General features: G+C 42.0%; 4 protein-coding genes across 4 annotated transcripts; 2 read left to right on the forward strand and 2 right to left on the reverse strand.

Annotated features, from left to right (window-relative positions):
* Positions 1 to 14,574: 14,574 nt before the first annotated feature.
* Positions 14,575 to 33,408, reverse strand: LOC138959612 (DNA-directed RNA polymerase III subunit RPC8-like). Its single transcript, XM_070331169.1, has 8 exons — positions 33,250 to 33,408; positions 30,459 to 30,555; positions 29,982 to 30,068; positions 23,699 to 23,762; positions 21,455 to 21,529; positions 20,888 to 21,002; positions 17,825 to 17,888; positions 14,575 to 14,709 (listed from the first exon to the last, which is right to left on the reverse strand). The coding sequence occupies exons 1-8, from the start codon at positions 33,373 to 33,375 to the stop codon at positions 14,696 to 14,698; spliced, it is 642 nt and encodes a 213-aa protein (XP_070187270.1). The 5' UTR covers positions 33,376 to 33,408; the 3' UTR covers positions 14,575 to 14,695.
* Positions 33,409 to 33,613: 205 nt separating this feature from the next.
* On the forward strand, positions 33,614 to 42,898 carry LOC138959614 (jmjC domain-containing protein 8-like). Its single transcript, XM_070331171.1, has 9 exons — positions 33,614 to 33,748; positions 34,137 to 34,232; positions 34,692 to 34,740; positions 35,689 to 35,785; positions 36,425 to 36,493; positions 36,897 to 37,016; positions 37,241 to 37,308; positions 38,419 to 38,553; positions 39,790 to 42,898. The coding sequence occupies exons 1-9, from the start codon at positions 33,651 to 33,653 to the stop codon at positions 39,868 to 39,870; spliced, it is 813 nt and encodes a 270-aa protein (XP_070187272.1). The 5' UTR covers positions 33,614 to 33,650; the 3' UTR covers positions 39,871 to 42,898.
* Positions 42,899 to 48,077: 5,179 nt separating this feature from the next.
* On the reverse strand, positions 48,078 to 55,025 carry LOC138959613 (uncharacterized). Its single transcript, XM_070331170.1, has 2 exons — positions 53,093 to 55,025; positions 48,078 to 52,616 (listed from the first exon to the last, which is right to left on the reverse strand). Exons 1-2 carry the CDS (start codon positions 54,218 to 54,220, stop codon positions 50,886 to 50,888), a joined length of 2,859 nt encoding a protein of 952 aa, XP_070187271.1. The 5' UTR covers positions 54,221 to 55,025; the 3' UTR covers positions 48,078 to 50,885.
* An 11,613-nt stretch (positions 55,026 to 66,638) lies between these two features.
* LOC138953892 (uncharacterized) lies at positions 66,639 to 67,896 on the forward strand. The gene is made up of 2 exons (XM_070325871.1): positions 66,639 to 66,664; positions 67,128 to 67,896. Exons 1-2 carry the CDS (start codon positions 66,639 to 66,641, stop codon positions 67,894 to 67,896), a joined length of 795 nt encoding a protein of 264 aa, XP_070181972.1.
* Positions 67,897 to 72,089: the final 4,193 nt, after the last annotated feature.

The raw sequence follows: 72,089 nt of genomic DNA on the forward strand, positions 1-72,089 counted from the left end.
GGTAGATTCCGCAGAATTTACCCGGTAAAAAGTCAGTTTTGGCGTTCCATAGATTTACTTCCCCGAGTCAACTTTGTGCAGACTCTCCTCGGTGTCCGAACACCCAAGATAAGGATCCCAAGATCGCAGCAAAAGTCTCAGGCCTTGAAAAATATAAATATACACGTGCAGGAATAATCAATGAGTAGTGCGATTCTATCCATGAGCTGATGTACTTCTGTTGTCCTTTTATCACACTCTTCACTTTCCTCTGTTTTTTTCTGTGCTGACAACAGGCGGAGCGCCAGATGACGGTGATGATCCTGGGGTCGACGTTCTTGATGATCCTCCTCAACACACCCGTCAATATCAACGAGGCGGTGTCCATGTACTCCAACGACTATGGCATCCTCAAGAAAGAGCACTTTCTCTACATGGTCATGAGGAGCTATTTCAGCATCATGTCGGTAAGCTCAAATATGCAGTAGTATCATAATGATACGAGACAGTCCTGAGTTTAAGTGACTACGACATCACGAAGAAAAAACATTTTCTCTACATGGTCACGAGGAGCTATTTCAGCATCATGTCGGTAAGCTCAAGTATCCAGTAGTATCATAATGCTACTGCCTTGATGAGAGTCGACAGTCTTGAGTTTGAGTGACTACGACATCACGAAGAAATAAAACTTCCTCTACATGTTCAAAAAGAACGCTAACATCATGTCGGTAAGCTTTAGTGGTGCAGCGGTATAGTAGCATCACAGTATCATAATGATACTATCATGATAAGAGACAGTTTTGAGTTTAAACGACTACGTCATCCTGATGAAAATGCACGTCCTCTACATGGTCCCGAAGAGGTACTTCCGCATAATGTCGGAAAGCTCTAGCATACATAAGTAGCATAATGATACTGCCTTGATAAGAAACAGTCTTATACTCCAGAATCCCGAAGAAAGAGCACTTCCTGTACATGGTCATGCGGAGCGGCTTTAGCATCATTTCGGTAGGCTCTAGTGTACTGTAGTATCATACTATGGTATAGTGGGTCATATCATGCTTTGGCATGGCATCATCATACTGTCTTTAGCACTCCCCCTACATGGTCATGAGGAGATGCTTCAGCAACATGTTGGAAATCTGTAGTATAAAGCAGTATCATACGAGCTGTGAGAATGATGGCATCATACAGTCTTGAGAAAACACATAGAGAATACTGCATGGCTTGCTGTGTCATACAAGATTTACACGAGGTTTTATTTTTAAATAATGATTTGCGAGCGAAAGCGAGCTTTTCTTTATTTGAACTTAAAGCAAGGAGTGTTAATTTGATAATTAAACTAGGCTTACGTAGGAAGGTGAAGTTTAATTAGAATTAGTTTGAGCCTAATGGCAGGAGGGAGTAGTTACGTGAGTATCAGCGCATGCGTCCAGGGAAGTTCAGTATTTAGAGCTCGGAGCAGTCACTAGGCTTACATATTAGGGAGGGATACATTCAATCAGAGTCATTCTGAGCCAGACAGGGAGGGCACGTAACTACTCCTTCCTGCCATTAGGCTCAAAATAATTCTAATTAAACTTCACCTTCCTACGTAAGCCTAGTTTAATTATCATATTATTTATCACCTAATTTTAGTCATACGTAGTCACGTGAGACTTTAGAGCCCCTAGTGACTGCGAAACAAACACCAGAATCCAAACTCAATTGCCAAAATTTATTTCGGCATTACAGAACTGTTTGAACAATAACTTGAACAAAATTCAATTTGGCACAAATCCATATTACATCATGATTTTAAACTCCAACTGAATGTTCAGTTTTCTTAACGAAAGTATCAAGCACAGACTGTGCAAAGTTAGATTTTTCTTTCACATATTTCTCTTGTGGAACCGAATGAACGTTGGTTCAGACGACCAGCCAGCCGCTTTCAGGATTGTTGACAAATTAGCACCTTCCTTTGCCGCCGCGAGCAACTCGCGGAGCGGGTTGAGTGCGAACTGCATCTGACAAACTGTCAGTGTCCACACCTGCCTGTCGTAACATTTCCTTCACCCATCTGGCAAAAGAATTCCTGGATATTGGTGCATGAGGCTTTTGATATGAAATAAAGAGTTCTCTTCCCTTCCTCAACTTCTCAGTCTTTTCCAGGTACACTCTCAAATGATCCATCAAACTAAGTTTACGATTCTGTACAAACTCAAAAATTTCAGCTGGCTCAGTATGAACCCCAGGCTTGGTGTGCTTATGCTTGTCAGAAAAACACAGTACACACTTATTTGAAAACAACCGCACATCATCAAGTTTTAACAAATGCAGGGCATTTCCTCTTTGCCCTGTGAGTAATGAAAGCAACAAAGCTGTTCTCAAAGATAACTGTTTCAAAGTTAGCTCCTTTGTATCAGGCAATGTACACAGATAGTCTAATACACTTCCTACATGTATCCCAAGTGTCAGAATGTTTGAGCAAAGCTGGTCTCTGCTCAAAAACACCTTTTAGTAGCCGACACACTCCTGGATGACTACCAATAGTCAAACTGTCTATACGCGGAAGATAAGCGGACAAAGCAGACCTAGCAGAGTTCACATCACTGAAACTCGCTCCAGCGTCAAAGAGATCAGCCAGAAAATTACAAACATGCACCACTAAAGGTGACAACACGTCTATATCCTTGTCTTTAACATACTGCTTCCACTTCTGAATGTAGGTGTTGTAGGCTTTCTGAGTCAACGGTCTCCAGGAGTTTAACATGAGGGAAGATGCTTGGCCCGAAAACCCCTGATAAGTCAATCTGCTCCTGATATCTTGCATGCCAGAAGTTGAAGGCGTGGTAGAAGGCGATGCCTCGTCCTGGGGTGACTTGGCAAAGACAGCAGGTTGATGGAGGACGGCAGCCTCACCGGGTCTGTAGTCAGCAGCTTCAGCAGCACTGGCCACCACACCTGTGTCTTCCACTCTGGAACGATGATCACACCAGAAGCCTTTTCTCTGCGCACCTTCTGGAGCACTCTCAGGATTATGCTAAAAGGAGGAAACACATAGAAATTTAGGCTTTGCAAAAAGAGTAAAAATGCATCAACAGCATGTGCCTCTGGATCAGCTTTGAATGACACATAACAGGAACGCTGAATATTTATCCTGGAAGCAAACGAATCAATGTGAGGTGAAACTACCAGCTGAACCAACGCTTCCTCCAGCACACCACTGTTGAGTTTCCACTCAGCATCAACATTAATTCTCTGGATTCTTCATCTGCTGACCGGCACGGTTGGCCTAGTGGTAATTAGGCGTCCGCCCCGTGATCGGGAGGTCGTGGGTTCGAACCCCGGCCGGGTCATTCCTAAGACTTTAAAATTGGCAATCTAGTGGCTGCTCCGCCTGGTGTCTGGCATTATGGGGTTGGTGCTAGGACTGGTTGGTCCGGTGTCAGAATAATGTGACTGGGTGAGACATGAAGCCTGTGCTGCGACTTCTGTCTTGTGTGTGGCGCACGTTATATGTCAAAGCAGCACCGCTCTGATATGGCCCTTCGTGGTCGGCTGGGCGTTAAGCAAACAAACAAACTTCATCTGCTGCAGTGTTTTCTTTACTAGGAATGTGTGCACAACTCAACCACACTCCCCTTGCAATGCACCACTGCCGGATACACAATGTTTAGTCATTGCAAGAGTCAAAATGAGATATGTCCCCATATTATCAACACAGGCAACAGCAGTGGAATTGTCCAACAATAAACGCACATGCTTCTGGCTCAGTTTAGACTCAAAACACTTGAGAGCAAAATATGCTGCCTTGAGCTCCAAGTAGTTTATATGGAATGCAGCCTCAGTGGGTAGCCACAGTCCACCTGATCTTTCTTCCTCACAAACACAGCCCCATCCTGATAGCGATGCATCAGACGCTACCGTGATATCAGGCTGAGAAACTGCAATGACATTATATGCAGTGCTCACATTCTCTATCCACCAGCTCAGCTCATCTTTGGCTGTAACAGGAAGTACCGTACAACTATCATAATTGCCTTTTTCTTTTTTCAGAGCAGCCTTTTTGACACTCTCAATACCGGGGACAAATGTTCCCCAGGCACTGACAAGCACTTGGACAAAACTTTTTTCTTACAAATTAAAGCTTAAGAATTTCGCAGTCAATCACTTCTTTTTCTGTTTGGTTCAGTGTTGCCTGACAGCCCGACGAGGGAAGCTCAGCAGTTTCAAATTCTAGCCTTACTCCCTTAACTGTATCCAAAATTTCTTGATCAGAAGTAAGCTTTTGCCAGACTGGGTAAAACCGTTGTAAACGACCACCTTCAAAGTTCTCTGCTTCTAATTTCAGTTGTTTACATAATAAGGGCAACGAGCTGTAATAGTCACTCACCTTATCGACCAATTTTGTGCCTTGGTTCTTCTGTATTGAGGGCGTGCCTTCCCCCCGAAGTGTCTCTGGGTTTGGCTGCCTCGACCCCTCTGGTGGCTCCAGTGACTGTTCTTTTTCCCTAAAAAATGTGCCTTGTAGCGGTAGTTAGTCATAGCATTAGCACCACCATACTTTGCTTTCTGAGTCCCACTTGGACCTGCCACAGGTGTCAAACTTGACCCCAATTTGTCCATTTCTTTGATGTCCTTCGTGGAAGTTGCTAGGTTATCCCCAAACAACCACTTGTCACTGACCGGCACAGAATCAGAACAAAGACCAGCAAGATTTGCATTTAGAAAAATCGCATCGCCATTCTTCTCTATGTCTTCACCAATTTTCTTCCTTGATTCTGCATCTGCATTTTTCTTTGCATGGATCAGAGTCTGAGTGCTCTCTGCCAGTGCTGTGCCGGCAGTAGCAATGGCTTTCTGCATGTGTGAACATTTTATGTCACTATTCCTTGCTTCCCCAGTCATAGACTTCCATATTTCTGGGTGCACCAAAGGTGTCTGTAGTGCCCCGCAATTTTTGGGCCTGACATACATGTATTTCTCCATTCTATCTTTCGTTTTTTCTTCGGAGAGCTTACTCCGAAATTTCTTATTGATCAATTCAGCAAGAGAAGTAGCTACAGCTGCACTAGTTTTCTCTTTCCCTTCTAGATCTTTGTCTAGTTCTGCGATCCGGCAAATCTTCGTCTTGATCATTGGGATGAACGGAAACTGTGTCATTCTGAATCTCACCGTCTGATGCGTTTCTTGCATCGTCATCTTCTTCATCTTTCGAAGATGACGGTTTCGTTTTATCTTTTTGGAACGTCTGACGTCACGTCGGAATCGCTTTCCGAACTTATACGCTTTCGCTTCCGGTCAGTTTTTACGAAGCGCTGTTCGATAGCGGCAGCAAACATTTCGAACCTTCGTGTCCACTGCGCGTCAATTTTCTCAAATGCAGCTTGCACGCTGTTTGAATCACTGGATGCCTTTTCTTTTGAAACACCAGAACGCTCCTTCTCCTTTGCTGCACCGCATTGCGAATTTTCCGCCATTGCTATGACCTACTTTGGGTCCGAAATGCCAGACTCTGCTGACTGAGTAAGTCAGGGGCGGATCAGTTCATTTTATGGGGGGGGTTTCCAAAAGTATATTGTGAAGATATGGGTGTGAAGGCGCGAAGCGCCGAGCCGACGGCGCGAAGCGCCTAGCTTGCTAGGGGGGTCCGGGGGCATGCCCCCCCGGAAAATTTTGAAAAAAAGGATGCAAAATGGTGCAAGCTGGTGCATTCTGAGGATGATCATTACCAGTTCCAGGCAGCAGATTTTGTCACTGATTAATACCCACAAAATTGAAACTCAACCCAAAAAAACACACAAAAATATTTTTATTTTTTGGCTGGGGGGGGGTTTCCGGAAACCCCAGAAACCCCCCCCTCGTCCGCCCCTGTTAAAGTTATCGCTTTATTCACGTACACTTACGCCAAACTTTGTGGCTGTGCTCCCCAATAAGTCCTCTTTGGGACAGGGAAATAGTAGTGCAAAAGCTGAAAGCACTGTCTCGCAAGACAAACGAAATGACTACCAAAAAACAAAAGGGTTAGGCTACCACGTGAGAGAGTACCGCCAACCGGCCGAAGATTTTACCCGTCGGATCTCGAAATTATGAAAGGGTACTCACCCACAGCTTGTTAAATCAATCGGAACGATCCTCAGTAGTAAACTACGTGAGTATGAACTCAAGAAAATAACGCAAAGATTAACTGTTTAATCAAACATCGAGCAACGCTAAACACCAGTCCGACCCCAGAGGAAACATGGCGCCAACTGGACTTCCCTGGACGCATGCACTGATACTCACGTGACTACGTATGACTAAAATTAGGTGATAAATAATCTTGTATGGCACTGCAAGCCATGTAGTAATTTGTTTATCTTACATACTGTACTTATGTGCCTTCTGCTCCAAACTTCCCTGAGTTGAGCGTCGAAATTGAAGACTGACGCGTCTTATGGAACCTCAATCTCGTCCAAAGCCTCGTGAACTGATCGTTGATGTCAAAGGAGAAACACGTAACTCTAGAAAGTATTGCGTAACGTGTAAGTCCTCAACATTCTTCCATGGGAAACAGCAAGCGCAAACTGAAAGTGTTTCCAGAATGACGTTTGTCTCGGTGACTTAATTTGTCATCATGAAAAGTGGAAAATTAGGTTCATGCCAGACTTGTTTGACACGACCTAATTTACATGATAATGATATACCAACGTTTGAGTGTATGGTTTAGTTATGACATGGGTGATCTCTCTCACGTATGTAGGATAAAGTCTTGTGCTCCAGCATCCTGAAGAAATGAGCACCTTTTGTACATTGTCATGCGAAGCTGCTCGGCATCATGCCTGTAAGCTGCATTACACTCGCATCCAGTGTTTGCATTAACGGAAACATTCTGTTATTTCATCGGTTTTGTATGAGAACAACGAAAAATAAATCGTCAACCGATCAAGCTTACCTGTTTGATTGCATTTAATCGATTTTTTTTGTATCAAAATAAAGCTGTTTTGTCATGTCATCATAATTATTGTGACTGGCTGCCATGTCCGAATGGCTCGCTTTTGTTCTATCAATTTCTCAATATTGTTTGTTTGTTTGATGTGGGTTTTATTTTATTTTATTTAATTTTTAGGGGGGGGGGGGGAATAATATTGGTTTACATAACTCGTTCAAGGTGCTATCCTATCATATCCTCTCTTTTACTTTTTTTTTGAAGAGAAACTAAACCGATTGATGTTTTTGTTACAGCAAGCGTGCGACATCCTGGTGGTGCTCTCCTACCTGGTGCTGAGCGCCAACTTCCGGCGTCGCTTCCTGTCCTTGTTCGTCTGCCGTGCCTGCAAGCCCTTGGGCGGCCCTGCCAGGCAAACCACGCGCCGCTCGGCATCCACTGGGGAAACAAACATACCTTGAGATTTACAGCGGAACACCCCTTTTTAAATGCACAGTCCACGGGGGAGACGCACATACACTGAGTTATACAGCTACCACCCCTTTTTAAATGCACAGTCCACTGGGGAGACGCACATACACCGAGTCATACAGCGGCACCCCTGTTTATATGCACAGTCCACGGGGGAGACGCAGCACATACACCGAGTTACATGTATACAGCGGAACGCCCCTTTTTAAATGCACAGTCCTATGGGGAGACGCACATACACTGAGTTATACAGAGGTACACCCCTTTTTCAATGCACAGTCCACTGGGGAGACGCACATAGACTGAGTTATACAGCAGAACACCCCTTTTAAAATGCACAGTCCACTGGGGAGACGCACATACACCGAGTCATACAGCGGCACACCCCTGTTTAAATCAGTGCACAGTCCACGGGGGAGACGCCGCACATACACTGAGTTATACAGCGGAACGCCCCATTTCAAATGCACAGTCCACGGGGGAGACGCACATACACTGAGTTATACAGTGGTACACCACTTTTTAAATGCACAGTCCTATGGGGAGACGCACATACACTGAGTTATACAGCGGAACGCCCCTTTTTAAATGCACAGTCCATGGAGGAGACGCACATACACTGACTTATACAGCGGAACGCCCCTTTTTAAAGGCAGTCTACAGGGGAGACGCACATACACTGAGTTATACAGCGGCACACCCCTTTTTAAATGCACAGTCCACGGGGGAGACGCCGCACATGTATACACCGAGTTATACAGCGGTACACCCCTGTTTAAATGCACAGTCCACGGGGAGACGCACATACACTGAGTTATAAAGCGGAACACCCCTTTTTAAATGCACAGTCCACTGTGGAGACGCACATACACTGAGTTATACAGCTGAACACCCCTTTTTAAATGCACAGTCCACTGGGGAGAGGCACATTCACCGAGTTATACAACGGCACACCCTTTTTTTAAAATGCACAGCTCTCTGGGGAGACGCACATACACTGAGTTATACAGCGGCACACCCCTGTTTAAATGCACAGTCCACCGGCGGGGGAGACGCCGCACATACACCGAGTTATACAGCCGAACGCCCCTTTTTAAATGCACAGTCCTATGGGGAGACGCACATACACTGAGTTATACAGCGGCACACCCCTGTTTAAATGCACAGTCCACGGGGGAGACGCCGCACATACACCGAGTTATACAGCGGTACACCCCTTTTTTAATGCAAAGTCCACGGGGGAGACGCACACACACTGAGTTATACAGCGGCACACCACTGTTTAAATGCACAGTCCACGGGGGAGACGCCGCACATACACCGAGTTATACAGCGGTACACCCCTGTTTAAACGCACAGTCCACGGGGAGACGCACATACACTGAGTTATACAGCGAAACACCCCTGTTTAAATGCACAGTCCACGGGGGAGACGCACATACACTGAGTTATACAGCGAGACACCCCTGTTTAAATGCACAGTCCACGGGGAGACGCACATACACCGAGTTATACAGCGAGACACCCCTGTTTAAATGCACAGTCCACGGGGAGACGCACATACACTGAGTTATACAGCGAAACACCCCGTTTTAAAGGCACGTACAGTCCTTCCCGTGTAATATAATTAGACTTACCATCTCACATCCGCCTAGGTTGTTATATATATGCGATGCAACTATGCCTCCACTTGGGCACTTCGGATGGCAAAAAACAAGAGCCTGAACTTAATTGATGGTCTCTGTGCAGTCAGGGTATGATTTTAGTAATTTCTTAACGGACACCATTGGCTTTTTATATTCATTCATCAAGCCTACAATAAGCGCTAGTTTCAAGGGCCGAGGAAAGAAATATCAGCTTGCGAAATCAGATGTCCATGCAGTCTTGGAAGAGAAAGAGAGAGAGACAATGACAATGACAATGACAATTCTTTATTTTACGAGGGTAACAGAATAAGCATTGGTATACTTTTTTGCATCTGGCCCTCGCCCTGAAGAGAGACTAAATCTACTATAATAACTACTTCTACATACTTACATAATTAGTAAAACAGTATAAGTTTATGTACATAAGTGCATTATATGAAACATTGTAATTTATAAATGTTCATGACAAGGTGCAAAGCAAAAATTTGCAAGTCAGTTAGAGTCAGAATACTATGCAATAGTACATCAACTCTGCAAGACAATGGATATTATGCAGAACATCATAATTTCGTGAACAAAACAATAAATCAAAAGTGAGTGACTGTGTCCCAAAGGACATAACAATCAAGAATATACTATTTTCATTAAATGGGATATATATTTGTTTTTGAAAGAATCTGTGCTGGTAGCTTCCCGTAAGGCATTCGGAAGAGCGTTCCAGAGACGGCCACCTGAATAAACTAGACTAGACTTAAATAAGTCTATTCTAGGAAGAGGAGTGTTAAATTTCATAAGGTGGTGTGAATTCTTCAAAGAGAACTTTGAACAAATGGTTTGGGGTAGAGTTTCGGATATAATTCTATGCATAAAGATTCCTTTGTTAAAAAGCAGTCTTGACTTTAGAGGTAAGATCCCTAAATGTATGTAGTCTAACTCTGTGAGGGTAGTGTGCTTTAGTAATACTACTTTTAGCGCTCTTTTATGTAATCTGCTAAGTGGTTTTAAGGAATTTTCACTTGCTGAGTCCCATAGAGTGGATGCGTAATCAATAACAGATTGAATATGAGCAATGAAGAATAACTTTCTGGTGTGGCAGTTCAGGAAGTGTTTAATTCTAGATAAGAGATACACTTTCTTTGACACCACTTTACTAAGTTGCTCTATGTGGGTTGACCAAGACAAGTTGTTATCGATATTAACACCCAGCAGTTTGTGATGGTCGACTTTTCCCACTATTTCACCATCTATCATTAAAGCAGGATCGACCAGCTGAACAAATATTCTGGCGTTTTTGTCTTGTTGTTATGACCATATATTTGGTTTTCTTTGGGTTAAGAGACATATGGTTTAGTTCAGTCCACTCTGTCAACTGGTTTAAACTCCTTTGAAGTGATTCTGATAAGCGAGTTAAATTTGTGTTGCTGGAGTGAATTAGTGTCATCTGCAAAAAGTTCACATACATTTTGAATATGTAGGGGGAGGTCATTAATGTATATAGAGAAGGTGAGGGGTCCTAAAACCGATCCTTGTGGTACACCGTATTTTACTTCTTGCATGCTCGACGCCGAGGCGTTTGTTAGAGAGAGAGAGAGAGAGAGAGAGAGAGAGAGAGTGTGGCTTGCCAAGAAGTGTCAGTCAAGAAGGTCGACGCTCTCTCTCAACTCAAAGGCAAAGCGTATCTAGGCGCAGGCATAGTAGCAATATCAAAAGTGGCATTGCTGATCCGTGGTGTAATGTGTCATTACTTTACCACATCTGTAAATCAACTCAAAATACAATTATATTGCATGTAAATAGTCAAATTTAAGACATTTTGAATGCATCCGCCATACAAAGATGTACATTGTTCACGTGCTTGAAAAGAACACTTGTTGTCCCTCGATCCGAAACCCCAACTGAGATCTCCCTTACGTTGTGGTATGTACAACCAATGTACAATTACAGTCCTCCCCTGCCCCACGTACGCACCCCCTCCCTCCGACACTCCCGTTTGCCGTTTCAAACACTGAAACAGCTACACTTTCGTTCCAAGCAAATGTCTAAAAATGTAAGTGCCTGCTGAAAATATCTACTGGTTGTGAACAACGCAGTGGTACCTGCCAGTAAGAGGATTGACATATCCCATGAGAGGACACCTTTTGCAGTCATTTCGGTTGTCTATCAATTATACCTACGTTTACCAATCTTCAAGAGGACATCTGCAATGTACGTGCGGACACTTTTTGTTTGGTCCCAACGGTGTCCTTTAATCACAGGTACAACTGTGTAATGAAACCGACTGTCTAACTGATGTAAAGAATATTAAGTCAACGGAGCCCCGACCCTTATGTTTTGTTCGTGCTCATGACTGCTAACTTTTACTAAGGCCAAACACTGTGTAAATACTCCTGTTTCAGAACTTGACTGATGTATATTGTTGTTGTAATACAAATTCGTATCATATTCCAGTCCTCGTTTACCTCCTCTGTTTACAAAAAAATTGTAATACATTATTTACTTTGTTTGACATATATGACAAGGGTATTAGCATATATTTTGATCTCGACAGAACCTGAAAAACAATTCCTATCTAGATGTAAATATGTATCCACACCGAGTATAAACTTAGCTTGTTGTGTGCTCAAGAGTGTTTCTATTGTACGATATGCCACCCTATATGTTCTTAATAATTGCTTTTAAACCACCGGCTGTATGTAACACTATGTACTTTACTACAAGGCATTAGTGTGAACGGTGCCTAAAAAGCTGAACTTGCCAGGAAACACGTTCACTCCTAATTTCAAGTTTGTTGTCACAGATGATGGATGTATTGCTGGATTAATTTTGTGTTTTAACAGTTTAGTTCCTTGAGAGTCTATACAGGCGTTATGAAATTTGATTTTTAAATGGTTGTTTATTATCAGGTCCCAAAGTGTTTGTGCTTGTTATTATTTGTCAAATGGGCGAAATCCAAATCATCCTTGAGCCAAACTTAACGTCTTTTTTTCATGACACATAAACTATTCTCTCAACTATCTTTTAGTTAGTTTGTGAAATGACCATTTACTGTACATTTTGTAGCGTGAAAACATTTTCTTCTTCTTCGTTCGTGGGCTGAAACTCCCACGTACACTTGTGTTTGTTTGCACGAGTGGAATTTTACGCGTACGACCGTTTTTTACCCCGCCATCTAGGCAGCCAAACGCCGTTTTCGGAGGAAGCATGCTGGGTATTTTCGTGTTTCTATAACCCACTGAACTCTGACATGGATTACAGGATCTTTTTCCTGCGGATTTGGTCTTGTGCTTGCGTGTACACACAGGGGCGTTTGGACACCGAGGAGAGTCTGCACACAAAGTTGACTCTGAGAAATAAATCTCTCGCCGAACATGGGGACGAACTCACGCTGACAGCGGCCAACTGGATACAAATCCAGCCCGCAACCGACTGAGCTACATCCCCGCCCGGAAACATTTTGAATTGCTTATAAACCAAGGTCCGATACCTTTCATGTTTCATTACTCCCCTGAACACTATGAATGCATGTACTATTGTATTTTCATTATTATGTACCATTTTACCTTGTGTTTTGAATTTTGTACCTCTCACTGTGATTGCTTTTTTCCAGATTTAACATTAAGGAAAATCTAGGTTGTACAAATAGTTTGATTATTATTCTTACTGGTATTATTTTTCAGTTATTCACTTGAAGACAAAAACATTATCATGTGTATACTACTGGACACTACACTTACTGGTGAAAATGTTTAAGCCACGAAGTAATGTATTTTTGTTCAATTCCAGAAAATGAGAAACTGTAACATTAATGCAGCGAGTGTGCTATGTTGGAATACAGGAAAATAACTGCACACTTACAGTTGGAAACTTGACCAAAAGTATGTGAAAGGGGAAAATTCTTGAAAATAAATGTTAAGATTGTGAAATGTCATTAATATTTAGCACAATTGTAGAAAACAGTTATTTAATGAGACTTTATGATTGGAATGGCAAATGGGGTGCACATACACGTATTGGCTCTCTAAAATTACCATTTCTGCCGGGTTTTTGACTCTCCTGAGTAATCAGGGGAGTCTTAAAAATGAGCAGTGTTAAGCCGTCCGGACACAAAACTTAACGTTGTGGATTTGTCAGATGTTTTTGAAGCTAGAGCTTTGAAATTGTGCACACTGACGGGTTCCGATGGATTGTCCCAGACATTTAGTTTATTTATTATTTTATTTTATTCATCATGTCTGACTGGCTTTTTAAAAAAAACAATGAGGCGGCATTGTGGCGACCGTATTTTTCTACAATGTGTCAGATTGATCGAAATTTTGGTCAAAGATTTCCTGGTCCAGAATATGGTATTGCACAGAGGCTAAACATTAATGGATTACTTTGTCATCAAAATAAAGCTTGTGGAGGGAGGTAAAAAGTAAACAAAAACAGTGGGTAGGATGATGACAAGTGGGAAAGTGAATATTTACTGTGGACACCTTTCAACAACTTTTTTTTATATTTTCCACAACCTTTTAGTCCTCAGTCTTCTTTCCTCCCTTTTTGCTTTCATGTTGAAGACCGAGTATACAAAAAGGTGTTTTCTATGTATGTCTTGAGTCGCTTATTTTCCTGCAAACCTTTTTATTAGAACAAGCATAGATGACGTGATTGAGAAAAGGAATTAAACTTGTCTAAACTCACATGTTTCTTTTAACACTAGACAAACAAGTATAATAATTACAATGTATAGTTACAGAGATCAGTCAACAGCCCAACACATGCTGTGGTGAATGTCAAATATTGTACAGTACGGATACAGGATGTTAGTTGGAAACATGTGAGGCTCAATTAAAATGCCTGTGTTACAATTATATCTTTGTATTGGATGTATTTTTATGTGTAGAGAAACAATCCTGTTTACATAAAGATCACATGCTCAAACTGAAATGATTTTAAGAGATGAATTGTGACAACGATGCCCCTCCTGTTGAAGTAGATACTGTATCAAATGGACTTTTCAACATATCTTCAAAATCATACTGTCTGATTTTGAAAAAAACAAATCCAGTTTGTGTCAACTGAAGTGCTTTTTTCTTTTTTATAAATTCAGCTGTGTCATTTCTGATTCTTCTGAGGTTATTCAATAATGAATACATGGATGTGAGTTGTTGAAAAATAAATATTGTCAAACTTAAAGTCAAACAGAATAAAGGAGGGATGTGTGTGTGTGTGTGTGGATGTGATTGTGTGTGTGTGTTTTGACTACTGTGTGTGTGTGTGTGTGTGTGTGTGTGTGTGTGTGTCTGTGTGAGAGAGACAGAGAGAGAGACAGAGACAGAGAGAAAGAGAGAGAGAAAGAGAGAGAGAGAGAGAAAGAGAGAGAGAGAAAGGTGTCCTAAGCAGAATGTATGTTGGGGTGATAGTGAACAGGCAGCAGGGAATTTTCTTCACATAAAAGTGGAAGCACAAGCCATTAGTACACACACAGGCACACATCAATGACACAGACACAACTACTTACTTCCATAATCACACACTTGCACATAACAGACACATCACACACCATACAAAAAACAAAGACCAAAAACATATATTCGTTCATTCTATTCATCAATCTCACATATAATTTCCACACAAATTCCCAGACATATCCCAGACTTCCACTCATACTGTAGTTGTGATACAATGCCACATGTCTCCCTGGAATGTCTCACCCAGCGCTCTCTGAAATGACAGGATATAAAATGCAGATGAAGGTATTCCTTTTGCATTAAATAAGAAATAGATATAATTTATAAAGTCACTGAATAATTTTTGAATGTACTTTTTCTTTGCATGCTACTTCAAGACAAAGCATGAACATTTTTTTTCTTGGGTAAATTTGACCAACGAACAGGAATGACAAAGAATGCCTCAATAAATAATGGATATTAAAAAAAGATGAAATAGAAAGGCAGATAGTGCTTTTGTGCAAAGAATTACATATTTTCCCAAACAACCAAAGAGACCAGAGGGACAAACTGCCCATATTTGTTTCTAAAACTCTTGTTTTAGCAAAAACAACTTAGTGACACCAGTTGCACTCTAAGTGAAGATCGGAAGTTAAGCCGTCACCTTTGTGTGAACCATGCATGTATGTCATAATTAAGGAGCAGTGATTATTCAACATTTCTTCTCACTCTCACAAAATTAATAGCCCTAAGAAGACAGACAAATAGAAATCCATGCTACATATAAAAGAAAAAAACTCAATACACTGTAAATAACATTGAAAATGAAACAAAGTAAGACAAAAACAAAAATCCTAGCCTAATTTATTCCTCCCAAAGGTAAGATTAATATCAGCAACTAGCAATTTAATTACAAGAAAGAACAAGTCGCATAGGGCGAAATTACAACATTTAGTCAATCTGTCGAACCCACAGCATAAAACTGAACGCACTGCATTTTTTTCACCAAGACAAAACAGCTTCGTCAATCCACGCGGCAAGAAAGTCGCTCAATTTTGGTCAATTTTGCAAGAATAGCGAAATAGCGTACTGCGGTAAGCAGGGAAGCGCGCTTTTCTGTATTTTTTTTAACTTTCTGAGCTTGTTTCGAATACAACATATTATATTTATATGTTTTTGGAATCAGGAAATAATAAGGAATAAGATGAAATTATTTTTGGATCAATTTCTTAACTCATTCGCTGCGCGTCTAAATTTCCCCTGTGTTCCCTGCCAACGTGCGATTTAGAGCCATTTTGAAAAAATTATTAAAAATCAACAACACAAGATAACCTTACATACCTTATGTTTTTGCAAAGTTTGGAACTTACTCTTTTAGAAAATATATGAAACATTTGAAAGTACATACTTTTTGTTGTCTTCATATCCAGGCAAAATATCCAATTTGAAGCAAAACAAAAAAACTTTCTACGTCATGGGTTCATCATACACAATGTCATGATCGACACTTGCATTGCCCGAATCATCACCCAAATGATCGTCCATTGGCACAAAATCGTCACCAGAATCTAAAATATCATCTCCACTATCATCATCACTGAGGTCAAGATCAGAACCGTACTGAATAACACGTTCTAGCACTCTTTTCAAGTTACTACGTCTCAGCAGAACGATCCGCCATCTTGGAAAAGTCAAAACACGTGGGTCGCACACCGTCAACAAAATTTTTATTAATCCCAACAATTTAAGGAAAGGAACTGTTTACAGTGAATGGTACCACTGTAGACAGATAGAAGTTCATTGCAGGGGTTGTTTCCCTTGGTCAGCAGGACCGTTTACACCGTTAAAAATTTGTGATATCCGTCGGAACTCAAGTACCGGCACGCAGCCAACGCTAAACACAGGTGTCGGAATTCCAGTTCCGACACGCAGCGAATGAGTTAAATAATAATCGAAGTACTAATTAACCTATTTTCGTTAATTGTGATCACATTTTAAGACTAAACATGACAAATGTATTATATTTTTAGATTCAAAATTTGATAAAGAATATGATGCAATTAATTTTAAATCTTTTTGCGAAAAATCGATGTTAATGACAACTCATTAATTAATTTTTAAGCCTCCAAGCTGAAATGCAATACCAGAGTCCTGGCTAAGTCGAAGATTACTTGACCAAAATTTAAACCAAATTGGTTGAAAAATGAGAGCGTGACAGTGCCGCCTCAACTTTCACAAAAAGCCGGATATGACTTCATCAACGATATTTATCCAAAAACTGAAGAAAAAAACGTCTGGAGATATAATACTCAAGAACTCTCATGTTAAGTTTCATGAAGATCGGTCCAGTAGTTTCTCAGAATCGCGTTATATATACACACACACACACACATCACATCCTCGTCTCGATTCCCGGTCTATGTCAAAACATTTAGTCAAAACTTGACTAAATGTAAAAAAACAGCCAAGCACTACTGAAAAAGAAGAGAAAGCAAAACAAGTCCCGTAAGGCGAAAATACAATATTTAGTCAAGTAGCTGTCGAACTCACAGAATGAAACTGAACGCAATGCCATTTTTCAGCAAGACCGTATACTCGTAGCATCGTCAGTCCACCGCTCATGGCAAAGGCAGTGAAATTGACAAGAAGAGCGGGGTAGTAGTTGCGCTAAGAAGGATAGCACGCTTTTCTGTACCTCTCTTTGTTTTATTTTTCTGAGCGTGTTTTTAATCCAAACATATCATATCTATATGTTTTTGGAATCAGGAACCGACAAGGAATAGGATGAAAATGTTATTAAATTGATTTCGACAATTTAATTTTGATAATAATTTTTATATATTTAATTTTCAGAGCTTGTTTTTAATCCGAATATAACATATTTATATGTTTTTGGAATCAGCAAATGATGGAGAATAAGATAAACGTAAATTTGGATCGTTTTATAAATGTTTATTTTTTTTTACAATTTTCAGATTTTTAATGACCAAAGTCATTAATTAATTTTTAAGCCACCAAGCTGAAATGCAATACCGAAGTCCGGGCTTCGTCGAAGATTACTTGACCAAAATTTCAACCAATTTGGTTGAAAAATGAGGGCGTGACAGTGCCGCCTCAACTTTCACGAAAAGCCGGATATGACGTCATCAAAGACATTTATCAAAAAAATGAAAAAAACGTTCGGGTATTTCATACCCAGGAACTCTCATGTCAAATTTCATAAAGATCGGTCCAGTAGTTTAGTCTGAATCGCTCTACACACACACACACACAGACAGACACACACACACACACGCACATACACCACGACCCTCGTTTCGATTCCCCCTCGATGCTAAAATATTTAGTCAAAACTTGACTAAATATAAAAACAAACAAAATCTGCATACCTTCACCTCCTGCTGCAGAAGCCCACCATGACAACAGTCCCAGTCCCTGTTCAGCCAGTGTTCCCTTAAAAAAATATAAACAATAATATAGCTCTTCTGATGAATACGTGGGGGAATTCGGGGGCTGTGATTGGATGGTCTCTTCCGATCATCAAAGCATAATGCTCCGGAAGTCGGCCATTTTTCTCAATATCCAAAAGCATATTGTCAATAACAAAGACGCATGGTTCCGGTTTACCCATCTGTACCACGCGGCGATGTTTCTATCAATCAATCAATCAATCAATATGAGGCTTATATCGCGCGTATTCCGTGGGTACAGTTCTAAGCGCAGGGATTTTTATCGACAACAGCATACACTGACAACTTGAAATTCTTCTCCGGAAAGTTTTTCAGCTATACAAATGTCGATAGCATACCCTTTTCTGCTAACTTCCCGATGAAACAGGACTAAACCAATTATTTTCTGTCCCTAAATACCACAAAATGCTCAAAGTCAAAAGATGTAGTACAAACAGAGGAGTAAAACGGAACAGCCGTTTTCGTGTGCCTGTGTGACTGTGTGACTGTGAGCTCAGTTGCCTGACACAAACTTTTGCATTCGGCTTTTCGTATCTCGTAACTCCACACTAAATACCCCACCTCCCCTCTCAAAGTATTGATGATCAACCCCAGGTACTAACATTCATGAAGTCGTTTAAAAAACGTATTTTAAATGAGGTTGAAAAAATCACTTCATGACGAGACAAGTTTAATGCATACGAGTCGAAGACGAGTCGCATTATGCTTGTTTGAGTCTAAATATCGGACTTTATTGCTACGCTAAAAACAAACTAGCGTTTATATTGCATTTCTGACCTTGCTTTCTTGTTCTAAACTGGCACAATGACAATGCTTGCGTTGATCTCAGGTTCAGTCAGTAGCAGACGAATTCCCTTCTCATTCAAGGGACGTAACCACTCGATGAAACGGTTTCGAAGGAATCGAATTTTGGGATGCAAACTATTAAATTTCACCACCAGTTGCATTAATTTTCAATAAAATGTGTTCGGATTTATCCCTTAAATAAGTTTACCACTTTAATTTGACCGGGTAACAACATTCCAGTGAGGTTGAATGCGAAAGCTGTTCTCAAGCGAAACCGGTGTGTGCATACATGTTTATAACCTCCCTTGATAAGAAAGTGTCTGTTGGTCAAAAAGACTAACAAGAAGGGCAAAGCCCATACGACTCACATGCTTGACCTAAACCTAGCAATGACATCATACACTAAGAACTGCTTTGCACATTTTTCCTACCAAAATACATGTGACCTTGACCCAAGGTCAAGGTCATCCTAGGTCATGCAACACAAAGCTGTTAATTCAAGACATAGGAAGTACAATGGTGCTTATTGGCTCTTTCTACCATGAGATATGGTCACTTTTAGTGGTTCACTACCTTATTTTGGTCACATTTCATAAGGGTCAAAGTGACCTTGACCTTGATCATATGTGACCAAATGTGTCTCATGATGAAAGCATAACATGTGCCCCACATAATTTTTAAGTTTGAAACAGTTATCTTCCATAGTTCAGGGTCAAGGTCACTTCAAAATATGTATACAATCCAACTTTGAAGAGCTCCTGTGACCTTGACCTTGAAGCAAGGTAAACCAAACTGGTATCAAAAGATGGGGCTTACTTTGCCCTATATATCATATATAGGTGAGGTATTCAATCTCAAAAACTTCAGAGAAAATGGGAAAAATGTGAAAAATAGCTGTTTTTTAGACAACATTTATGGCCCCTGCGACCTTGACCTTGAAGCAAGGTCAAGATGCTATGTATGTTTTTTGGGGCCTTGTTATCATACACCATCTTGCCAAATTTGGTACTGATAGACTGAATAGTGTCCAAGAAATATCCAACGTTAAAGTTTTCCGGACGTCCGGACGTCCGGACGTCCGGACGGACGGACGTCCGGACGGACGGACGGACGACTCGGGTGAGTACATAGACTCACTTTTGCTTCGCATGTGAGTCAAAAATGGAGCAACAAACACCCAAAAAACGTTTTGCAACCTTCACGCGGGAAGAAATTGCTGGAAAAAAGAGCAACTAACTCCTGCATCAACGAAGAACGCCAACGCCTCTGCTGCACGTTTGTTTTCAACATTTCTGAAGGCAAAAGGTGAAAACATAAACTTTGAGGAGTATTCAATCGAAGAACTGGACACTGCCCTGTCAGATGCGTACTTGGGTTTGCGGACAGAGAAAGGAGAACTGTACCATGGGAAAAGTCTTGAAGGTTTTAGAGCTGGCCTGTCCCGCTACCTGAAATCTGCCCCCCAGAACAAAACGTTTGACATTATCAAGGACGTGGAGTTTCGCCAGTCAACGGAATCGTACAAAGTGGCTATGGGAGAAATAAAAGAGGCAGGTAAAGGACACATTCGGCACACAAAAACCATTTGCGAAGTGGACCGCATCAAAATGAAAAATTCCCTTCACCTGAGTCCCCACACCCCAGTTGGGCTTGCCAACAAAATCCAGTTCGACATCCGGCTGTATTTCTTCAGGCGTGGAGGTGAAAATATGGACCAGATGACTAATTTTTAGACAAACACACACAGAAGATTCGTAATAAAGGTAAAAGATGAGTTGACCAAAAACCATCGCGGTGGTGACGAGGAGTCCTTCTCCGGCATTATGCCTGACAGCGGGGATGAGTTTTGCCCGGTGCAGAGTTTCGAACGATACATAAATTTTCTGCATCCTAACTGCAACCAGAGTGAATATCATGATGAAGAAATACTTTCATGTCACCAGTTGCTGCTAAAGAATATCAATTCTTTTTTATTCTTAAAAAAATTCTCACTTTCAAAATAAGCCTTAGCAGCATCATTCTTCTTCTTCTTCTTTGTTCATGGGCCGAAACTCCCATGTTCCCGCATGTTTTTGCTTGAGTGGGATTTTACGTGTATGACCGTTTTTACCCTGCCATTCAGGCAGCCATACGCGGCTTTCAGGGGACACAGCATATCATTCAGGTTTGATGTCCCAGCACATTAGAGTCACTTACGACAATGGTGTAGGGAGATCTCTTGGGACCAGGTTCTGGGTCTGTAGTCTCCATTGTTATTCCTTCAGGGCCTGTTGGAGAGGTGTCCACAAACTTCTCCTCCATTACTCGAAACCTGTACACACAACAATGTTAACAATTAAATACATGTACTGATCCAATTGAAACTGCATGATCAACCATACTGATAAATTGATTATTCTTTACCGACTATTTTTCCCCATTATCATTCTGCTTCCGAAGAAAGGCCCTTGCTTATTTCTGTTCATAACCTTTCTAAATTTACCTCCCTTTAAACTTCAATCTCTTCTTTCAAGACAGCATTTTTCTGAGATTTTTGTTTTGGGGCTGTAAAAAGGGGGGTGGGGTGCGGGTGTTAACTGTAATATATGTACCACAACAACCAATACTAGGAATAAATCACACACAAACACCCTTTGCTGTTCCCAACCCCGGTCTCATCAATTTAGGACCAAAAACCTACATACCTCATTACCTGGACATAACACTATCACAAAACAAGCAACCAACATTACCGACCCGATTCCTGAACAAAACAACACTGACCTGATTTCATGACCAATCTCAATGAACAAGTCATGTTCCTCATACTTCCATGCCCACATCTGCTCTGTTTCACTGCTGTAGAAAGAGTTAAGAAAAATGCTGCCTGAACTTTCTTCAGTACATACAATGTTTCTTTCAACTGGGCACCATCAGGTTTCACACAGTCATTATGAATTAACTAGCAACAGTGCTGTGAGCTAGAGTAGACTGAGCAAGAGAGCAAATGCAAGGAAGGGTTCAGTTTATTAATAAAGAGGAAACAAGAAGGGCAAAGCCCATACGACTCACATGCTTGACCTTGACATGACCTTGACCTTCAGGGTCAAGGTCAAATAACTAAACCTAGCAATGACATCATACACTAAGAACTGCTTTACACATTTTTCCTACCAAAATACATGTGACCTTGACCCAAGGTCAAGGTCATCCAAGGTCATGCAACACAAAGCTGTTAATTCAAGACATAGGAAGTACAATGGTGCTTATTGGCTCTTTCTACCATGAGATATGGTCACTTTTAGTGGTTCACTACCTTATTTTGGTCACATTTCATAAGGGTCAAAGTGACCTTGACCTTGATCATATGTGACCAAATGTGTCTCATGATGAAAGCATAACATGTGCCCCACATAATTTTTAAGTTTGAAACAGTTATCTTCCATAGTTCAGGGTCAAGGTCACTTCAAAATATGTATACAATCCAACTTTAAAGGACCCTTGCGACCTTGACCTTGAAGCAAGGTCAACCAAACTGGTGTCCAAAGATAGGGCTTACATTGCCCTGTATAGCATACATAGCTAAGGTTGCCATTCTCGATAACTTCAGAAAAAAATGCGAAAATGTGAAAAATGGTCATTTTTAAGACAACAATTACGGCCCCTGTGACCTTGAACTTGAAGTGAGGTCAAGTTGCCGCACATGTTTTTTTGAGATCTTGTAACCATACACCATCAGGCCACATCAGGTGTTGATAGACTTAAGTGTCCAAGAAATATCCAACGTTAAAGTTTTCCGGACGGACGGACGCCGGGACGGACGGACGGACGGACGACTCGGGTGAGTACATAGACTCACTTTTGCTTCGCATGTGAGTCAAAAATCATACTGGGTGGTATTTTTTTTCTTTTCTTTTTTCCCACAAATAACATATTATTACAAAGGAAAGGAACGTGTGCTTGTTCTTCTATTAATGTACATCAATATATATTATTATACTTGCTTAGCAGCTTGTGTTGAGCGTGTCCGGGGTTTGGAATGTATCTAGTGTCTTTGCTTATGTGTGTGTGTGGTGATTGCTCACTTCATACAGAAACATCAAATTTGTGAATTCCACTGGATGGTATTTTTGTTGTTGTACACAAGGGGCGGGGATGTAGCTCAGTCGGTAGCGCGCTGGATTTGTATCCAGTTGGCCGCTGTCAGCGTGAGTTCGTCCCCACGTTCGGCGAGAGATTTATTTCTCAGAGTCAACTTTGTGTGCAGACTCTCCTCGGTGTCCGAACACCCCCGTGTGTACACGCAAGCACAAGACCAAGTGCGCACGAAAAAGATCCTGTTATCCATGTCAGAGTTCGGTGGGTTACAGAAACACGAAAATACACAGCACGCTTCCTCCAAAAACGGCGTATGGCTGCCTAAATGGCGGGGTTAAAAACGGTCATACACGTAAAATTCCACTCGTGCAAAAAACACGAGTGTACGTGGGAGTTTCAGCCCCCGAACTCAGAAGAAGAAGAAGTTGTTGTACTGTATCCAGGTATTAATTAGTATTGTTTAATGTGGATACAGTAGCGCAGTCCCGAGGAAAATGTTTTATACTTGATTCCTGTTCTTAATATGCAGTGTAGCTGTGCTGCCCATAAGAAAAGTGGCTGTCTACTTCTTACTATGCTTTCACTGCGCTGCGTGCAGCGTTCAGTCGTATCACTGAAAGGAACGGCAACTGAAACTCATCTCACTTAATTAGTCCAAGAAAGAATTTCTCCTTGGTGTGCTACATATATCATGTAATCAGCTGACATGAAGTTGCACAAAAAGCACATAATGGGCCAGAAATCCAGACTGGAAGTCAGTTTTGAAGAAAATTAATATGGTCACACTCTTGATGCCACACAAACTCAAACAAAAACAGACAGTCACAGAAACATACAAAGAAACAGTTACACACATGCCTCTTTAAGTTCATAAACACAATCATAAATAATAAACATAACATTATACATCAATTTGTTTCAAATGGATACAATTTGGAGGGATGAGGCAAGTTATCTTCAGGGATGAATATGTCATCAAAAAAACCCATGGAGACTGAAACATAAAAAAGCTAAATTAAAAATGTAAAACATGCAAAATTTACTCCAATTAACAATATTCATTCTAGTTTTACAAATGGTTTTAAGTTAACAAGGATTATTTCATTCATTAGTGCCCAGTGTCATATTTTGGTCTTTACCAATGAGATTTTCAAAATCGAAAATTTTAAAAGTAAATTTTGATTTGATTAATATACTTACCCGACTCACAACTAGCATTTACCTCTGGTTTAAGTGCCAAGACGCTGAACTACGCTTCACCCCTTAAGGGGAAGTAACCCTAAAAAAGAACAGCCTAGAACCCACAAGCTGGGTCACAGGTCAAGGCCATTCCGCCACGTGACTGATCACGCGAGACCGCCGCCGCCATGTTGGAATACCTCACTCGACCGAAGCGAAACGTTCATTTTTAGGGTATCATAAAGCGGGGTAGGCGGGAGGGTATAAACGATGTGAGTCGGGTAAGTATATTAATCAAATCAAAATTTACTTTTAAAATTTTCGATTAAATTACATATCTTATCCCGACTCACAACTAGCAGATTGCTAATGAAGGAGGTGGGTAAAAAACTTACTCTACAAGTTGGAGAGCACCTGCCCTGCGGCTACCATAGCCGGAAGAGTACTGGTCCCATCCTGACGAGTACTTGCGATGTCCCGCAAGTAGAAATTTATAAACACGTCTTCGGATCTCCAGTAAGCGGAATCCAAGACTTCTGCCAGTCTACCAGACTTGAGAACGGCAACCGAAGACGCCCAGGCTCTGGTTTCATGCGTCCTAGAAGACGACTGGGGAAGGACTGACTGCCCCCCCCCCCCCTTTTCCTTCTTGATGCCAGATGTACGCTTGTTTAATCAAGGCAGACACCCATCTGGCCAAAGTGGCCCTAGACAGGTCTCTGCTCCGGGCCGTGTTGATCGAAATGAAGAGGAGTTTCTGATCTTTTGAACGAATAGACGCCGTACGCGACAGATAGTTGCTGATTGCTCTGATAGGACAATTTACGATATCTGGGTCCCCTGGTGCTAAAATTGTGGAAAGAGGAGGAATTTTGACCACGGGGGAGAGCTGATCTGGCCTCTGATTTTTGGCTAGAAAATCCGGACGAAAGCGAAGCACAACTGAACCGTTCCTTTCGAACGAAATGTCTTTAGCAAGACCGGATAAAGCATGTATCTCACTGCTTCTCCTAGCGGTGAAAAGCAACGTAAGGAAAAGCGTTTTACGGGTAAGATTGTGGAGACTCGCTGCATGCAACGGTTCGAAATCCCGTGACCTGAGAAACTCGAGAACCAGAAACAAATCCCAAGCTGGGACTGGTGACCTTGTCTTAGCAAAGTCCAAAGAAGCACCCCTGAGGACACTTGCTATAACCCCATCAAGAGAAATTATACGCCCCAACTGCCTAAGTGTTGAGGAAATTGCTGATCTCCTGACCCTCAGAGAAGCAGGAGACCGGCCCTGAGACGCCAACCAGGCCAAATGATTTGCCACCTGCATGGAACGGGGAGACGTAGCGTTCACGCCATTATCCGTGCACCATTTGGACCAAGCTGCCCAATGTGAGGCATAAACAGAGCTTGTGGACTGTCTGTGAGACTTTTGCACTAAGTCTAGAGTCCTATCCGATGCACCAGAGCGGCGCAGAGACGTCCTCACAGTCTCCAGCCGTGAAGGCGCAGGGACTGCGGATTGTCGTGCAGGACGCCCGTGCGCGGCTGAAGAAGTTCCCCTTTTCGAAGGTTTAGCGGAATGGGTGGCCCCACTGCGAGACGGAGAAGGTCCGGGAACCAGTGCTGAGAGGGCCACAATGGAGCCACCAGAATGAGAGACGGACGTTCCATCTCCGCCTTCCTGAGTACCTTGCCGAGAAGCTTGACAGGCGGGAACGCATAAGCCACGAGTCCCGACCAGCGTATCTCCAGTGCGTTCGTTTTCCAGGCTTCCGGATCCGGAAATGGAGACACGATCACGGGCAGTCTTCTTGAGAATCTTGTGGCAAACAAGTCGACCAGTGGCTTGTCCACCTGAGCCCACAGACGGAGCAGGGCTTGGTGAGCGATCGTCCACTCCGTGTGGATGACGGTAGCCGACCGGCTGAGAGAATCTGCCAGAACATTGAGAGACCCTGGCAGAAACTTGGCTGAAAGAATGATATGATGCTGCTGGCACCACACCAGAATTTGACAAGTCCTGAGAGACAACGAGTGGGAACGTGAGCCGCCCTGTCTGTTCACGTAAGCAGCTACCGTAGTGTTGTCCGTGTGTAACTTCACATGGTGCCCCGACACAGTGGGAAGGAAACTCTGAAGTGCAAGGAATACAGCCTCCAGCTCTAGCATGTTGATGTGCAACAGAGACTGTGTCTCTGACCACACACCCGAGGCCGTCAGATGGGCTAAGTGAGCGCCCCATCCCACCATAGAGGCGTCTGTGAACATGTCCTGGTCCGGAGAAGGAAGGACAATGGGAACGCCGAGAAAGAGCTGATCCTGAAACCACTGCTCTGTGGTCTGCTTGATCCAGCCCTGAATGGGAACAGAGACGTCCCAACCCTGAGAGGCTGCTTCCCATACCGAGCCGAAGGCCGCCTGAAACGGCCTCTTGGATACTCTTCCCAGGGGAACGAGTGTAGCCATCGACTCCATCTGGCCTAAAGCCGAAGCCAGAACCCTGGCCGGGGCCCGTTCCCGACACCGCAGCGACGTTAGGAGAGACTGAAGCCTGTCGACTCTCCTGAGAGAAGGTCGGACCGTCCAGGCCACGGTGTCGAACGTCATACCTAGGTACGTAAACGTTTGTGCCGGAGTCAACTCCGACTTGCCCTGATTGACACAGAAACCTAGGTCTGCCGACTGACTCAAGACAAAGTGAGTGTGAAGACTGCAAGACAGACGATCCTGGTGCAGAATCAGCCAATCGTCTAGATATGCACGGAAGCGAATGCCCCTCTGCCTGACAAGGGCGCACAGCTGACGAGTCACCATCGTGAAGATCCAGGGAGCCAGAGACAACCCGAAGGGAAGGGCTCTGAACTGGAAAATCTTCTCTGCCCACCTGAATCTGAGCCACTTCCGATCCGAGGGGTGGATCAAGATATGGAAGTAGGCGTCCGTTAGGTCTATGGACGTTGCCCAGTCCGATGGCCTGAGAGACTCCCTGACAGAGGTTGGGGTTTCCATAGTGAACCTTACCTTTCTGAGGTACCTGTTGAGAGGAGATAGATCGAGAACAGGCCTCCAACCCCCCGAGTTTTTGGGGACGACGAAAAGTCTCCCGTAAAAACCCGGAGAGTTGAGGTCCAAAACCTCCTCTATAGCTTCTTTCAGAAGAAGAGAGGCAATTTCCGACTGAATTGTCGCCTTTGCCTCTGGTCTTGCTGGGAACCGGAATGCTGGGGCTACTCTGGTAAGAGGAGCTTTTCCTTCTTTCCAGAGTAGGCGGAACCCCGAACGCACTATCCCTACGATCCACTGACTGTCTACAAGCTGTAACCAGCAGGGAAGAGCCCGGGAGGGGCCTCCCGCCACCAAAGGGGTGGGGGTTGTAGGGATGAGTGGTTCGGGGAGGCATCATTGGGGGTTGGGCTTTCGCCCACCCCCCCTGGAGTTCCCGAACGATGGCTTCCTCTTAGGATAAGGGGCACCTCTGCCCCTTCCCCTAAAAGAAGACTGAGAGCGCTGCGTGTTGTGGTCGCGATTAGCTGCCGAGAACGAAGCCTTAGGCTGACCCTGCTGCTTTGCCTGTGGCTTAGTGAAGCCATGCTGTGCAAACCGAGCGATTGCCAAATCCTTGGCGTTCTGGGTCTGCTTGTCTAGAGCGTCAAGCGCGGGCTGCCCAAGCAGAGCTCCCTCTGTAAAAGGAGAAGACTTGAGAGCATCCAAAGTCGCTTTCTCCTGAATCTTTGAGCCCGCCAAAAAAGAGTCCCTGCGTGTAAACACGGCGTGGGAGTAAAGGCGAGCCGCCACAGACATCTGTTCCGCATTGACCTTAGCTAAAGTGGCCAGCAATGTCGAAACGTCCTTAACACTTGCGTCATTCCGAAATTCAAACGGATCTAGAGAAGACGCAATCGAACGAGAAAGAGTCCGAAGGAGTGTCTCAGAAAGAGAGGCAAGTTCAAGAGAGTATCTGCCTGCCTCCTCCAAACCGATCAGAGAACCTTCCGTGTAGACACAAGGTCTGTCTTGACGGTAACCATCCTCCCTAAGAGTGGACAGCTGCGGCGTGACCGGAAGTGCTGCACTCGGCAGGGCAAAAGTGTTGATAAGGTTCTGAGGCCGACGGGTGAGTGAAAACCTGCGCGCAAGGGCAGGGACACTAGCATGCGGAAGTTGGTCCGTAGCAAGCCAATCCTTGGCAGCCTCTGGAGCCTGACCATGAGCAGATAGGAGAGGGACCGTGCCAACCGGCAAGGAGCTCGACGTGCCTGGAACTCTTGCCAGAATTTTCGAGAGTTCATAAGCAACTAAAGGAGACTCAGAAAACTGAAACCCTTCAGCTGCTGTTGGTGCTGTGCGGAAGTCACCCACCGCTGAGGGTGGGGGCAAGACAAGGCCCGCCGATGAAACAACACCCTCAGGAAAGTATTTGTAAGCGACCTGTGCTGCAACAGCTAAGGATGGCTTCAATCTTGGAGGTAACTGGAAGTCACCTTCATCCTCATTGAATGAGGTAGGATCGCCTCGCTCCGACTCCACTTCCGTATGTATAGACAAGTCCGCGTGACTCACCGAGTCTTGAACATCATCAACCGGAAGCGAGGCTGACTGCAAACCGGAAGTAGAACTTCGGTGCAGAGCCTGCATGGAGCTAACTTCCTGCCCAGGAGGAAGTGGTGACGCGAATACACCAACGGGGGAAGTCATAGACGACCCGTGTGCACCTTGGTCACCAGATCGATGTAAAATCGATTGCATTCCCGCGTCAACACCCCATGAGCTCCGCTTCGTATGAGTCGTTTGCCCCAGGTATGTCGAACTTTCACTCCCTGACCTATGAGGCGGGGGAGCTACTAGTTGCGGTCTATGCGGAACGCTTTCGCCAAAGAGCCTGGCTACCGGCGAACCCAACGTACCTGAGGAGAGAGCCTGCTGCGCAGGAGCAACAGTGTCCCGAGGGACCATCTCTCCGAAGATGGCGTGCGCCAGTTCTTCCGCCCGCAAATCCGCTGACGTGACCGTGGCCGAAGGAGGAAACCGGATGCGGGAAAGTGAAGAAACATCACCCACACCCTTAGGCAGCGAACGCAACTCATCTCGCGTAGCCTGTAAGTCGGTGGCAAGTTGCTGCTGTTGAGAAAACATGGTATGCATTTGCGAGGAGAAAGAAGAGAGAAGAGAAGAGAAATCTTGCTTATCACTTTTCTTAGACTTGGCTGAACGAGCCCTACTCCTGCTCTTAGATTCTTTTGGAACAGGCATGACAGGGCTAGCTGGGTTATCAATATCGACCGAGAGCGAAGCATTAGAAACCGGGTCTACAAGAGTAACCGTTGTACCTTTGGGTTTATCTTTTGCCTTACTGCTAGCAGGGGAAGAATCAGCAACTAACTGTCGAGTATTAGGCTTTTTCTTCTCTTTGTCCGACATGTTGGAAACAACTCACAAAGAGTAGAACAACAACAACAAAGTTGACGGACACAAGGCAAAACTTCAATTAAAACAAACAAAGAACGATCTCACCAATACAGCCGTAGAAGCAGAGACCATGAAGAAGAACCGGGGTGAAGATAAACTGCCAAACAGGCAGCAGGCTGAACGCCAAAAAGCGTAGCTCGAGAGAACAACGTCCTATCGCTAGAACCGCTGAGGAAAGAGTGAGGTATTCCAACATGGCGGCGGCGGTCTCGCGTGATCAGTCACGTGGCGGAATGGCCTTGACCTGTGACCCAGCTTGTGGGTTCTAGGCTGTTCTTTTTTAGGGTTACTTCCCCTTAAGGGGTGAAGCGTAGTTCAGCGTCTTGGCACTTAAACCAGAGGTAAATGCTAGTTGTGAGTCGGGATAAGATATGTAATTTAATCACAGCTTTTAGTTTTACCCATTTTCATTGTTGTGTGCATTTCTATTTCAATAAAATTAATCAAAAATCTGAAACAAGCTCAAAATAATTTTACCGTAGCTATAACCAAGGGAGCCGTACATCATACGACAGTATTGAAATATGACTGTCACATACATGTTACAGTATATGCATTTTCTATACTATCTCACCACTGATTCCTTCCTTGCTGCAGTTTTTGACCTTTCCCACAAGGATTTCATCAACAGTTGGACGAAACACCACGTACCTAAAATGTACTGCAAAAGAAAATGCATCACATTCACAGTATGTATCATTCATTAAATGTGGATTTTTGTGTGTTTTTGTGTGTGTGTGTTGCTACAATGAGCGATACCCCTTTTCACTTCTGCCTGTATGATGTAAAATTTAGTAAACAAACACAGTCACTCACTCATATAAACCCATGCACACACAGAGTGACACCCAACATGCACGCATACACACACACAAGCACACACACAGAATTATAATAATATAAAGACATCTAAGTTTGACTCAAACACAGAATATGGAGACTACGACTATAATTTGTATAAAACACACTTTTTGTTCATTTGACGCAAAACTTCCCTGATAATTATTAAATTTATGGTTACAAAGATCATAATACATTAAATTCCACTCACCTATAGTGTGTGTTGCTCCATCCCCTGGGTAGATAAAGCTTCTTTCATATTTTTCAATGTCCCATAAGGCAATGCAAAGCCCAACGTTGTGAACAACCTGAAAACATGTCAATGACAAAGTTATAGAAAATTGATCAATTCAAATTGCCCAAGTGTAATTTTTATAAAGAAAAGAAAGAAGAAAGGAAAGAAGGAAACACAGCAATTGTGCACGTCCATGATACTGGGTAACAGTTTGAGTGACTAACTTTGCTGGTCAATAAACTTGCTCTCACAAAGCCTTGGACTCAGTTGATGGTTTCATGTGATGTATGACAACTTTGTCTGATGAAATAAAATGTGTTTGCAAAAAAAGTTGTGTTTGTGAATTTTGTTAATATATATTTCTTGTTTAGCGAAGCATGGCCTCAAAATGGCTCTTGAAAGAGGGACATGAACAAAGCTTCTCACTTCTAATCTATGCACTGGTGTTTTTGTTAAAAACACCAAAGATAATTTGTTGGGGCACATGATTTTAGGTTAGGACACATTTTTTCAATAAAAACACACAAAATAATTAAACACTTACTGCCTTAGTTATTTCAGATTTAGATGGAATTGAATAAAGCCCGCTTGTAGTAAGCTAAGTTACTTTCGTTTCCATAAACGCTTCAGGGAGAATTAATTGTCTAAAGTACTAACCTGCACACTTTACAGCAACAACATTATTTTGTATCTTAATTCATTAATTGAGCAATAGATCTGTCAAAATAATCAATGATCGGCGATAAACGCAGACGATCTGTAATGTACGCAAAGCACACTAACTGGCTTCACGCAGTTGACTCCACCCAATTGTCAATGTGTTGTGATGAAATAGATGCTCGAGAACCTTCCATTTTTTGTCTTAAGAATATATATATATCTGATTGAAAACAGGTCTTTTGTATGTGGACAAGCCTGTTTAAGATTGATTATTGACACTTTTTGTCAAAGTGCTCATGTCCCCTAAGTTGCTAACTGTTACCCAGTACAGTGTATCATGGACGTGCACAATTGCATGAGTGTCTGTTCAAACAGGCAACCAAAGAACAATAGTGAATACAAACATATTTTACCCTGAATGACTGATGGCGCAAACATTCTACCTACGTAGTTTGAATAAGAACCATAATCTAGCTTTATATATTTTTGAAAGAATTTCTTAAAAAAAAAGGTATAGATCATTAAATGACATCAATATTTTGTGATCAGTTGACCTTGCAAATACAGTAAAACCTGCATCTAGCGGACCCTTATTTCGGCGGACACCTTAGCATAACGGACAATTCAAGTGAGGACGGATGTATTTTACTCTCAAAAACACCTCAAAAGAGCGAATACCTCAAAGGCGCGGACGCGGACACCCTTTTTTGGTCCCGATTGGGTTCGTTACTTGTCAACAACGGACAAACCCTTGAAGCAGACAGCTTTTAGCAGACGCTGGTCCGCCATCTTGCTTCTGCAAATACAATCTCGCTGGCGATGTGAACGCGCGAGAAGCTTATTTTGTAAGCCAATGACAGCACATGAAAGAAGTTGATTTTTGTATGGTGCACGCTCATTGATCGATGCCGTGAACTCACAAACATTTCGGGTTTCTACTTTCTGTACTGTGATGCATCTTCGTCTCATCCTTCGTCTTCGTCTCATCATGCCAAAACGAAAAATGTTGACTTTAGAAGAGAGAGTCGATGTCATAAAGACCGTTCGAAAAGTTGCTCATGAGCTGAATTGCGGAAAAACTCAAATTTCCAACATAAAAGCTGATCGAACACAAATTCTCAGTCAGTGGGACTCCGGTGCCAGATCGACGGCAAAATGTGTTAGGAGAAGAAAAACAACCTATGATGAGTTGAACGAAGAACTCTTCGAGTGGTTTTCAACAGCTCGATCAAAGAGTCTTCCAGTGAATGGCCCATTGCTTCAGATAAGAAACTGATTGCACCTCTCTCTCTCTCTCTCTCTCTCTCTCCTTTTCTTTGAACAAAAAAAAAACAAAACAAAAAACTTGGGTTTTTTTTCTAAAAAAAAATGTTGGCGCATTCATATTCATAAGAAAGGACACCTTGCTACAAAGGACAGTGGCAAGGCTCCCCAAGAGCGTCCTTTGCTCGCAGGTTTTACTGTACAACCATGATCAATTCCATGATAATGCGATGCTTTAATTCTTAAATCAATTGAGTTCAAAAAGATCAGGCTCTTTCACAGTATGGTAGAACTTATTAATGCTCATTGACTTTCAATTTCATTCAATTCATTTAGCACAGCCGTCTATCAGTATCAATTTTCCGATACATGTAGTAATGACTTAATACTTATGCAGCAAAATAATTATGCTTATGAACAATGTTCAATTCAACAAGGTAGAGAGGTACAGATCTAAACTCAGTGTGAAGGCAACTTTATTACTCGCACATGAGGCAGCTGTGCAGACTTACTGCTTCTGTCTACCTGATTGATTTAAAGTTAAATTATCTTCTGTTTGAGTCTTTGACGTTTGAAATTCTTTTTGTGAACATGTTTTTTTTCTCCACGAAATGACACATTCAGCAAAACACGTGTTGCAATGTGACGCTTTATCGAGTAATCTGGTGTTGATCGTCTGATTGGCAACCCATTCACGGCACCCACCCCCTCGGCACCAACCCCATCCCGTTAAGTTTAACCACTTAAGTGGTTCAAACTGTGTTGATATATATCCTAGTTTCGTTTCTGCAAGTACACAAAATCACGAATGAAAACAAACTCCTGCTCATGATCCTCTTTATACCTTATTTGCAAATTTCTTGTTCAAAATTCCAACAATCGTTTGCGTGGTGTCCAGATGGAGTTTGCTTGGCGGTATTCTCACAGTGTCTTTCATTAGCACGAGTACAAACATTGTGCCAGTTTGCATACGTACGGCCTTTCATCACCGGAAGTGTACAAACCATGCGTGTCCGTAAACTAAAACTGCAAGATCTACGACAACGATACACTCATTGACACTAAGAATTTCGTTAAAAAGCTACCTTTCACAATGATAAATGAACTATCTGCAAAATAGTATAACTGCACATTTTATGGTACCAAATATATTGAAATGTATGTTGCAAAAAAATAGGTAATCCCTTTTTGACTTTCGTTTTTTAGACTCGGTCAACCTAAAGCGGAAACGTGTCTGGAAACAGCATGTTTCTAATAATTTTGCAGATGTTTTGGAAGATGAAACTTCATTTGGGCCTGTTGTTAATCGTTGGGGCAGTTGTTCTGGCTGATGATGGCGGGTGGTGAGAAATATTTCATTTTCTTAAGCCTGGTGTGTACAACGTGTCAACTGTCATCTGAATTAAGTTCTATCCGAAGTCGATGTGCAGACATGAGTCTGAGAAGAGGAATGTGTCAGCTCGTGTTTGTCTGCGTGCATGCTTATGGTGTGATGGTGTGTTACCCGTTGAAAGTAAATGGGAAATAGCATGAAAATATATATATGTGTGTGTGTGTGTGTGTGTGTGTGTGTGTGTGTGTATAGTGCTTGCGCATATGTGTGTGTTTGGTGTGTAAGTGTGCTTGCACATGCATGTGTTTTTGTCTCTGCAAGCTTGTCTGTTTGTGTCCACACTTTTTCTGTTGGTATTAATTGGTAACATTAATTTGTGTTTCTGTCAACATTGAAAGGTTCACTGATGAAGACAAGCTGTTTGCACAACCAGGTCCATGCACTGTGGAGGTCAGAGATGCTGCAGATCTCACAAAGAAAGAATTTCTTTCAAGGTTGGCGATACAGTTTATATGTTTTAGGCAGTCTTTTATCTTGCTGTGTCAGATTAGACCGTAAATTAGAGATCATTTGTGTGTGCGTGTATGTGTGTGTGTGCATACATGTGTGTGTGTGTGTGTCACTGTGTGCGGGGGTCGTTTGTGTGTGTGTGTGTGTGTGTGTGTGTGTGTGTGTGTGTGTGTGTGTGTGTGTGTGTGTGTGTGTGTGTGTGCACGACATGTATGCATGAACTATGATTTTACATTTTTATTTTTGTTGTTTACATGCTACTGACACTGTACATTTTGAAAAACTAATTAATTTACTTTTTGCAGAGGTGTATTTGAGAGTCTGTTAACCCAGTGACCAAAATACATGTAACAAAAACAGCTTTTGATCATGTTCAATAAAGAATCTGAATTGCAGATAAAAAAATCATTTGTGTGATTATTTATTTTACATTGCTGTTGCAGGTATGCTTTTTCCCAACCAGTTGTCATCCGAGGAGCAACAGATAACTCAGTAAGTATTTGGTGAAGTGGGCTGTTTATGCTGTTTAGCTTGATGTCAGATTGTTATTCGGTATTCCTTATTCATCTCCGAAATATGACAACACAGTACCCAGCAGAAACTGAACTATCTTTTCAAAGGTTACTATACTTTCACCTTTTCAATGTTTATAGTGTATACAATGATCTGCTGTTCTGCATTGCATGCAGCCTGTTGTAAAAAAAACAAGCCGCGTAAGGCGAAATTACAACATTTAGTCAAGCTGTCAAACTAACAAAATGAAACTGAACTCACTGCATTTTTACAGCAAGAGCGTATACTCGTAGCATCGTCAGTCCACCGCTCGATGCAAAGGCAGTGAAATAGACAAGAAGAGCGGGGTAGTAGTTGCGCTGAGAAGGATAGCACGCTTTTCTTTATCTCTATTCTTTTTAACTTTCTAAGCGTGTTTTTAATCCAAACATATCACATCTATGAAGTCCGGCCTTCGTCGAAGATTGCTTGGCCAAAATTTCAATCAATTTGATTGAAAAATGAGGGTGTGAGTGTGACAGTGCCGCCTCAACTTTTACAAAAAGCCGGATATGACGTCATCAAAGGTATTTATCGAAAAAATGAAAAAAACGTCCGGGGATATCATTCCCAGGAACTCTCATGTCAAATATCATAAAGATCGGTCGCTCTACACACACACACGCGCAGACAGACAGACACACACACACACACACACACACACACACACACACACACACACACACACACACACACACACACACACACATACACCACGACCCTCGTCTCGATTCCCCCTCTACGTTAAAACATTTAGTCAAAACTTGACTAAATAGTAAATGTAAAAATAGCACTTAAAAAAGATGGAATATCTTCTTATTAAATCCTGACCCATGTTGTGATTCAATGGCTGTTACATTGTTTTATTATTTGGTTTCCTTTTACCAGGAGTTCAGAAATGACTGCAGAAAAGACGAAATGCTGAAAAAGTATGGTTCAAAAGTCATCCGTCTCAGCTCTGCTAATACGTATTCTTACCAAAAAGGTAGGAAACATGTTTTGCAAACAATAGTGTTGCAGCTAACAAAAGTGTGAAAACCGGGAGGACAGGTAACGGGGATGTAATGGGGCTGGGTTTCAGTTTGGGGGTTTCTTAGAACCCCTTCAATCAATTTCAAATAGAATGTTTTTCTCTGCTCATACTGCAGTGTATAACACACAGGTGCTCTACTGTGGTACATACCTGCAAGAAGACGACAACTCCCAACAAAGGACACCTTCTGCAGGCCCTTTGTCTATTATTTTGACCAACACATACATGTATGTCCTGACAAGCAACCTGCAATGTAAGGACACTCCCGACAAATGTCCTTTCATTGTCAGAACCATTGAAGATGGGAAGCTTTGATCTCTTTACTCTAGTGGCTCATTTCCAGTGAATGCGAGGAAAAATCACCAAATGATATTTTAGTACCACATTAACGCAACTGTATTGTACTGGTATTTTCAGTCTTACAGATGTTGTGGTATGGCGATGGAAATAAACAAGGCAGTATATATAGCTGATATAAACAGGTATGCTCAATTGTTGGTGTAAGACTAAGACTAAGAGCATGATCAGTGTGTGTACTTTAATATGGGTATGATTTATTTAATGTTGTGCTGTGTGTTTTTTCATTTGCAGCTGATGTTACTCTGAAAAAATATGTTGAGGACATTCTAAAGCCACAAACTCTGGAAATGTTTGGCAATGGTGAGTTTGTCAAATAATATGCACGGTATACAAGTATGTTTGGAAATCAGCATAGAATGCTGTGATTTAATGAAGAGTTCAATAACTGTTCCTAGCTGTAAATGTGAGTTATAGTAATTTTTGTTGTTGATATTTTTGTTCCCTGCTATTTTATTTACATGTATTATTTCTCCTCGTTTTCTTAATCCTATTTGGCTACAAATGGGTTTCTTGTGCATTGGTCATTTATATAATAGTATTTTATTGATACATTATGTTTCTAACAGTGGAAAGGAATTTTACAGGAAATTTGCTGCAAGAAGCATTTGTATGATGACAGAGTAAAAAAATCAATCATAGGTACAGTTTTTTTCCCTTTTACATATATATATACATTTTCAAGACCAGAATTTGCGATCCACAGAAACATTTTACTGGTTTGGAGACAACAACCACACAGAATGGAAAGAGCTGTTTGATAAATACATTCCCCCACCATACTCTCTGCCAGGGTTGACGGGAGCCTACAGTTTTGGAATGGCTGGTGAGTAAGAACTTTCCTCGTTTGCTTTGGAGAGAATTATAAGTACACATGTAGCTGCGTAGTGATTGTGAATAACTGAGGAATGTTTTATCATTGATCAAGGGTTGTGTTGTACCAATTTTAAGTGACTGTGTGTCTCCCTAAAATGTGTAGGTTTTTGAATATGAAGATAAACAGAAAAGAATATGCATCAACAAACCTGAGTCTATATTGTTGTTCTTCAGGGGCTGGCACTGGTGTTCCCTTTCATTTCCATGGCCCTGGCTTTGGGGAGGTTGTTTTTGGAAGGAAGGTGAGTTAAATGAACCCCTTTGAAGGCTCTTCGCTGACAGAAAATATGTGTGTACGAAGCATTAGCTGTCCATGTATTTACCTTTATTGACAACTTGCAAAAATGCCCTTGGTGTATAAATTCATGAATATACCACACATACACACATTGTTTGCTACTTGTTGTTGTTTGTTCTTTATTGAAAGTTTTGTTACCCGTGAAGCAGTTTACACAGGATGTCATCTGACGTCTTACAGGCAATGAAAGAGTTTAACTTCTAAACCACTGTATGCTGGCAGCTTTGTGTGAATGTGATTGTCTCCCCTGTTGTTCTTTCTGTGTGTGTGTGTGTGTGTTTTTTATTGCGCATGCAGTGTATACACAAAATTCTGTTCAAACCAGTGTTGGATTGCATAGTGAACATTTGTTTTCCAGCATTCCTGCATGGATGATATCCAGAAATAACTCTGTCGAGTTTGAATGGATTGTGAAAGAGTGAATACTCTCAATTGTTTTCTGAAAGTCGAATGTTCTCACATGACATTATAGGCCAGTCCCTAGTGAGGGGTGTCTGAAATACCTGGACAAAGAGTACGTGTAGAAAGCTAGCTAGCCTCACAGAGTCACTAAAAGCAAGAGTTAGGGTTAGAGTGAATGATTCCCTCTTTCACAACCCATACAAACCCGATCAAGTTTTTTCCGGAATTCATCAATTTGCAATGAGTTATGGAACACTTTGATAGATTTATGCACATCCCTTAAACCATGGTGTTTTGTTCTTTATTTTACCTTTTCAGTGCGCAATAGATTTTGCTCAAATTAATTTTTCCCACTAAATTATTGAAAGGAGAATACAGTGGAACCCCCCTTTTACGACCTCAACAAATCTTAGAAAATCTGGTCTTAAAAAGGAAGGGATCTTAAAATCGAGGGGAATTTACAGAGGTTATAAACAGAAAATCGGCTAAATCAGAGTCCTAATAAAAGGGAGGGCATCTCAAATCACGTACTGTATTGTGGACAACTCTAGAGTGTGTGGTGCTGTTTTTTTTGCATGCATACCTGCATCAACATGAAAAGCTAAGTACGATTATATTCTAACAATTGTATTTACTACACATCTGTTTACAGCGATGGTTCCTGCTTCCTCCAGACAAGACTCCTCACTTCCATCCAAACAAGACAACTCTGCAATGGCTGTATGAAGATTACCAAGAGTTGCATCCCTTAGAAGTTCCTTTGGAATGCACAATAAATCAAGGAGATGTAAGATCATTTTCTTCTTCAGCTTTTTTTTCTCTACTTTAAGGGTGGGATATGGGTGATGGTGGCCGGCTGGGGGTTGGGGGATGGCTCTGGGGAATAAGGTGCAAGGGGGGGGGGGGGGGGGGTTGGTAGTGGTGTGTGTTTTTATTGGGTAAGGGGGGGGGGGGAGGGGTTGGTGGTGGTATAGGTGGGTGTAGTTGCTTGAGGGGAAATGGGGGTGGAGAAAAAACAACAACAGGTAAGGCAGTGAGGGATGGCGAATGAAGTGATCAGATGGGCGCGCATGGAAACATAGATGTCAAGTGGCACCTGGTGGTATTTGCCCTGAAGCATCATTAGCTGCCTCTTTGAATCTGTGATTGCTTACAAATTAGGTCGAGTGTCTAGATATTTCCCTGTTTGTGTTGATAATTTTGAGTTCTGATTTGTTCAGTGTGTAGGCAGACCTGTTTACCCTTACGATTTTGGCGTAATTTATTACGATTTTCTGCAAAAAATACGCCATTCCGCTATCCGTGTCAAGACTACGATTTTCATAAATTAAATCAATTCACATGTTTGGCATTGTTTTTTTCAATGGCAAAATGGGGTGAAAAAGCACAGGACTGACCAGAGATCATGTCTGTCTGATGAGACGCTGGAGAGCCTTATTCTAGTGGTGAAGTCTCGCCCTCACTCATTCGGCAAGCGCAAGTACAGTAGAGAAGCGCTTGACACACTGAAAAAGGCCTACTGCGAGCAAAAGAAAAAGAATCAGTGATGCATGTGCTTTTGATGTGATCTTCTTTGAAATTATGATGACTACAAAAACTGACTGATGTGTTTTGTTTGTGAATGATGGATATATGTGCATGATTGCGTTTCGCAGACACAGTTGTCATGTGCGTTGTAATTGGCGACGAATGCTGGATGATTACTATTTTTGTGCCAGGATTACTATTTTTGGGGCTGAGCATTACTCCAAAACACTTATGGGGGTAAACAGGTCTGTGTAGGTGTGAGGTATTTGTTATCAATCGATTCAATGCATGTACACATGTCTTTGGAAATGCAGATATGCATCTTACTGAATAATTTCTTCAGCCTCTTCCCCGACTCACTGTCTAGCTATATTACCCGGTTAATGTGTGAGGTTTTTTTGAACCAGTGTACAGATGTGGGATCGCTTATCAATGTATGTGTTTAAAGTTGCAGATATGCATCTATCTTAAATAGTTTTTCTTTCCATTTTTACAGATCATATATTTTCCTAATAGATGGTGGCACGGAACGCTCAATATAGACACAAGCGTCTTCATATCCACGTTCCTGGGGTGACAGTTTTACAATTGTTAAACAAGTATATATGAATAAGTGCATGTACATGTGTGTTTGATGGGTGTGTCCTTGTTTGTTTATGGTTGTGAGTGTGTGCATGAAGTAATACATATTTTAAAAATACAGTGATATGTGACTCATATTGCATGATTTTATTTTCTGTTGTTAATTTATTGATGATCATGTGATTTATTAAGTTCACTGGCTTGTTCAATCATATGATTATTTGTGACTGGAAAGAACTCTTGTGCTTCACCAATTTTTGTTTTATGCTGTATTTGTTTTGTTCAATGAACTAGGAAGCTTTAATCTCATTCTCAGCCTTAATTATTTATTACCTACAGATATTCTGTTTCTCTCCATGAAATTGAAATTGATTTTCAGTCATTTGTTCAGCTGTTAGCTGTTTTATATGTTACGAAGACATGTAGGTCTATTCTTTTGGTTTAAATAATGATACAATAATACAACGATAAACAATAGGGACACAAACTCAAGCGAACGTTTATATTATGCGCCCTACGTAGTACGAAAATAACACAAATATAATTAAATGTCGGACAAGCATTACTTATAAATTTTGGAACTATCTAGATGAAAAGCATAGTTAAAGTAAATCAGAATGAATAAGAAAAAGCTAGCGCAGGAGGAAGAGGGGGAGGGTGGAGGTGGGAGGAAAGAACGGTAGGTACATATAAAAGATGAAGGTGGTTAGCGCATACAAAAAAGAATATACATAGTACATTACAAACCATAATCCTGTGGCAAATAAAAGCAGTAGCTCGCTAAATATATATTTGAAAAATACATATAAAATAAGGGTTGTTGGCATGAATATGGGTACTGAGTCAAATCAACAAAAACGACCAGATTCATGGATAAACAATTGGACACTTTCAAAAATAAGCTTGTTGGTGCAAAGAGAAAGGTTTTCGCTACCATTTAACAATATTTCAACATGTCTATAATTTACAGGAAGTGCGTTTATTGTAGACAGGCGAGCATCTATGTACAAAGGACAATGTGTCAAATAATGGTCAGCTGTTTCGTTCAGGTAGCCGCAAGCGCACTGTGGGTTTCCCTGTAAGTGGCGTTTACACAGGTCAGAATTCAAATTACTCATGTTTAGGCGCATTCTGCAGTGGTGCATCTCTTCCAGTCTTTTACCACAGTAATAATAGGCAGGTACGTTATAATCAGGACTAGATAAATAGCGTTTGAAATCGCTGATTGAGTTAGTTGTTTTGATGTTGTCTGGCAAGGTGTTCCACAGGACAGTAGTAGATGGTATAAAAGATCGACGGTATAATTCAGTTTTGCACATGGGGACTCTTCTTTCTAATGGTCTTCTATGATGATAGGTGTTAACATCAGAAGTTAAAGGTGGCAAAAGATGTGATAAGTAATGAGGGCATTTGCCATATACCATCTTGTAATATAAAATCAGTTTGTGTCTGCTCCGTCTTTCTTTTAGGTTACAAAATCCGCCTTCTTTATACAGTTTTTCGTGGCTGGTGCCGCGCACACCACCGATTATAGTCCGAATGGCTTCCAAATGTAATTTTTCCAGTGCAGTTGACCAGTACTCGGTGCAGTTGTCCCATATATAGGATGTCTGCGTGGTCAAAATGTGCAAGAACGAAAGATTTATACATAGTTTCCAGACTTTTATGATTTAATCTATATTTATTAATAAGGTGACCTTTTTTACGATGCTTCTCACTTGGAAGTCCCACTTACAATTATTCTGCAAGATTACGCCAAGATGTTTATGTTGGTTCACGTTTTCCAAAACAATATTATTAAAAATGATTGGTTCGGTTGGTATATTATCACGTTTTATGTCTAACAGTTCCGTTTTTGCTTCGTTAAATTTAACTTTCCACTGTTTTGCCCAGGTATTAATTTTATTTAGGTCTGCGTTCAAAATCTGTGCTCGTCTAGTTGGATCTTCTAAGGACATGGACATGCTCGTGTCATCAGCAAACAACTTTATAACAGATTCAGTATCATTCACATTATGTCGTTAATATATATCAGGAATAACAAAGGGCCTAGAACAGAACCTTGTGGAACACCTGCCAGGATACATTTTAATGCAGACTTAGCACCCTTGATAACAACCGCCTGGTGGCGATTTGTTAAATAATCGTGAAACCATTTCAACAATTGTCCTCTAATTCCTACTAGTTCCAGTTTATATAATAACCCTTTGTGCCAGACTTTTTCAAATGCCTTTAACACATCACAAAAAACAGCTTGAGTGGTAATTCCAATATCGTATTTTAAACAGAGCTCGTCATAAATAGAAGCCATGCAGTTGACAAATGGTAGAGTCACCAGGAATAAATCCTGACTGTGCCGGTGTTAATAATTATAATGATATATCATTTCGCTATAAAAAGGTGTAAACATGGCTGTGGACACAGCGCTCCATTACCTTCCCAACACAACTTAATAATGAAATTGGTCGATAATTGTTACAACAATCTGCTGGGCCGGCTTTGTAAATAGGAGTGACATGAGCCGTCTTCCACAAACCAGGATATATACCTTCTCTAAGGCTTCTATTAAACAAATTATGTCAGGGGTTCTGCTATGGCGTCAACAGCAGCAACTAGGTCTATTCCTTTGAGCAATTTGAAGTTTAAATGCTTAAGCTTGCAGATTATATGGGTTTGCAGAGTTGGGTGATTTTTAAGTGCCATTTTGTTCACTTTTTTCATAATTGATCTTTTAAGACTTGTGTTCTCCGCAGTTTTTGTATTGATAGTTTTGTGTTGACACTGAAAAACATTCAAGTGATACAGATGATTAAAACCTAATGAAACAAAACGTGCCTTTTAGAACACAAATTCCTGAGTTTGTACTCTTTTTTTTTCCAATGTTTGGTGAAGAACTCATACACACACACACACACACACACACACACACACAGAGTAAGAGGGAAGAAGGGGACGAAAATGTAATGTGTCTGTGATTGATCTCTGAGCAACGACATCTAATAAAAAGCTTTGGAACAGCAGCACCATGAAGTAAACATGTCATTTTTATCTTCTGCAGAAGTTGAATGTAAAATTTAGCTGTGTGTGTGGTTGTGTAGAGAGAGAGAGAGAGAGAGAGAGAGAGAGAGAGAGAGAGAGAGAGAGAGAGAGAGAGAGAGAGAGAGAGAGAGAGAGAGAGAGAGAGAGAGAGAGAGAGAGAGAGAGAGAGAGAGAGAGAGAGAGAGATGGATGGATGGATGGATGGTTTAATTATAATGTATCACCAGTGGAAAGAGAGATAGAGAGAAATGCAGTACACTTTCATACATGGAGTCAGGGTTGGTGTTCAAGTTTCTGGAACTTTTTATTGAAACATGCCATCATATCCGTCACGTACAAGTAATAATACATACCAAGACATTACAACCGTCGTTATATTCCATCATCATAATGGTAAACATTATATGTAAAAACGACTTTGCCTTGGCTCAGAACATAGCGTATAAGTTGACGCCGTCACATCACTGTTTGAGATTCCACACAACCAGCAGTTATGTGACAAACAACTTCGCCTTTCATATTGAAAGTCAATTGGATGAAAAAGATGAGCAGAAAATCTAAGTTTTCATTAAAACACAACATTAAACTAAATTATTTTCAAATCGCATTGACGAATTTGAAGCTATACTTATAGTCTTTTCAGAAAAGGATTTCACGTATTTAAAATTTAAGATGGGCTCAGGATGGGCTGACATGAAAACGCAAAGCAGAAAAAGTCTGCGGCACATACATTTTCCTTAGAAAAAAAACCCAACACAATTTAGGCAGCCGTAAACATGTATGGTTAGTTTTTGCCTTTTAAATCATAAGTTGTTGAGAGGTGGCCATGCCACAAGTTCTACCATTATTGTCATTGCGGTGATCTGCCAGTGTTCAAATTTAACTTCTCTAATAACAGGACTGGCAAATCAGTCTACAAGCTCCCCTGCCCGCCCGCATGGTGTAATTTGCCTGTGTTTTCAGCTGCTGTGTCCAGACACCGACAAATGTCAGAGTAAAACGCCTGCCGGACAAAAGACAAAAGCAGCGAAATGCCGGTTATCCTTGGCAAAACCTCCACAGCAGCTGCCCACAGAGACGTGGGCGGGTTTCTTTTCATCAAAATGTCTCCCTCTCTGATGTTCGTTATTAATGCTATCCTTAGGGAGCAGGGGGGGGGGGGGGGGGGGGGATGAGTGGTGGTGGTGGTGGTGGTAAAGGGGGGGCTGGGGACCACATGCCTAAGTGGATATGGCAAGTGATGACGGGGGTGTCAATGACTCCCTGCAGAATACGTACGTTGGTATGTCGTTTTGTTCTATTTGACATGTTGGTAATATTTCTTGCCATTATCGTCGACTTTTGCTCTCCGTATGTGAAAAGGCAGTTCTGTGTTGAAGAATTACTGCCGTAAAATAAGCTCTCTCTCTCTCTCTCTCTCTCTCTCTCTCTCTCTCTCTCTCTCTCTCTCTCTCTCTCTCTCTCTCTCTCTCTCTCTCTCTGTAGGGCGGTGACGTAGCTCAGTTGGTAGCGCGCTGGCTTTGTAGCCAGTTGGTCGCTATCAGCGTGGGTTCGATCCCCACGTTCGGCGAGAGATTTATTTCTCGGAGTCAACTTTGTGCAGACTCTCTTCGGTGTCCGAACACCCCCGTGTGCACACATGCGCACGAAAAAGATCCCACGTTCACAGCGAAAGTCTCAGGGCTCGGAAAACACGAAGACACGCATGCATCATCTCTCGTCTCTGATTATCATGATCGTATTTCGATACTTTGACGAGACAAACCCAATGCTGGTGTGTCGAAGAAGACAGCCACAGCGGGCTTGTTCGAATCAAAGTATCACACCATATCTTCAACGTATCATTTACCAATATACCTGTCCCAATATAGACCAGTTGGTCTACGACGACGTTAAACCCCAATAGTCAGTCAGTCGATCAGTCAGTCTCTCTCTCTCTCTCTCTCTCTCTCTCTCTCTCTCTCTCTCTCTCTCTCTCTCTCTCTCTCTCTCTCTCTCTCTTACTGCATAACATCTTAATCATCATTTTATTAATCAATGAACCACGTTATTATAACTAGTGTTTTGTTAGTTTTAACCTGATTACAAATTCTTAGTTAATTAGTTATTCGTTTGGCTGTTCAATACATGTTATATAAATATATAATTGTAATGTATAATGTCCCGCAGTGGGGCACTGCGGTTATGAAATTAAAGGCCCCTCCTGTTTTTGGAACCGCAGGAGCTTTCTAGTTTGCTGTTAGGTAGATTTTTGGTTCCTCTTTCCTGTCATGCTCTCTTTTTCTTCATGAATTCTTTTCTTTTTTCTGCCTTCTTGCTCATTCACCTGTATTTTTTCCAAAAATCTCTTCTCTTGCCGCTTGTCTCGCGATTCATGTATAGTTTAATCTGTTAGTGTTCTGATGTAAGTCCAGCAGTAGATAGGTTAAGCCTATTTTAACATACTGGAAACTGGTAATCTTCCAGTAGGTATTAATTTAGTTTTACTAAAGCCTGCTGGGACACAAGTAATGGGTTAGTGCATTTGTAAACAGGAATCGCTTGACAAGTGGCCCCCTTCATCCCCCCCTTCCTCGTCCTGATATGGCTCTGTGTAGTCGGCTGGACGTTAAGCAACAAATAAACAAACAAACAAACAAAATGTATAATGTCAGGTATGTCTAAAAGGGACAGGTTGGAAGATTAGGCATTGCCTAAAACCTTTATCCCTTTGTATTAAAGTTTTGAATCTGAATCTGAATCTGAATATCTCTCTCTCTCTCTCTCTCTCTCTCTCTCTCTCTCTCTCTCTCTCTCTCGCAAAATTTATATATTATGCAATCAAACGAAGACAATTGTTTTCATAGGTATATTGTTAATATGTTGATGTTTAATGTTTCGGAGTTCAAGTAGCAGTAATGTTTTTCACGTATTTATTTCATGGTTGTTGTCGTTGTTGTTGTGTTTTTTGTGTTGTTTCTGTTTTTGTTCTTCCCCCATTCCCCTTGGTTTGTATATGGGTCTGTGGCCTTAGTACAATAAACCGTTCTGAGTACTCTCTCTCTCTCTCTCTCTCTCTCTCTCTCTCTCTCTGTGCGTGCACTTGTCATACTCACTGGCTTGGAAAGTGTATTCAAGTGCTGACTAAACAGTTGAGTCAGATGAACACACAAAAAGAGTTCACAGAAGGGGAGAAAGTCGATGCGTAGGTCACAACTGATTCTTTCCGTCGTGGGAACAGTTAATTGTGATCAAGAGATTCACTAGTCAAATATGGTTTTCTTTCTCTCTCTCTCTCTCCCTCCCTCTCTCTCTCTTACTCTTTCTCTCCCCCCCTCTCTCTCTCTCTCTCTCTCTCTCTCTCTCTCTCTCTCTCTCTCTCTCTCTCTCTCTCTCTCTCCCTACCATATATATGTTCGTAGGTGTGAACACGTCTGTATGCTTGTGAGATTCTCCCTGACAGTCTTTTATATGCGAATGATAAGGGGCAACACGGCTGTTAATGATGCACAATGTTTTGCAACTTGCACAAGTGATGATATTTTTGTGATCACTTTGGTGTAATCAGTCAAGTGTTTATCAACCCGTAATATCTGAATGCACAGACAGCTCGACAGTTTTCAAATGTCAACAGCATGCTAAGGGCGAAGGCCAAGTGAGTGAAAACTGTTTTATTGCACATTTCTGACGTCATACCACAATTTGACTGATCTATTAATTTGATTTTAGTAAGATATTTGCGTAGACCTTCTGTCCATGTCTCTGTCCAACGTACCCACTCTGTCTGTCTGTCTGTCTGTCTGTCTGTCTGTCTGTCTGTCTGTCTGTCTGTCTCTCTCTCTATTTATATATCTATATATATATATACGACTTGTGTCTGTCTGTGTGTTTGTGTATCTGTGTGTTTGTGTATTTGTGTATTCGCCATGCACGCCCAAAGTTCTCGATGGATCTGCTTCAAATTTGGTGGGCTTATTCAGAGAGACCCCGGACACAACCTCATCGATGAGATATTTCAACACGTGCTCTCAGCGCGCAGCGCTGAACCGATTTTGGTTCCACCTCAGCTATTTTGGTTCCACCTCAGCTACCCGGGCCCCCATACCGACACACCATAGCCGCTACACCACATCACAACGCCAAAGTTCTCGGTGGATCTTTTTCAAATTTGGACACCGTATTCAGCTACACCCCGGACACAATATCATCGATGAGATATTTCAACACGTGCTCTCAGCGCGCAGCGCTGAACAGATTTTTGTTTTTGTGTTCATTTCACCATTATAAGTAACTCTTCCTTATCTTCTCCAGTGTTTGGCGTTTATCTCCCTTCCTTCGTGTGGCTTTCCCGTTCAGTTGTAAGTTACTACACTGCGCTGTCCACTGCGCTGAGCGTCTTCGCATATTCCCGGCGTTCTGTTACTGTTACTATTTTTAGAAGGTCAACGCAGTGTACAGAACGTAAATTGGACCCGTAAATTATCCTCACTGTAAAAGTGCAAAGGTCGAATCAATTTATAGCCACGCGAAAAATACACTGTCATCTATCTCTCTATAGATACGGCTTCTCTGTGTTTTTGTGTGTGTGTGTGTGAGTGTGTGTGTCTCTATGTAAGCAACACCTGTGCATTGTTCAGTTCTGTTTGTGATGTGGTCTGGCGGCTTTTGTGTAATTTTATGATTTTATTGTTCGTGTTCCTCTTACTTGCTCATCTATTTGGTTTTATTGGTGATCCTGAAAGGTTCCACTTTTTTAACTCGATTTGAAATAAAATTAAAAAAAAATATTACAAGCCCGTTATTCAAGATATAGAATACAGACTTATAATTCTTACCAAGAAACATCTTAACTACTTTTCATTTTAACAAATTCCACAGAGCATTATCAACTCAACCCCACCCCCTGCCCTCCTCTCCTTATTTTTTGTTTCTTTCTTTCCTCTTTTTGAAAGCGGACAAACACTCAAGTCCTTAATGGCTCAAAACCGTAGGACTTTTAATATTAATTTTAACGTAATTTTATGTGAAACACTCAAGTCCTTAATGGCTCAAAACCGTAGGACTTTTAATATTAATTTTAACGTAATTTTATGTACTGGCCTTCCTTTGAGAAGCCATAACTTGCTCAGTCCTGTTTGAGTGGAGTTCGCCTCCAAAGGTGATTAACACGGTTACATTCGTCGACAAGGATGGGACTCGATATGGTCAGGAATGGCATTTTAGCCACTGAATCATTTTCGTGCTGTTCCCATTCCACGAATCTGGGAGGGACCTAAGCTTGGCGGGTCCATTGTTCGGACCCGGCGAAGCCGGCGTACGGCTCTAAGTACTTCTTTCCGGCGAAGCCGGCTACCCGGCGAAGCGGGTATTCATTCTAGTATATATATATACTAGATGATTACCCGCTTCGCCGGGTACCGGCTTCGCCGGGAAGAAGTAGAGCCGAACCGTGCAGGCACACGAAGGAAAGGAGATAAACGCGCAAAACACTGGAGACCTTCTAAAAATAGTAACGTGCAGTGACCTTCTAAAAATAGTAACGTAGTAACGGGAATATGGATTGACGCCACACGGAGGAAGGGAGATAATCGCGGCTGAAAACACTGGAGAAGATAAGGAAGAGTTACTGGTAGTGGATCCCGAAAAAAAAATCGGTTCAGCGCGCACAGCGCTGCGCGCTGAGAGCACGTGTTGAAATATCTCATCGATGAGGTTGTGTCCGGGGTGTAGCTGAATACGGTGTCCAAATTTGAAAAAGATCCACCGAGAACTTTGGCCGTGCATCGCGAACAGACAGACAGACACTGGTCGTATCTATATATAGATTGTAACAAATATTATTAAGCAGCTGGCAAAATATCACTGTACTTTCTGATCGTATTGAAAACCATGATTCTAGATAATGCACGAAGGACATTTTTTATACAAACAAATATTTTCAAGCATAGCTAAAGAACTAAAATGCATCTTGAAATGTCTTATTGGTTGCTTGACATAATATTAATTATGTACTTTGTACAGTAGTTAACTTAACTTCTAGTTCTTCTTGTTATTTTGTTACCCCTCAATGGGCGAGGGCCGGATGAAAAAAACCATGTATACATTGCTTATTCTGTCACCCTCGAAAAATAAATTTCAATTCAATTCAATTTAATTCTAGTCTCTCTCTCTCTCTCTCTCTCTCTCTCTCTCTCTCTCTCTCTCTCTCTCTCTCTCTCTCTCTCTCTCTCTCTCTCTCTCTCTCTCTCTCTCTCTCTCTCTCTCTCTCTCTCTCTCTCTCTCTACATACATTTAGGGATCTTACCTCTAAAGTCAAGACTGCTTTTTAACAAAGGAATCTTTATGCATAAAATTATATCCGAAACTCTACCACAAACCATTTGTTCAAAGTTCTCTTTGAAGAATTCACACCACCTTATGAAATTTAACACTCCTCTTCCTAGGATAGACTTATTTAAGTCTAGTCTAGTTTATTCAGGTGGCCGTCTCTGGAACGCTCTTCCGAATACCTTACGGGAAGCTACCAGCACAGATTCTTTCAAAAACAAATATATATCCCATTTAATGAAAATAGTATATTCTTGATTGTTATGTCCTTTGGGACACAGTCACTCACTTTTGATTTATTGTTTTGTTCACGAAATTATTATGTTCTGCATAATATCCATTGTCTTGCAGAGTTGACGTACTATTGCATAGTATTCTGACTCTAATTGACTTGCAAATTTTGCTTTGCACCTTGTCATGAACATTTATAAACTACAATGTTTCATATAATGCACTTATGTACATAAACTTATACTGTTTTACTAATTATGTAAGTATGTACTAGTAGTTATTATAGTAGATTTAATCCCTCTTTAGGGCGAGGGCCAGATGCAAAAAAGTATACCAATGCTTATTCTGTTACCCTCGTAAAATAAAGAATTGTCATTCTCTCTCTCTCTCTCTCTCTCTCTCTCTCTCTCTCTCTCTCTCTCTCTCTCTCTCTCTCTCTCTCTCTCTCTCTCTCTCTCTCTCTCTCTCTCTCTCTCTCTCTCTCTCTCTCTCAACACTTCCTTGGAAAAGCTACATATCTGACTCATGCATGATCCGTTTGTTGAATCTTACACACTCAAATGTGATCTTTTCACATGTGTCTTTCTGGAACATGCAGCCCTGCGTCATCTGTTAGGTAATTTGGTTCTCAGAAAGCCAAAAAAGACCCAATTCAATAATGTTTTTAACACAAAATCTCAGGAAGATGCCTTGAATTTGGACAGGAGTGCCGTTCCGTTTCAGTCAGAGCTGTGATGTGTTAGTACGCATTTCGGGTCTTTTCCCACACAAGGATTATCAGTTGCGCCGTTAGCTTTTATCTTCTCTCTCGGCTAAAACACACCCTTCTTTGAAAAGAAAGGCATGACACGGTAACGTAATAGACATCACTTCTTTGAATGGAAAACTATTATATACATAAGTCATCTTTGTGTGTCTTTACTGCAGCACATGCACTCCTGCTGCAAAGACAAAACAACTTCAAGCAACATCTTTTGTTCGTTCTTTTTGAACGGCTGTCTGATCAGAACTGTACAGTACAATTTTTTTATTGTCAGCTGTAAACGCCAAGGCTCCTCGGCGCGGCGGGTGCCACGAGCAGAATTGATCGTGCATGACCAAAGCATCAGGAAGAACAACTCACACAAGAGTCGGTCACCCATGGGCAAAAAACAACAACAGCAGCCAAACAAGTCGTAGCAGGACAGTTGCAACTGATTCATTGTTTTGGTAGAGAGACACTGTCAAATCTATGCACCAGCAATAGGACTAGCCTGGTGCTTGATGACTTCCATTCCAGTTGTTCACATTTTCTTGATCAACGTCAACATTGGAGAATCGTTGCTCATGACCCCACAGTCCGACTTCTCTCGGGATAACTCTTTGGGTACAGCGGGTTGCGATGAGCCCATAACTATTAATGTCACAATCCTTCCAAGTATCAAACAGGCCTCTTCAGGTGTCGATGGGAGCAAACTTCTGAATGTGTTTGTCGTACCTCTTCTTCAAACAGCAAGAGAAGAAGCGAGCCTGGTACAGGGCCAACACGCGCTTGTTGCAGACGAAAGCCAGGAAGACAGCAACGCCTAGCAGGGGACACAAAGCCAGAAACCCGTAACGCAGGACCTCCACATCCACCAAAAACGCAAAGATTCCCACCAACCATGTCAGCCCCATCAACCCGACGATCGCCACGTGCATCACGAAGTGACGAAAGTGACGACGCGATGACGCCTTCCTCTCGCGAGTGACGTCAGCAGGGTTGCCGCGCGCGGCGATGACGAAGAGAAGGAGGGTGACGAGGAGAACCAAGCAGATCGGGAAGATGGCGGCGAGGCCGAGACTCCAGCGGTTGGACACAAAGCAGATTCCTCTCCCGTAGCCCAAGTCGAGGAAGCAGTTGTTAGGGTTCCCCACAAAATTGCCCAGAAGAGTAGCGACAACAACTGCTGAGGGGATCACAAAGGAAACGGCCACGTGTTTGGCGTAGAGTCTGCTTTTGTTCTCACACTCGTCAGGGTTGGACGCCGCAAAGACGTGCCTGGCCACCCGGAAAGCGTGGAAGGCGCAGACTAAGACCCAGGTGAACGCCGACAGAAAGAAGAAGTGGGTACCAATTCCAAACAACACACAGAGACTTGGCATCTTCTTCATGTACATCCCGACTTCCAACAAAAGGACCGCCAGCAGCAGAGTAGCTACGAAACCCATTGTGGTCTTGCCGCCAAGCGTTCGCAGCTCCGGGAACAGACAGAAAAGGAGGAGAACCAAGACCAGGAAAAGTCCTGTTGCAGCTTGACAGACTACAGCCACCGCGCCCAGCTGCGAAGAGAAGGTGCTTCCGAGTGCTGTGGGATTCAGCACAACGACGTCAAGTTGACCGTACAGCTTATCAGCACATACAGCGACTGCTCCTACATCTTCAACGCGAAAGGACTCAAAGCTGATGAACCTGTTCGAGCGGACGTGGAAGGCAGTGCCTGAGGTTTCGTTGATCCTCAGAGGAACATTATCAATTTCGTTTTTTTTGGATATGTTGAAATAAACTTTTGCGCATTTCAGAACTTCCGTCACTGGGAGGTAGGAGTCAGCTTCCAGTACCTCGGTCACAAACCCTTGGATGATTCGATCAGGGATATCTATCGCGTATTCCACTGTGGTGCTGTCCGAAGTATACAGACCGACGTTCGAGAAAATTGTGGTCTTGTTTCCCTGTCTCTCGCTGATATACAGCGGCGCCGCTCTGAAGCTTTGCTTTGGCTTTCCATCTACTGATACGTTCCACAAAGAATGTGTCAGCGCGAACAACCTCGCTTCCAGGTCTTCCGCCGGTTCAGACCAGATGGACGCAAACTTGATGTCGACCTTGATACAAGTCACGTTCAGCTCCTTCTCAGGTTCGGAAAGAGCGTTATCTTTCTGCGCTTGCGCGATAACCCGGAAGTGGTCGACCTGAACGTCCCAGCCGGAAGCGGTGGAACCTTGAAGGAGGAAGGCGGTACGGATATTCCGGGCTACTTGTTTCAGGGAGGAGATTTCTTCGAGGTGCACCGAGCTGTTAGAGGCTGAAGGTGTTAGGGTGATGGTGACCTCGAAGGCGAGCCCCGTGGAGTTGGTGACAAAGGAATGACAGTGTCTGTTCTGGAGTGTCCGGGTCATGCTGCAGTGTAGCTTGCGGCATTCCATCTGGAAACACATAATTTAAAATAATGAGAAATCACCCACGAGTAGGTTTGAGTGCGCCCGTAGCTTCTACAGTTACATAATTATACGCGTGTACGTACGTTATCATATGCAATCTACAAGCAATTTCACACACAAGCCTCTGTCAGGTACATTCAAAATGAGAGAGAAAGATAGAAACGTCTTGGCTGTAACTAAAACATTAGAAATGAACTGCAGTCCAAGACAATCTCGAGCACTGATCACAGGGGAAACTGAAAACTTGTGTGCCCCCGACACTCTTAAAAAACCGTTTCTGATAAACCTGAGCTCCAACAGACTGAAGGACTTTAATTGGAGAGAGAGAGAGAGAGAGAGAGAGAGAGAGAGAGAGAGAGAGAGGCAGGCAGGCAGGAAGACAGACAGAGACAGAGACAGACAGACAGCCAGAGGCAGAGAAAGAGACAGCCAACAGACAGGGAGTAAGCAAAGACACAAACCTCATATTTGTCGTAAATCTCATCGTCCTGACAGCTGCATCCCTCTCCAGCAGCAGAACCGTCGTCACCATTACCGTCACCCCCAACCACAGCAGACGACGAAGAGGGCTGGAAACTGCTGACGTTGAGGACCACGAAGAAGCGAAAAGCCAGCTCTTGTTGACACTGCCCCACAGCCTCCACTTCCTCCTCGTTGCACAAGGCGCAGAACACGTTCTTGTAGGTGATGTCCTCCAAGGTCATCTCCCCGTGGAACACCTCACAAGCCTTCCACAGCGCTTGGTCAAAGTCCAGCCGCCTCCCCGTGGCGTTACAGGCGTCGATGTAGTGTTCTTGTCGAGGTCTGCAGGCAAAAGACTGGCAGCTTTCCGGAGGGGTGAAAGAGGCCTGGCAGGAGGGTTCCTTGAAGATTTGTTCGATGACGGCCTCTGCGCTACCGGTGTCGTGAAGGTGGATGCTTCTGTCACACTGGATCTTGAGGTCCCACTTGACGATCTGGTCGATGTCTTCGTTGTTGCACACGGCGCAGTCGGCGTCACGGTACACAGCGTTCGAAGCGGGGGACCAGACCGGCCAACGCGCGTCACGTGTGTTGTTTGAAGAATCTCGAGTGCATCTGCTTACAATCTCATCGTCATGGAAACTGGCCAGACAAGTGTCCACCATGAAAGCGTGGCTAGCGAAGTCGTTGCGGGTAATGTTAGTGCTGTGACAACCCATCACCGGAGCTTCTTCCAAGCGAGATGAGCTCATCACGAGATCGTCCTTGAGGTCGTGCAGGAGCTTGTCTACACAGCAGTCACCCCTCGAGTAGCACGTGTCTTCACACGCGCATGGATGACACTCGGAACATTCCGAGTCGTAGTGCGTATAGCGGTCAGTGCTGTTACACAGACGAACGGACCTGCAGTGGTCAAGGGCGGTCAGTACAATGTCCTCCATGATGTCCCCCCATCGTGTGCTAGCATTGACTAGCGGAAGGAATACGGGGCCGGGAGGGAAATTTTTGAACCCCCCGAATCCTCCACCGAATCCCCCAAATCCTCCTTTGCCGAACATCATAGAACGGCCAGTGTCGATGTTCATGACTAAAGCGATGATCGTGAACAGAGAGCGTGTGTAGAACATGTTGGTACTAAATTGCTGTTTTTATATTAGTACTACGATATAAAAAGTTTCCGGTTAGGATGTGGATAGTGGATACAGATGATATCTTTTTCGCAAGAAGCCTCTGACAAGATAGTCAACTAAGCAAATGACGTCCACTTCTCAGATTATTAGATTTTTCATATATCCATTTATGTTAGGATGAAAAGAAGCTTCACTGACGGTTTAAAGTATAAAGCAGGGAGAAAATCACTAATCAATGAGAAAAGAGAGTCTTCCAAGCAATCAAAGTTATTTCGCGAATATATCCCTGAACTGTTTTACAAAACTTCGTACACAAGTACACAAGTCAAAAGTGATTTTTGCTTGTTCGTTTAACACAAACTCGTCCGCAGATGATACAAAACCGGCGGAGTTCCCAAAAGTACAAGCACACAGATACACACAATATGTTGCAGGCGCACACACAATCTTGTTTCAGTAACGCCCGTAAAGTGCACGCTTCTTTTCTCAACATGCAGCTGCGGTTGCACTTCATTTGAAATTAATTTGCCTTTTTTGTGTGCCGCCTGGGGAAAGCTGTAGTCTCTGAAACGTTTATCCGTACATCAGCCTCGACAATTTTCATAAAATATCGTCAAAGTGGTTGCTGCGACTTTTGTTGTATCTCACCGCCGTGTCAGTGCGTCCTCGCTAAAGCACACTCTTGACAGTCAGTGTTTCAAACATCGCTGCCGGCTGTTGCTTGGTGTGTGGGGGGCACCTGCAAAGAAAATACAAACATCCAGCATTAAAGAAGCATTAGTTCCTTCTTGTATAAGCGACGATGTTCACCAACCATCACAGATCTACCCCCCGCGGGTTAGGGGGAAGAATTTACCCGATGCTCCCCAGCATGTCGTAAGAGGCGACTAACGGATTCTGTTTCTTTTTTTTGCCCTTGTTAAGTGTTTCTTGTATAGAATATAGTCAATTTTTGTAAAGATTTTAGTCAAGCAGTATGTAAGAAATGTTAAGTCCTTTGTACTGGAAACTTGCATTCTCCCAGTAAGGTAATACATTGTACTACGTTGCAAGCCCCTGGAGCGAATTTTTGATTAGTGCTTTTGTGAACAAGAAACACTTGACAAGTGGCTCTATCCCATCTCCCCCCCTTTCCCCGTCGCGATATAACCTTCGTGGTTGAAAACGACGTAAAACGCCAAATAAACAAACAAAATCACAGATCTGTTCACAGGGTTTAGCCTGGAAGAAAAAGACAATGGGACATTTGTCCCCCTCAACCAAATTCTGATGGGACATGACATAGTCGAAGGCAAAACGCACTAGCAGGCGGTCCGAAAATGCTTTTGTCGAGAGATGCAAAATAGTGCTATTTAGTGCCATATGATGATTTTTTTGAGAATTTGCCAGTGTATCTGGTTAGTGTAAGTGTGTGTGTGTGTTTTTCTGTGTTTTGATCGATATTGCTTCTGTTGACAGTTTCCGCAGAGGTAATCGCGCAAGCACAAATATAGTTCGCAGAATTGGTTGAATACTAATGAATTACATTTTAAAAGCAAATCACATTGCATTTTACAAGTTCAAGTTCAAGTTTTATTAGTCCATAACCCATGGGGGAATTTTGAACAATAAATACAATCAATACAATCATGATATATGCTAATATAGTAAATAAAAAAATATAAAATAAAAAATTATGAAAAACTGTTACAAATTCTATTAATAAAGTCCAAATATTCTTTAGCAATTTCTTTTTCTTAGTAGCAAACAACTTTTTAAATTTAAGTGCATTAGGTTTTTTCCAATAGTAAGGTGGTAACAACTCAGCTCTTTCTTCTTTGAAAAAATCACAGACAAATAAATAATGGAATTCATCACCTATGTCTTGTGATACACATTTGGTGCAAGTTCTTTCTGACCTCGGGATGTTAAGATAACGTTCTTTCTGTACAGGCAAATTGTTGTTTAATGTTCTAAACTTCATAAATGAAACACATTGCTGATATGGCAGGTGTGTGACATAGTCTTCACATGCAAAAATATCTTTAAACATTCGATAATTCCAAAACATATTTTTTGTTCCAATTTCTGTAAACCATTTATGGATATACTGGTCATACAAGCTTCTTTTTACTTTCTTTTTAAACCATGCGCTTGAGTATTGAACATTTTCTTGAAAAGTCCAAACTCGCAAGTTGCTCGGCTTGGCGCGCGTTTTTGCCTAGCTCATTCCGAACATTGTACTCCCGTGAAAAGTGTGCATGGGGTGGCGCAGTGGTACGTTATCTCAGTGCGCTTTTTGACGCACTGAAGGCAATTCCAATGGGACATTTTGAGATGTTATGCGCCAATGGCGCAAGGCGCACTAGTAAATAAATGAAACCCTGTGTTCAGTCTTTGACGTGGGATGCTAGCATCTTTCAACTTCAACGCATACAATTTAAAAAAAAAATAACAATAAGGCTACTTCATTTGAAATTGAGTTCAGAGTTCGATTGTATAGTGTGGACTTTTCTTGTTGTTAAATTGATTTGAAAGTGGCAATCCGTTGATGAAATTCAGAGGAAAATTCCGCTCTGCATTGAATGCAGCCAGACAATTGCTTTGTGGTATATGTCAAAGTGATATGATGTTGATTTACCCTGTGAAAGCATGGGAAGATCTTTGGCGGTGGACATTGTCGTACACGCAGGAAGGACAGTACCTTTAAATTTTAATCAGCCAAAGTTCACTGAGCGTAAACGGAGGCAATGAGGGTGAAGGAGAGTAGGCCAAGGAGAGATCGGATTAAAAAAAAAATTGTGAGGGAGGGGAGGGGGAAGGGGTAATTGAGGTTGTGTGATGATGGGGACTGAGATTATGGGACAAAATACAACAACAAGCGTGCGCTCTTAAAGACACAGACAGACAGACAGAGACACACACACACACAATCTCGCTGTTTCTTCATTTGTGTCTGTTTGTGTTCTCTGTCTCTGTTCTCTGTCTCTGTTCTCTGTCTGTGTCTGTATCTCTCTCTCTCTCTCTCTCTCTCTCTCTCTCTCTCTCTCTCTCTCTCTCTCTCTCTCTCAGTCTCTCTCTCTCAGTCTCTCTCTCAGTCTCTCTCTCTCTCACTCTCTGTCTGTCTCTCTAAGTCTCTCTCTCCGTCTATCTCTCTCTCTCTCTTTCAGTCTCTCTCTCTCAGTCTCTCTCTCCCTCTCTCTCCCTCCCTCAACGTTGCAGGATCTAGCTGTCGAGAGGTTACAAGGGCTAATGATTTATCGACTGCCAGTGCTGATGGATGGTCTTCGTCAGTGTTTCTGTTGTTTTCTTCTTTGTTGAAATGAAGTCAAGGACTTGAAAATGTCCGAAGACCCCCCCCCCCCCCCCCCCCAACTAATCTACATCCAGATATGTCCGACTTCACGAAATGTAAGCGCATCAAAAGAGTTTTTTTTTAAAAGTTGTCACACGCTGTCGGGACTGACAGCGAGAAATCTTCGTTTAATAACACTCGCCCCCCCCCCCCCCACCTCACACACACACACACATACAAGACGCCCCCACCCCCACCTCCTCCTCCTCTATGTCTCTAGGTTTGTGTGGGGAGCCAACAACAAACAGGTTTCTCCAGCCTTGAAACCTGTAAAACTGTTGTTGTTTTTACGTGTCTGTCTGTCTGTGTATCTCTTTCTCTCTCTTATCAGGTTTATCCAGCCTTGAAACCTGTACAACTCTGTGTGTGTGTGTGTGTGTGTGTGTGTGTGTGTGTGTGTGTGTGTGTCTCTCTCTCTCTCTCTCTCTCTCTCTCTCTCTCTCTCTCGCTCGCTCGCTCGCACTCCACCATGCGAACGACTGAGCTAAACCTTATGGCCCTGTCACACGACCGTTTTAACGCCTGCGTATGCCGACGTATAGGACATTTGAATAAGTATTTGAATAAGTACGCTGGCGTACGTCGAATACGTTATGGGTACGTTTTGTATACGTTAAGAGGACGCTGAAGCACGCTGGCTCACACTCAACGCGGTCTGGTTTCCATGCCGCGACAAAAATGATGGATATTGTGCATTGTTTTAAATGTCTTGAAAAGCTGTACCTGTTACCCCAAACAAACCCCTTTTGAAATGAACATTCGTGTTTAATCAATAAAATGTCAAAGCGTCTCTCTCTCTCTCTCTCTCTCTCTCTCTCTCTCTCTCTCTCTCTCTCTCTTCTCTCTCTCTCTCTCTCTCTCTCTCTCTCTCTCTCTCTCTCTCTCTCTCTCTCTCTCTCTCTCTCTCTCTCTCGCAGTCCCTTTCTTGAGTCTATTTATACAAGGCAAGCTACTGTTTACCTTTTTCTGGCGTCCATTAGGCATTACCGAACCAGCCGCAGAGCACTTAAAACACGGTTCAAATTTTCCCTAATATTTTTCTGACATCTTGGTTTCATGCAAACATGATGAGATTGACGCAATAGAAAGGAAAACAAGTCGCGTAAGGCGAAAATACAACATTTAGTCAAGCTCAGTCGAACTCACAGAATGAAACTGAACGCAAAGCATTTTTTCCGCAAGACCGTACACTCGTAGCATCGTCTGTCCACCGATCGTGGCAAAGGCAGTGAAATTAACAATACAGAAAAGCGCGGTAGCGGTTGCGCTGAGGAGGATAGCCCGCTTTTCTATATCTCTATTCTTTGTAACTCTCTGAACGTGTTTTTAATCCAAACATAGCATATCTATATGTTTTTGGAATCAGGAACGGACAAGGAATAAGATGAAATTGCGTTTAAATCGATTTCGGAAATTTAATTTTAATCATAATTTTTATATTTTTAATTTTCAGAGCTTGTTTTTAATTCGAATATAACATAACTATATGTTTTTGGAATCAGAAAATGATGAAGAATACGATAAACGTAATTTTGGATCGTTTTATAAAAAAATAATTTTAATTACAATTTTCAGATTTTTAATGACCAAAGTCATTAATTAAATGTTAAGCCTCCAAGCTGAAATGCAATACCAAAGTCCGGCCTTCGTCGAAGATTGCTTTGCCAAAATTTCAATCAATTTTTATTGAAAAATGAGGCGGGTGTGACAGTGCCGCCTCAACTTTTACAAAATGCCGGATATGACGTCATCAAAGACATTTATCGAAAAAATGAAAAACACGTCTGGGGATATCATACCCAGGAACTCTCATGAAATATTTCATACAGATCGGTCCAGTAGTTTACTATGAATCGCTCTACACACACACACACACACACACACACACACACACACACACACACACACACACACACACACACACACACACACACATACACCACAACCCTCGTCTCGATTCCCCCCTCTATGTTAAAACATTTAGTCAAAACTTGACTAAATGTAAAAAGGAAACAATAAGACCCCCTCCAAAAACAAAGAAGGAAGTGAGAAAAATTAAAAGATAAGACCCTCCCCCCCCCCCCCCTCATGTACATCAGTAAAGGTCAAGCAGAGTTGAAGCTAGACTTTGGTTATCGGTCACGGACATGTGGGTCAAGGGTGGCCTGAATAAACTGACCCATTGATTTTATGATGAGTTGGTACGAAATGCACGGCCTGTTTTGCGGTCAGTTTGGCCTTCCCGCTGCATCAAATGTGTACACATTGCTACAATAACCTGATTTTTGGAGCAGACTCTTGAGGCTATTGAAAGTTGAGCGCTTCAACATGAAGCAGCACGGAGCAAGAACCTTATATTGCTATTTCATATGTTACGTGGATTTCCATTGGTCAATTGGGCAAAACTGAGCTCAGTGCAAAAGTGATATTGACGACATTTCCGTCGATATCAGTTTTGATATCGACGACCTCTTTATTGCTTCCCCACTTCAAAAACAAAAACACCTACATTCAAATACAAACAAATATATATGAAAATGTAATGATCCCAGAATTTAGTTGAGCAAGTGACTAAAGACTTTTTGAAAGAAAAGACATGTTGAAATACTGATAAGTACAAGAAAAGAGTGAACAAAAAGAAATAATAATCAGAGGGAGGGATATGGAACAGCCAAAACTGAGACAAATACTTTTGTAATTTCTTTACAGTAAATACAAAATGTCCAGAGAATTATCTAACATTGACTGACTGTGTGATGATATTATGAGTTATTTCTAATATGCTGACTGTTAGCAAATGTTATTACCAATTCAGTGCCCCATATGGCTTTTTGACCAATCAGGACGGATTCTAGGTGACCCTCTAAATGTTATAACGTTTAGGCAGGGACCCTTTTTGTTTATCACGCTAAAAATTAACAAGACAAAGTAAAAATGTAAATCAACAATATCAGCGTGATTTATTCTACAGAATGACACTTCAAATGCTGTCAGGTAATACTCTCTTTATCTAAAAAAAATACCGAAAAGCGAGTTTTGTCGGTGGGTGCGTAACGGAACAGCAAGCTCCACCCATCGTCTGAGATTTCACTTGAAATCTAAATGATCAAAGTTCGGAAAAATCAAGTGAAATTGCGCCACTTGCTTTACATCAAATGTATTTGTACGTCATTTCCCATCCGTCTGGAGTCGGTTCTAAATCTGTCGCTCTCTGTTCAACGAGAAAAAGCGAAGCAACCGAAACGCATGTTCAACATGGTTTATCTTGTGAGATTGTTGTGTGTCAAAGGCATTTGACCTGTGAATATTCATCACGTGAGGTGTGTTACTCTGATTGGCTGACTGAGGTCACGAGAATTCTTTGACTGACAGGCATAATCAGGTAGAAGCGCTCAAGTTCCCACTGCGGCTGTTCTGTCTAATTCGCGGGTTTGCTTCGAAATTTCTTTTGGTCGAATTAAACGGTAATAAAACCGTTATTTCTAATATGCTGACTGTTAGTAAATGATAACAGACATGTCTCACAAACAATATCAGCATTCGCCTAAAAGGCTCATGCTTGATATCTTTTTTCTCGACATGTCTTGTTATCATTTGCTAACAGTCCGCATATTAGAAATAACTCATATTATTACCAATTCAGTGCCCCATATGGCTTTTTGACCAATCAGGACGATTCTAGGTGACCTGTTAAATGTTATAACGTTCAGGCAGGGACCCTTTTTGTTTATCAAGCTAACAATTGACAAAACAAAGTAACAATTTAAATCAACAAGATCAGAGTGATTTATTCTACAGAATGACACTTCAAATGCTGTCAGATAATACTCTCTTTATCTCAAAAAAAAAATACCGATAAGCGAGTTTTGTCGGTGGGTGCTTTTGTGTGGGCTGTCTGAAGTGTGTCGTGCTTTCGTCACACACAAACTCTTGTTTTAATTTCTGTTGGTAAATTCCAGTGTAGCGTTAAGCTAAAAAGTGATGATCTTTCATAGAGACCTCATTTAAACTCGGAGAAAGGACTGTGCTCTTAATTATTTGCGATTCGAAACCTTCATCGAACTTCGACAGATTGACTATGCAGAGTTTTGCCCCTTGCCAAGGTCGACGGAAAGAACATTTTCAAAATAAATGTGGCATGTTTCTCGTGTGGTATCTTCACTCATCGGGGAGTCTGGTACTTAATATGAACGGTAAGAATGTTCTGAACCCTACACGTATTATATCCCCATCGTTTTATCGTTCACATTTGCCCAACATGTTAATTTGCTGAGCTGGATTTATGTCGTCTGCTACTGCACGGAGTCTCATTTCAAAAACAACTTTGCTCGTCACGTTGCACTGAGTCTGCACGCATGAGGCAGGCTGGTAATAAGTCTTATATATGGTAAGAACGTTCTAAACCCTACACGTTTTCGATTCCGATTGTTCTTGCCTTGAAATAATAATTCGGAAAACATTCATTTACTGAACAGATGCAGTCGTATTTCAGTGTAGTCTGCTACGTGCTGATCTAGCTGCTACTGTCTCTGCTGCTACGTTTTCGGAATAACACTTGTGTTTTCTAGTAGCTGCTGGGAATTGTATACTAACTCATCATTTGGTAATGTGGACAATAAACTACATGCCACTAACATGGCATAATTATGAGAGGAATCTTCGCAAGTCGAAACTGAAAAATTAGACACAGCGGGTTCTATTTGTAGATCAGTGGCAACTGTGGCACAGGCACATGCAATCTGTCAGAAAAAACCCATCTTCTGCTTTAATTGAGAAGCAGGAAATGTATGGTCTTAATCATTGGTATTGTGGAGAATATAAGCTACATGTCATTAATTAATTCTGAGGATGAGAGTACACTCTCGCTTAAGCAAAGGGCGGAAGAATACGCTCTGTGGAAAAGTTAGCGCACTCCAAGAGTGCGCTAACAGTTTTAGCGCATCGCCATTAGCCAATCAACTGGTTCACATCAGTCATGTGACACCAGTACTTACTGACAATTATTATTATTATTATTATTATTATTATTATTATTATTATTATTATTATTATTATTAATTAACAAGAAATTCCTCCGATGTAGGAAAAACACCCCCGTCCTTACCAGAAGTCAGAAGTCAGAAGTCAGAAGTCAGAAGAGAGAAAGTCAGAAGTCACAAGTCAAAAGTCAAAAGTCAAAAGACAGAAATCAAAAGTCAAAAGTCAAAAGTCAGAAGTCAGAATGTAAACACAGGGTCCATTGCGAAAGGGTACGTCGAGGTAGGAAAAACACCCCCGTTGGTCAAAGGGAAATAACCATTCTCACTGCCACCAACTGAGGTTATTTCCCTTTGACCATTAATATGTCACTCTTAATCTTAATCCACCAATAACTCCCTAACCGTGTGTTTGACTGGTCCCATTTTTTGTAAGGACCGTCTCAGGAATGTATAGAACCTGTTCAGCAAGTTTGGTGACGATCGGTCCGTTCATTCTTGAGATCTATATGCGAACACAAACACACAAACACACAAACACACAAACAAACAAACAAACAAACAAACACATCCAGTGAAACCTATACACACCCCTATACCGGGGGTGTAATTACAGTGCTACGTCCAGAAAGATTTGGATTCGGAAGAGAGACTCCAACATTCTAAAGGGCAAGAAGTAAAAACAGAGAAGTGGACTTCCAAATTCAAAATGGCAAGAAAGGAACAACAACAACAACAACCTCCCCCAACAAAAATGCAATAACAACAACCAAAAGCAAGACAAATACAAATAACGGCACAAATTAAAACTGAAGAACCAACTTCCAGTGCCCTGCAAGGCGAAGCGGAACAGAAAAGTCGACTTCCAATCAGCAAGAACAGAAAAGAGGACCTCCAAAATTTGAAAGCGCAAGAAGAAACAAAACCGAAACTCGGGCTTCCAACATTCAAAAGGGCAAGACCAAAGGGAACAGAAAAGGAGACTTTTTAACATCCAAAAGGGCAAGGGAAAACAAGAAAATGAAAAAGGGACTTCCAGTGTTCTAAACCGCAAAAATGAAGAAAAAAAGAAGAAAAATTAAAAGTCGGCTCTAGCGTTCAAAAGACCAACAAAACAGAAACAGGAGAGGGAGTGGATGTTTAACGTTCCACTAAAACAGCAAAACGAAATGAAACTAAAAAGCGGACTTCCTGCGTACAACCAAAAACAGAGGACTCACTGTGTGTGTCACACTCCAATAAGTCGATCCTCATGCAGACTTCTCTATCACTACAATTTCACTCTGCATAAAACAATGCAGAAAAGACGTCACTCGATCAGGAACGACAGTACCAGCACTGGCAGCGCGTGCCTCAAAATTGCCCTGCTCAGTGACCACCGCAACTGACGGAACTGATCACCACGTTGCAACTGAAATAGCGGAACGCGCTGCTTCCATCACTCGTGCACATTATACAACATTATCAGTGAACTTCGCGCTGGCAACGCAGTGTGGAGACAGCCTGGGGAGCAGCACACAATTAATGCATTCATCGCCCAGTATTAACCGAATCAGCCAAACGCGTTGTGCTCATATTAGCCTACATCACATAGTTTATAAAACAGAATCAGTGAACAACAAGTCGCGTAAGGCGAAATAACAACATTTAGTCAAGCTGTCGAACTCACAGAATGAAACTGAACGCACTGCTTTTTTCACCAAGACCACATTCTCGTAGTTTCGTCAGTCCACCACTCGTGGCAAAGGCAGTGAAATCGACAAGCCATGCAGAATAGTGCGGTAGTGGTCGCGCTGAGCAGGATAACACGCTTTTCTGTATGTCTATTCTTTTTAGCTTCCTGAGTTTGTTTTTAATCCAAACATATCATATCTATATGTTTTGGGAATCAGGGACCGACAAGGAATAAGATGAAATTGTTTTTAAATCGATTTTGCAAAATTAATGTTAATCATAATTTTCATATTTTTAATTTTCAGAGCTTGTTTGTAATCCAAATATAACATATGTATATGTTTTTGGAATCAGAAAATGACGAAGAATAAGATGAAATTATTTTTGGATCGTTTGATAAAAAAATAATTTTAATTACAAGTTTTCCGATTTTTAATGACCAAACTCATTTATTAGTTTTTAAGCCACCAAGCTGAAATGCAATACCAAAGTCCGGCCTTCGTCGAAGATTTCTTTGCCAAAATTTCAATCCATTTGATTGAAAAATGAGGGTGTGACAGTGCCGCATCAACTTTTACAAAAAGCCGGATATGACGTCATCAAAGGTATTTATCGAAGAAAGAAAAAAATCATCTGGGGATATCATTCTTTCTTTCTTTATTTGGTGTTTAACGTCGTTTTCAACCACGAAGGTTATATCGCGACGGGGGATATCATTCCCAGGAACTCTCATGTCAAATTTCATAAAGGGATCGGTTCAGTAGTTTAGTCTGAATCGCTCTACACACACACACGCACAGACACACACACACACACACACACACACACACACACACACACACACACACACACACACACACACAACACACACACACACACACACACACACACACACACACACACACACACACATACACCACGACCCTCGTCTCGATTCCCCCTCTATGTTAAAACATTTAGTCAAAACTTGACTAAATGTAATAAGCGATGAGATGTGCGCGGCCCCCATACAGTGTGGCCTACTGAGCTAGCCTTTTTCTCGATATATAATAGGGCCATCTGCGTCAGTCCGCGTGATACACATGCTTGCAAATTGTACACAGACGATGCTGGGATTTGACGAAAAACAGATGCATGGGCTGTCGTAGAGAAAGACAGATTTCAATCATAATGTTGTGTAACCATACCGATTTACATAAAAGAAGCGATACTGCAAAGAAGCGAGGGGTAAAAAAGAACACCTGAAAATGTGTAAATCGTCGAGTTTTTCTGCTCGACTGACTGAGGCTACACACAATATTTTCATATCAGTAGGATTCGATTACCTTTCAATAAAAACAGAACGTTTAAACGCGTGAAGAGACTTTTTCAATTAGCGACGGACTACGGAAAGGAACCAAGTTGTCCCTTTTGCGATGATATAAGTTTTAAAGGCACAGTGCAGCTCACAGCCTTCGTTTTGCGTTTTTGTTGCAGCTGAGTGCATTTACAGTTCAAAAATCCTCCTATGGTAGTAAAACAAACCCAAAACTACCCAACGACGACACCTGTGAAGCTCGACAGTTTCTTGTTCACGCGAGTGCATAAATTAACCTAGTTATTACGTGGTGTTTGGTAGGAGTTCGATTCAACTGAGTGATTCCGGCCTCGATTTTGTTTTACACAAACTCATGATGACGTCTGGCATAGTTTGCTAGTGACGTGTCTTTTTGTGCATGATGTGGTGATCTACCTGATCTAAATTTAGATCCAAAAATAGGTCAAGACCAGCCGGGTCGGAGTACGAAATTAATTCGTAAAAAAATCGCAGTTCTTGACTCTTTGGGTGCAAGTCAATGAAACTTGGTAGTTCTTCTAACGGATAGCTGCCTGAGGTATGACTAAGAGCCCCAGGGGCTCCGTGCACCTGGATTTGACAAGTTCAGTACCTTTAAACCAATCCAAATCTTATTTTTCTCCGACGAAAACCTCGTCACAGTCCCAAGTGAGTCATTGAGGCAGACCGTAGGTCGAGGTCGTGTTTACAGAATGATGAAACACAGTCAAGGCCAGCTCCATATTTGGCTCAGTGTTCCAAAACATGCAGCACGTACTCGCGTAGGTTTTATATAGAACCAGATTGTGAAAATAAACAAAAGTACTACTGTGGAACCTTCTCTTTACGAACTCTACAAATCTGAGAAAATCAGGTCTTAAAAAGGAGGGAGTCTTGAAATGGGGGTAAAGTTCTAGTACAGAGATATATGAACAAGATTCGGAGAAAATAGGGTCTTAAAATGGAGGATCTAGGAAGCCTTACATTGGGGGGGTTTAAAAGGAGGGTTCCACTGTATACGATCAGCGAATGTGGCTTTGAGTCACTCACTTGTGTGATCAAGCGAGACACAAATCAATGCTTCGCCGAGCGAAAGCTGCTCTAGAGGAAACATACATGACTCATCGATCGTCATTTATAGGGTCAGTAGGTTTGAAAGAGTTGAAGCTTTCAGTACCTGCACCGAGGAATTCAAAGAGAGAGAATGAAAGAATGAATGAAAACTTTGTCATCGGGAATTCCGTTCCAGCGGTAAATAGTCAGAGGAGGTAAAAGCTCTTGACTTCAATCGCTGCAGGGTTAATGTAAGGCACGATAAATAAAATAGTCAGCCGGACCAAATGACACTGAGACTGACTACCTGTCCTGAGAGAGAGAGAGAGAGAGAGAGAGAGAGAGAGAGAGAGAGAGAGAGAGAGAGAGAGAGAGAGAGAGAGAGAGAGAGAGAGAGAGAGAGAGAGAGCGAGAGAGAGAGAGAGAGAGAGAGAGAGAGAGAGAGAGAGAGAGAGAGTTTTAGCTATACTCTTATCTTCACATCGTGCATACTCCATCTGGAACTAGAAACCAAACCTTTTGCACAGTGAACAGTGAGCCCACCTAAAGCAGAGTGAACAGTGAACCCACCTTTAGCAAAGTGAGCAGTGAAGCCACCTTTAGCACAGCGAGCAGTGAACCCACCTTTAGCACAGTGAGCAGTGAACCCACCTTTAGCACAGTGAACAGTGAACCCACCTTTAGCACAGTGAGCAGTGAACCCACCTTTAGCACAGTGAACAGTGAACCCACCTTTAGCACAGTGAGCAGTGAACCCACCTTTAGCACAGTGAGCAGTGAACCCACCTTTAGCACAGCGAGCAGTGAACCCACCTTTAGCACAGTGAGCAGTGAACCCACCTTTAGCACAGTGAACAGTGAACCCACCTTTAGCACAGTGAGCAGTGAACCCACCTTTAGCACAGTGAGCAGTGAACCCACCTTTAGCACAGTGAACAGTGAACCCACCTTTAGCACAGTGAACAGTGAACCCACCTTTAGCACAGTGAGCAGTGAACCCACCTTTAGCACAGTGAGCAGTGAACCCACCTTTAGCACAGTGAACAGTGAACCCACCTTTAGCACAGTGAACAGTGAACCCACCTTTAGCACAGTGAGCAGTGAACCCACCTTTAGCACAGTGAGCAGTGAACCCACCTTTAGCACAGCGAGCAGTGAACCCACCTTTAGCACAGTGAGCAGTGAACCCACCTTTAGCACAGTGAACAGTGAACCCACCTTTAGCACAGTGAGCAGTGAACCCACCTTTAGCACAGTGAGCAGTGAACCCACCTTTAGCACAGTGAGCAGTGAACCCACCATTAGCACAGATGGCGAATAGTGAAGCCACCTTTGAAGCACAGCGAAGACGCATGCAGGTCTTTCTTCTCAGTATAACAATACCACATTGATTAAAACACATGGAACAGCAGGATAATGGCGCTAAATGCTGACGAATTTTACCGAATGTCTGGTGCCTGAAGGTGGAAGTGATAATTTTAGCGTCTGCACCCCCTCCCCCTCTTTTCCTTATAGGAACACACAATTATAACAGTGAACTTAATAACGTTAATGTTGCTGGAATTATCTTACTTTGACCTTTTTTCCCACGGGCTCAGTAGTTGTTAATCACTGGCCAATTACCTGCAGCAATCTAGTTACACGCACTGAGGCTACGTCAGCAGGAAAAGCCAAACAATCCAATTAGATTATCGTTAGTTTTTTTTCTAGAAAAAGCGGTCAGACTCCGTGCCAGGCTTCATTTGGGCTTCACCGGTAGTATGGCAAAGAGAATTTTACTGCTAGTAGTCACTATGTACCATTGGTAAACTGTTTCCTGATTTCACAGCGTATGTATGTACAGAGACAGTGGAGCTGACCTTTTATCGACGATGATTCAAGAGTTTCAAGTCACGGCATATAGTTGACCTCTGCTGCTGACGTCGGCTGAAAGTGCTGGGCGAATCACAGCCCGTGTAGCTATATACAGTATGTTCCCTAACATGAGAAACGACAGCAGTTTAGCCCAAACGCCAAGTTTGAGGCTTCGTCGGCGACTTTTTTGGTTACTAAAAGCGTTTCGTTCAATCATCACTGGCTCAAGTGTGTGTGACTATGTATTGATCATTCTGTTCGTGTGTTTGTCCGCGCGATCAATGGTCAGTGTGGCAACCTTTCACATTTGCCTATATTTCAGAAACAAAATGCACTATGTTAGCTATAAACAAAAGCATTACCTTTCCAGCACAGCAGGTTCTACTTGAGAACAACCTTGGTTTTGCCACAAGATCATGTAAATGACACATGCATTCCAGCAATCGGATGTTTGTATAGTGCCCAGTTCTCTTCGCGTATGATAAAGACGTAAGATTCAGATATGGCGTCAAGCCTTGATAACATTGGGCTGATAAAATTTCGTCGCTGCCACAAACAAAGTTTAACGTGGATACGGACGCCAAGTCTACTGACAGAGCAACAAATTCCGTGCGCATCTCTACACCGCAACACAGGCAAACAGTTGTACCCGCGTTGTTTCACAGTTGAGCTCAAAACTCGATGGGCTAAATAGAAGAAGAAGAAGAAGAAGAAGAAGAAGAAGAAGAAGAAGAAGAAGAAGAAGAAGAAGAAGAAGAAGAAGAAGAAGAAGAAGAAGAAGAAGAAGAAGAAGAAGAAGAAGAAGAAGAAGAAGAAGAAGAACAACAACAACAACAACAACAACAACAACAACAACAACAACAACAACAACAACAACAACAACAACAACAACAACAACAACAAACTTGATGGAGATTTGTTGTTGTTGTTGTTGTTATAAACGTCTAATTGTTATATTACAAACCTAGAACGGACATTCACTGTCTTTTTACACAATCCCGGTGAACGTCAGAACCCGAGGTTCAGTGTTACCCCCCTTGAACCGTCCTTCAATTCTGTGATGGACTCAGTGTCCACTTTGCTAATTGCGACGAGGCCAACTACTGTCCAGGACTGGCAGTCACTGCTTGCAATCCAGTGACAGTGGCTAACTCAGTGCTGGACAATATCATGAATAAACTGACCTCATTGTCACCCCGGCCTTTAAATAGGACAATAATAGCTGCATAGCTGCATTTTCATTAAAGGCTGACATAGTCCTATTTAATTAGTTTAATTACTTCCAGGGCTTTTCCCATCGTTGCGGGGATGTATAAATTAAGCTTCCTGCAAAGTTTTAGGTTTGAAGTCCTTACCAATTACGAGAAATAATTAATTCTTTATTGCATTGTTTAGCAACAGTTCTCCAGGACTTGGGCTATTTTTAGACCGTTGAGACTGTTCTGTTTACATTCGACACTATCAACACCACTTTGCTATACTGAACTAATTTTTTCTGTGTTCGAAAGCTACAGCCAACCGTTATTATATCCCCTTAGTTACAGTTTTATAACATTATTAGCACATGTAAACAATATGAATTAATTAATGAACGCTACGAATATGGCAGCCTTTAAGTGACAGCTACTAAAACTACAACAAATAAAGTATAAACACTGTATTTTATTCCCCCCTCTGCTTCTTTACCTCTGTAAACTTGTAGGGGTAGTTATTTTTCGATAATGACCCAGCAACCAAACAAATAACGACCCAGCAACAGCCTGAATCCTCGATAGTGCAATGGGTTGAGAGGTTGTTCTGTTTCGGTACTACTTTTTGCGACTGAAAAGTTCCGAACGCTCTAATGTACGAAGTATACATCTCTGGAGCAAACAATACAAACATACCGCATTTAAATTAACAACTACAGGCCTGAACACATGAATCTCCATATAAAATCCATGAGTTCGGTTGTTTTCTGAATCTAGATCTGCCGTGCTCAAACCGTTCATCACAAGCAATTTCCCAAGGCAAGTAACTCATACTTTGTCTAGCGACAAGAGTAGTTCCCCTTCTTTTCACTCAGTTCCTTCGACAACAGACTGCAATCCGACGGTCAGTTTTCAACAATATTTCATTTAATAAACAGATCAGTGATTCACACGCAACCAAATGCACACATCTCATCAATTTAAACAACATAAAGGGGTTTCATACACTATTTTCCCCAGAAAACTGAACTTCATACAGTTTTTAACGTTGGAACACGGGTGCAAAAGTTCGTCTGCTAGTCCCATTTGACGAAAAAACAGTATCCTAAGCGATACCAAAACATATACAGAACACACAATATCTGCCTTTGCTGCCACAGCAGAATAACAGCATATCTGTGTACTTGATTTTAGCCCAAAATAGGAAAACTGACAAGAAGTGTTAACAGAATGGAATGATTTGCACGGAACTATACAACCGCGCATTAATCGATCGCCTGCGCAGGTTGACTGGTTGAGAGAATAGGATTCGATCAAACTTTCGCAAAAAAACTCCTCTTTTCCTTGAATAACTGAAGAAAGGAGGAATAAAGAGGTTACACACCTCGTCTCAGTGATTATAAAAAATATTGTCATCATTTTCACGAGTTTTCATTCACAAGCACCTGGGAAATAAATCTCATGTTCCCCGGGGAATAAATCCCCGGTTACCATAGTTGCAGGAAGCCCTATTACATGGATAATCAAAAGCAAACCCAATAGAAACGCTCGAGGATTCTTCGGCTCTTTTCATTGGCGTTTCCCCAGACCTAAACAGACGACACTGCTTCGCCAAGTTCCAAATACGAACTGGCAAACTGGCAAATGTAAACAAAAAACAAAACTACCTCATCAAAGGTCATACATTTATGCTTTATCGCAAACAAATGAAACCTATCGATATGTTTTATCTTCTCACAAAGTCATGGAGTGCGTGTATCTCTGTTTGGAGAAACACGAACGTAAGTTTAAGTCAAACCAATTGACCCCTGACACACACATTTTGACCCGTGCACAAGACGTTGTATCGATAAACTACGCGCAAATAAAAAAATAATAATAACAAAGCAAAGAACATAGCAACAAGAAATGAAGACATCTGACAAAGCCGAGCAAGCAGAATGACAAGTCTAATGAAAAACAGAGAGGCAATGAGAAACAAGATCGCGATTATCTTTCCTTCGCGGCACGACGCAAATCGTTTGTGTCCTTTGACCCAATTCGTGCAGTGCTGCACGATGCAAATCTTCTGTGACCTTTGACTCAACGTAGCTTCAATATTCGATTACTAATATTTACCACTGAAAACCGAGGGGTGGAATACCGAGAGGGGCAGGGTGGTAGGGCGATGGTGAAATGTAATGAAGAGACACGTGTAGCAATAAGAGAAAACCGATTCTGCAATAACACAAACAAGAACAAAAAACCCAACACTGACCTAGACCTATATGAATATTTAATCAATAATATGATCGTCTGCGTTGCAGGTGTGCAAGTGAAGGGTTGGGGGGGGGGGGGTGTAACTTGATCATTAATTTGTGTGTGTCAGTGTTTGTGTTCATGGACTGATTGTGAGGGAGGGGGAGGGTGGGGTGGGGTGTGTTTCAGGTTTTGGTGTGGGTATGAAACGAGCAAAACAATACCCACACCA

This window comes from Littorina saxatilis, linkage group LG2 (assembly GCF_037325665.1).
Source record: "Littorina saxatilis isolate snail1 linkage group LG2, US_GU_Lsax_2.0, whole genome shotgun sequence".
NCBI lineage: Eukaryota > Metazoa > Mollusca > Gastropoda > Littorinimorpha > Littorinidae > Littorina > Littorina saxatilis.

Excerpts from the sequence above, each read along its gene's own strand:
- LOC138959612 (XM_070331169.1), bottom strand. The coding sequence starts at position 33,375 with ATGCAAACTGGCACAATGTTTGTACTCGTGCTAATGAAAGACACTGTG. Across the intron at positions 21,530-23,698 it reads TTGCCTCATCCCTCCAAATT|CAGTGAAACAGAGCAGATGT; the intron begins GTATCCATTTGA and ends CTCTTTCTACAG. Across the intron at positions 17,889-20,887 it reads GATCTCCCTACACCATTGTC|GGAACACTGGCTGAACAGGG; the intron begins GTAAGTGACTCT and ends TATTTTTTTAAG.
- LOC138959614 (XM_070331171.1), top strand. The coding sequence starts at position 33,651 with ATGTTTCTAATAATTTTGCAGATGTTTTGGAAGATGAAACTTCATTTG. Across the intron at positions 34,741-35,688 it reads GAGGAGCAACAGATAACTCA|GAGTTCAGAAATGACTGCAG; the intron begins GTAAGTATTTGG and ends TCCTTTTACCAG. Across the intron at positions 37,017-37,240 it reads CTACAGTTTTGGAATGGCTG|GGGCTGGCACTGGTGTTCCC; the intron begins GTGAGTAAGAAC and ends GTTGTTCTTCAG.
- LOC138959613 (XM_070331170.1), bottom strand. The coding sequence starts at position 54,220 with ATGTTCTACACACGCTCTCTGTTCACGATCATCGCTTTAGTCATGAAC. Across the intron at positions 52,617-53,092 it reads AGATTTACGACAAATATGAG|ATGGAATGCCGCAAGCTACA; the intron begins GTTTGTGTCTTT and ends ATGTGTTTCCAG.
- LOC138953892 (XM_070325871.1), top strand. The coding sequence starts at position 66,639 with ATGACTCATCGATCGTCATTTATAGG. Across the intron at positions 66,665-67,127 it reads CATCGATCGTCATTTATAGG|AGTGAACAGTGAACCCACCT; the intron begins GTCAGTAGGTTT and ends CACCTAAAGCAG.